At 46.5% G+C, this 72,089-nt stretch overlaps 1 protein-coding gene across 4 annotated transcripts; it reads right to left on the bottom strand.

Annotated features, from left to right (window-relative positions):
• Positions 1 to 54,374: 54,374 nt before the first annotated feature.
• On the bottom strand, positions 54,375 to 59,907 carry LOC139259419 (uncharacterized). 4 transcript variants are annotated; one of them, XM_070874884.1, is made up of 2 exons: positions 59,456 to 59,907; positions 54,375 to 57,296 (listed from the first exon to the last, which is right to left on the bottom strand). In XM_070874884.1, exon 2 carries the CDS (start codon positions 56,405 to 56,407, stop codon positions 55,247 to 55,249), a length of 1,161 nt encoding a protein of 386 aa, XP_070730985.1. In that variant the 5' UTR covers positions 56,408 to 57,296; positions 59,456 to 59,907; the 3' UTR covers positions 54,375 to 55,246. The 4 variants fall into 4 exon arrangements, with proteins under 4 accessions (XP_070730985.1, XP_070730984.1, XP_070730986.1 ...); XM_070874883.1 differs by having other exon boundaries at positions 54,375 to 57,274; XM_070874885.1 differs by having other exon boundaries at positions 59,768 to 59,907.
• Between the last annotated feature and the right edge of the window lie 12,182 nt (positions 59,908 to 72,089).

Below are 72,089 nucleotides of genomic sequence, written 5' to 3'. Positions count from 1 at the left end.
ACCAGGCACAGAGAACAGCGCTGATGCCCTCAGTCGGCTACCATTGCCCACTACCGGGATGGAAATGGCACAGCCTGCAGACTTGTTTCTGGTCATGGATGCTTTTGAGAGCGAGGGGTCACCCATCACTGCTCGCCAGATCAGGACCTGGATCAGCCAGGATCCTGTGCTATCACTAGTAAAAAGTTGCATCCTCAATGGGAGCTGGTCGGCCATTCCTGTGGAAATGCAAGATGAAATTAAGCCATTTCACTGATGCAAACATGAAATGTCCATCCAGTCGGATTGTCTCCTATGGAGTAATCATGTCGTTTTGCCAAAAAAAGGCAGGGAAAAGTTTATACGTGACCTACACAATACCCACCCAGGCATCGTCATGATGAAGGCTATAGCCAGGCCGGCATTGACTCGGACTTAGAGTCATGAGTACTCCAGTGCAACACATGCTCACAATTGAGCAATGCACCAAGGGAGGCTCCATTGAGTCTGTGGTCATGACCCTCCAAACCATGGTCCAGGATCCAAGTAGATTTTGCTGGCCTCTTTCTCAGAAAGATGTTTTTAGTTGTAGTGGACGCTTACTCTAAATGGATTGAATGCGTAATCATTTCATCCAGCACGTCCACTGCCACCATTGAAAGCCTCCGGGCTATGTTCGCCACCCATGGCTTGCCCGACGTCCTTGTCAGTGACAATGGACCGTGTTTCACCAGCTCGGAATTCAATGAGTTTATGACCCACAATGGCATCAAGCATGTCAGGTCTGCCCCGTTTAAGCCCGCATCCAACGGTCAAGCGGAACGGGCAGTCCAAACTATCAAGCAGAGCTTGAAACGCGTGACGGAAGGCTCCTTGCAGAACCGCTTATCTCGGGTTCTGCTCAGCTACCGGACGCGACCCCACTCGCTCATTGGGGTTCCCCCTGCAGGATTGTTAATGAAGAGAGCACTCAAAACCAGGCTCTCCCTAGTCCACCCGGATCTAAATGATCATGTGGAAACCCGGCGTCACCGGCAAAACATGTACCACGATCGCGCGGCTGAATCGCGTGACATTGATGGTAACAACCCGGTGCATGTCCTGAATTATGGTCATGGTCATAAATGGGTCGCTGGCACTGTCTTGGCCAAGGAGGGGAATAGAGTGTTTATAATCAAACTATTGAATGGACAAATGTGCAGAAAGCATTTGGTTCAGACCAAACTGCGGTTCACCAACAACCAGGAACAACCTGAAGAGGACATCACCATCATCGATCCACCAACACACACCCGACCAGCAATCGACCTTGCTGTCAATCAAGAGGATGAACCCACCATTCCCAACAGTCCTGTCAGACCAGCCGCGCCGCAGTGCAGCAATGGTCTGACCAACTCACCCATGCCAGAGTTTGAACTCAGATGATCAACCAGGGAACGTAGGGCTCCAGATCGTCTCAACTTGTAAATAATTTGTATGAAAGACTTTGGGGGGGCCGGGGGTGAGTGATTTTATGTATGTAAACATTGTAACTGTGTCAGAAGGCACAACTGTTGGAGGCCCAAGGATCACCTGCACACCTCGTGCAAGGGAGTATAAAAGGTTGTCTGTCATGCTGCTTAGGCACTCTGGAGTTGTATTAAAGAGACTAAGATCACATCAGTTTTCGCTCACAGTATTCCATCTTGTGGAGTTCTTCCATACTTAACACACACAAACACACATACTCACAACCCACTCACCAAACACACACGCACACATCCCATTCATCACACACACAGTCGACTTACCACACACACAGTGGACTAACCATACACATGCACACACGCACACACATCCCAGCCATCAAACACAGACACACAGCACGCTCACACACACACACACAGCCCGCTCATCACACACACATCCACACACAGCCCACTCACCAAACACACACACACACAGCCCGCTCACCACTCACATACACACAGCCCACTTACCAAACACACACACACACACACAGCCCGCTCACCACACACACACACACAGACACACATAGCCCACTCACCATACACACACATACACATACTCACACACACACAGCCCGCTCATCACACACACACAGCCCACTAACCACGCACACGCACACACACACAGCCCACTCACCAAACACACACACACACACATCCCACTCATCACACACACAGCCCACTCACCACACACACCCATCATCATCATCATAATCATAGGCTGTCGCTTGGAGACAAGATGCTTCCACTCTAAGAGTGAGTTCTCAGCTGACTGAGGAGTCCAATGTGGGACCTACAATCTGTCACAGGTGGGGCAGACAGTGATTGAAGGAAAGGGTGGGTGGGGAGCCTGGGTTGACGCATGCTCCTTCCGCTTTCTGCACTTGGTTTCAGCTTGTTCTTGGCAATGGGACTTGAGGTGCTCAGCTCCTTCCTGGATGCTCTTCCTCCACTTTGGGCAGTCATGGGCCAGAGTTTCTCAGAAGTCAGTGGGAATGTTGCACTTTATCAAGGAGGCTTTGAGGGTGTCCTTGAAGCATTTCCTTTACCCACTTGGGGCTCGCTTGCCGTGTTGAAGCTCCGCGCAGAGCGCTTGCTTTGAGAGTCTCGTGTCGGGTATGTGGAAGATGTGGCCACCCAACGGAGCTGATCAAGCGTGGTCAGTGCTTCGATGCTGGGGATGTTGCCCTGGGTGAGAACACGGATGCTGGGGCGTCTATGAGAACATAAGAACATAAGAAATAGGAGCAGGAGTAGGCCATATGGCCCCTCGAGCCTGCTCTGCCATTTAATACGATCATGGCTGATCCGATGGATTTGCAGGATCTTGCAGAGAAAATGCTGGTGGTACTTCTCCAGCGTTTTGAGGTGTCTGCTATGCTATATATAGTCCATGTCTCTGAATCATATGGGAGTGCATGTATCATCGCTGCCCAGTAGACCATAAGCTTGGTGTCGGAGTTGAGGTCCTGGTTTTCAAACACTCTCTTCCTCAGGCAACCGAATGCTGCGCTGGCACACTGAATGCGATGTTGAACTTCGTCTTCAATGTCTGCTCTTGTTGACAGTAAGCTCCCGAGGTATGGAAAATGGTCACGATATCCAAGCAGAGAGCAGTGCTGTGTGGCGGGGTCAGGTTGATAAAGGACCTTTGCCTTACTGATGTTTAGTATAAGGCCCGTGGTCTTGTGTGCCTCGGTGAAGGTGTCAATGATGGCTTGGAGTTTGGCCTCCGAGTGTGCGCAGACGCAAGCGTCATCTGCGTACTGTAGTTCAACGACAGAGGATGGGACGACCTTGGATCTGGCCTCGAGGCAACGAAGGTTGAACAGATTCCCATCTGTTCTATAATTTAGCTCCACTCCAGTGGGGAGCTTGCTAAGGGTGAGATGAAGCATTGCAGCAAGGTAGATCGAAATGAGCGTTGGTGCGATGACGCAATCCTGCTTGACCCCGGACCCAACATGGATTGGGTCTGTGGTGGATCCATTGGTCAGGATCACAGCTTGCACGTCATCATGGAGCAGACAGAGAATGGTGACAAACTTTTGAGGGCAGCCGAAATGGAGGAGGGCGCACCATAATTCCTCACAGTTGACAGCGTCAAAGGCCTTTGTGCGGTCAAAGAAGGCCAGGTACAAGGGTTGGTGCTGTTCCCTGCATTTCTCTTGTAGTTGTCGCGCGGTGAAGATCATGTCCGTTGTACCCCTTAGTGGGCAGAATCTGCATTGTGACACTGGGAGGAGTTCTTCAGCCACAGGGAGAAGACAATTGAGGAAGATTCATGCGATGACTTTCCCAGTGGCCAACAGCAGGGAGATTCCTCTGTAGTTACCGCAATCGGACTTGTCCCCTTTTTTGAAGATTGTCATGATTATGGCATCACCACACACACACACCACACACACACAGCCCAGTCACCACACACATACACACATGGCCCACTCACCACACACACACAGCCTGCTGACTATACACACACACAGCACACTCACCAAACAAACATAAGAACATAAGAACATAAGAATTAGGAACAGGAGTAGGCCATCCAGCCCCTCGAGCCTGCTCCGCCATTCAACAAGATCATGGCTGATCTGGCCGTGGACTCAGTTCCACTTACCCACCTGCTCCCCGTAACCCTTAATTCCCTTATTGGTTAAAAATCTATCTATCTGTGACTTGAATACATTCAATGAGCTAGCCTCAACTGCTTCCTTGGGCAGAGAATTCCACAGATTCACAACCATCTGGGAGAAGAAATTCCTTCTCAACTCGGTTTTAAATTGGCTCCCCCGTATTTTGAGGCTGTGTCCCCTAGTTCTAGTCTCCCCGACCAGTGGAAACAACCTCTCTGCCTCTATCTTGTCTATCCCTTTCATTATTTTAAAAGTTTCTATAAGATCACCCCTCATCCTTCTGAACTCCCACGAGGAAAGACCCAGTCTACTCAATCTATCATCATAAGGTAACCTCCTCATCTCCGGAATCAGCCAAGTGAATCGTCTCTGTACCCCCTCCAAAGCTAGTATATCCTTCCTTAAGTAAGGTGACCAAAACTGCATGCAGTGCTCCAGGTGCGGCCTCACCAATACCCTATACAGTTGCAGCAGGACCTCCCTGCTTTTGTACTCCATCCCTCTCGCAATGAAGGCCAACATTCCATTTGCCTTCCTGATTACCTGCTGCACCTGCAAACTAACTTTTTGGGATTCATGCACAAGGACCCCCAGGTCCCTCTGCACCGCAGCATGTTGTAATTTCTCCCCATTCAAATAATATTCCCTTTTACTGTTTTTTTTCCCAAGGTGGATGACCTCACACTTTCCGACATTGTATTCCATCTGCCAAACCTTAGCCCATTCGCTTAACCTATCTAAATCTCTTTGCAGCCTCTTAGTGTCCTCTACACAACCCGCTTTCCTACTAATATTTGTGTCATCTGCAAATTTTGTTACACTACACTCTGTCCCCTCTTCCAGGTCATCTATGTATATTGTAAACAGTTGTGGTCCCAGCACCGATCCCTGTGGCACACCACTAACCATCGATTTCCAATCCGAAAAGGACATATTTATCCTGACTCTCTGCTTTCTGTTCGCCAGTCAATTCTCTATCCATGCTAATACATTTCCTCTGACTCTGCATACCTTTATCTTCTGCAGTAACCTTTTGTGTGGCACCTTATTGAATGCCTTATGAAAATCTAAATACACCACATCCATCGGTACAACTCTATCCACCATGCTTGTTATATCCTCAAAGAATTCCAGTAAATTAGTTAAACATGATTTCCCCTTCATGAATCCATGTTGCGTCTGCTTGATTGCACTATTCCTATCTAGATATCCCGCTATTTCTTCCTTAATGATAGTTTCAAGCATTTTCCCCACTACAGATGTTAAACTAACCGGCCTATAGTTACCTGCCTTTTGCCTGCCCCCTTTTTTAAACCGGGGCGTTACATTAGCTGCTTTCCAATCCGCTGGTACCTCCCCAGAGTCCAGAGAATTTTGGTAGGTCCAGCACTACCTCCCTATTAATAATGATTGTCTCAAGGTCCTCCCTTCCCACATTCCTGTGACCAGCAATTTTTGGCATGGTTTTTGTGTCTTCCACTGTGAAGACCGAAGCAAAATAATTATTTAAGGTCTCAGCCATTTCCACATTTCCCATTATTAAATCCCTCTTCTCATCTTCTAAGGGATCAACATTTACTTTAGTCACTCTTTTCCATTTCATATATCTGTAAAAGCTTTTACTATCCGTTTTTATGTGTTGCGCAAGTTTACCTTCGTAATCTATCTTTCCTTTCTTTATTGCTTTCTTAGTCATTCTTTGCTGTCATTTAAAATTTTCCCAATCTTCTATTTTCCCACTAACCTTGGCCACCTTATATGCATTGGTTTTTAATTTGATACTCTCCTTTATTTCCTTGGTTATCCACGGCTGGTTATCCCTTCTCTTACCGCCCTTCTTTTTCACTGGAATATATTTTTGTTGAGCACTATGAAAGAGCTCCTTAAAAGTCCTTCACTGTTCCTCAATTATGCCACCGTTTAGCCTGTGTTTCCAGTCTACTTTAGCCAACTCTGCCCTCATCCCACTGTAGTCCCCTTTGTTTAAGCATAGTACACTCGTTTGAGACATTACTTCCTCACCCTCAATCTATATTACAAATTCAACCATACCGTGATCACTCATTCCGAGAGGATCTTTAACTAGGAGATCGTTTATTATTCCTGTCTCATTACACAGGACCAGATCTAAGATAGCTTCCTCCCTTGAAGGTTCTGTAACATACTGTTCTAAGAAACAATCCCATATGCATTCTATGAATTCCTCCTCCAGGCTACCCCGTGCGATTTGATTTGACCAATCAATATGTAGGTTAAAATCCCCCATGATTACTGCCGTTCTTTTTTCACATGCCTCTATTATTCCCTTGATTATTGCCCGCCCCACCGTGACGTTATTATTTGGGGGCCTATAAATTACGCCCACCAGTGACTTTTTCCCCCTTACTATCTCTAATCTCCACCCACAGTGATTCAACATTTTGTTCATTGGAGCCAATATCGTCTCTCACAACTGCCCTGATATCATCCTTTATTAACACTACCCCACCTCCTTTCCCTTCTTGTCTATCTTTCCGAATTGTCAGATACCCCTGTATGTTTAATTCCCAGTCTTGGCCACCCTGCAACCACGTTTCTGTAATGGCCACCAAATCATACCCATTTGTAATGATTTGTGCCATCAACTCATTTACTTTATTTCGAATGCTGCGTGCGTTTAGGTAGAGTGTTTTAATCCTAGTTTTTAAACCATGATTTTTAGTTTTGACCCCTCCTGCAGCCCCTTTATATTCAGTGGCCCTTTTTGTTTTTTGCCTTGGGTTTCTCTGCCCTCCACTTTTACTCATCTCCTTTCTGTCTTTTGCTTTTGTCTCCTTTTTGTTTCCCTCTGTCTCCCTGCATCGGTTCCCATCCCCCTGCCATATTAGTTTAACTCCTCCCCAACAGCACTAGCAAACACTCCCCCTAGGACATTGGTTCTGGTCCTGCCTAGGTGCAGACCGTCCGGTTTGTACTGCTCCCACCTCCCCCAGAACCGGTTTCAATGCCCCAGGAATTTGAATCTCTCCCAGCTGCACCACTGCTCAAGCCATGTAATCATCTGAGCTATCCTGCGATTCCTACTCTGATTAGCACGTGGCACTGGTAGCAATCCTGTGATTACTACTTTTGAGGTCCTACGTTTTAATGTAGCTCCTAGCTCCTTAAATTCGTCTTGTAGGACCTCATCCCTTTTTTTACCTATATCGTTGGTACCAATGTGCACCATGACAACTGGCTGTTCACCCTCCCTTTTCAGAATGTCCTGCACCCGCTCTGAGACATCCTTGACCCTTGCACCAGGGAGGCAACATACCATCCTGGAGTCTCGGTTGCGGCCGCAGAAACGCCTATCTATTCCCCTTACAATTGAATCCCCTATCACTATAGCTCTCCCACTCTTTTTCCTGCCCTCCTGTGCAGCAGAGCCAGCCACGGTGCCATGAACTTGACTGCTGCTGCCCTCCCCTGATGAGTCATCCCCCTCAACAGTACTCAAAAAGGTGTATCTGTTTTGCAGGGGGATGACCGCAGGGGACCCCTGCACTACCTTCCTTGCACTGCTCTCCCTGCTGGTCTTCCATTCCCTAGCTGGCTGTGGACCCTTCCCCTGCGGTAAGACCAACTCGCTGCACGTGCTACTCACATCATTCTCAGCATCGTGGATGCTCCAGAGTCAATCCACCCTCAGCTCCAATTCCGCAACGCGGACCGTCAGGAGCTGGAGGCGGATACACTTCCCGCACACGTAGTCGTCAGGGACACCGGAAGTGTCCCTGAGTTCCTACATGGTACAGGAGGAGCATATTACGTGACCGAGCTCTCCTGCCATGACTTAACCCTTAGATACACTTAAATTGGCAACAACAATGCTTAAGTTTACTCACTGATATAGAAGAGAAAAAAGAAAAACTACTCACTAATCCAGCCAATCACTTACCCCTTTGGCTGTGACGTCACCTTTCTGTTTCTTTCTACTTCTTTTTTGCCTTCTCCCTGTAGCTGCACCGGCGCACCTCTCCACGCACCTCCTCACGCTGCTCCCGACTGCCGCCGCATTGGGCCTTTATAGGCCTCTCGCCTACCCCGGAACTCACGTCTCTCCACGCACCTCCTCACACACACACATCCCATTCACCACACATCACACACACACAGCTCACTCACCACACACGTACACACACACACAGAGCAAACTCACCAAACACACACACATCCCACTCACCATCATTATCATCATCATCATCATCATCATCATAGGCAGTCCCTTGAAATCGAGGAAGACTTGCTTCCACTCTTAGTAAGAGTTCTTAGGTGGCTGTACAGTCCAATACGAGAACCACAGTCTCTGTCATAGGTGAGACAGACAGTGGTTGAAGGAAAGGGTGGGCAGGGAGTCTGGCATGCTGCACACTCCTTCCGCTGCCTGCGCTTGATTTCTGCATGCTCTCGGTGACGAGACTCAAAGAGCTCAGCGCCCTCCCAGATGCACTTCCTCCACTTCGGTCGGTCTTTGATCGGGGACTCCCAGTTGTCAGTTGAGATGACGCACTTTATCAGTGAGGCTCTGAGGGTGTCCTTGTGACGTTTCCGCTGCTCACCTTTGGCTTGTTTGCTGTAGACGAGTTCTGAGTAGAGCGCTTGCTTTGGGAGTCTCGTGTTTGGCATGGGAACAATGTGGCCCACTCAACGGAGCTGATCATGTGTGGTCAGTGCTTCAATGCTGGGGATGTTGGCCTGGATGAGGACGCTAACGTTGATGTGTCTGTCCTCCCAGGGGATTTGTAGGATCTTGTGGAGACATCATTGGTGGTGTTTCTCCAGCAACCTGAGGTGTCTACTGTACATGGTCCACGTCTCTGAGCCATGCAGGAGGGCGGGTATTACTGCAGCCCTGTAGACCATGAGCTTGGTGACAGTTTTGAGGGCAGGCCTGGTCTTCAAACACTCTTTTCCTCAGGCGGCTGATGGCTGCACTGGCGCACTGGATGCGATGTTGGATCTCATCGTCAATGCCTGATCTTGTTGATAGGAGGCTCCCGAGATATGGGAAGTGGTCCACGGTGTCCAGGGCCGCGCTGTGGATCTTGATGACTCGGGGGCAGTGCTGTGCGGTGAGGACAGGCTGGTGGAGGACCTTTGTCTTACTGATGTTTAGTGTAAGGCCCATGCTTTTGTACGCCTCAGTAAATACGTCGACTATGTCCTGGAGTTCAGCTTCTGTGTGTGCACAGACGCAGGCGTCATCCGTGTACTGTAGCTCGACGACAGAGGTTGGAGTGGTCTTGGACCTGATCTGGAGATGGCGAAGGTTGAACAGGTTCCCACTGGTTCTGTAGTTTAGGTCCACTCTAGCGGGGAGCTTGTCGACTGTGAGGTGGAGCATGGCAGCGAGGAAGATTGAGAAGAGGGTTGGGGCGATGATGCAGCCCTGCTTGACCCAGGTCCGGACGTGGATTGGGTCTGTGATGGATCCATTGGTAAGGATCACGGCCTGCATGTCGTCATGGAGCAGGTGGAGGATGGTGACGTACATTTGGAGGACTTGTCCCCTTTTTTGAAGATTGCCACGATTATGGCGTCACAACACACACACACACACCCAGCGCACGCACACACACACACACACACACACACACATCATCATCATCATCATCATAGGCTTTCCCTTGGAGATGAGGATGACTTGCTTCCACTCTAAGAGTGAGTTCTCAGCTGTCTGAAGAGTCCAATGCGGCACCTACAGTCTCTGTCACATGTGAGGCAGACAGTGATTGAAGGAAAGGATGGGTGGGGAGCTTGGGTTGACGTATGCTCCTTGCGCTGTCTATGTTGGTTTCTCATTGTTCTCGGCGATGGGACTCGAGGTGCTCAGCGCCCTCCCGGATGCTCTTCCTCCAATTTGGGCGGTCGTGGGCCAGCGATTCACAGGAGTCGGTGGGGATGTTGCACTTTATCAAGGGGGCTTTGAGGGTGTCCTTGAAACATTTCCTCTGCACACCTAGAGTTGCTTGCCGTGTCGAAGCTTCGCGTAGAGCACTTGCTTTGGGAGTCTTGTCTCAGGCATGTGGACGATTTGACCCACCCAACGGAGCTGATCGAGTGTGGTCAATGCTTCGATGCTGGGGATGTTGGCCTGAGCGAGAACACTGACGTTGGTGCGTCTATCCTGCCAATGGATTTGCAGGATCTTGCGGAGGCAGCGCTGGTGGTACTTGTCCAGCGTTTTGAGGTGTCTGCTGTATATAGTCCACGTCCCTGAGCCATATAGGAGGGTGGGTATCACTACTGCTCTGTAGACCATAAGCCAGATTTGAGGTCCTGGTCTTCAAACACTCTCGTCCTCATGCGACCGAAGGCTGCGCTGGTGCACTGAAAGCTGTGTTGAACCTCGTCGTCAATGTCTGTTCTTGCAGACAGTAGGCTCCCGAGATATGGAAAATGGACCATGTTGTCCAAGGCCTCGTCATGTATTTTGATAATTGGAGGGCAGTACTGTGTGGCGGGGTCAGGTTGATAGAGGACCTTTGTCTTACGGATGTTTAGCGTAAGGCCCATGAACTCGTATGCCTCGGTGGAGGTGTTGATGATGGCTTGGAGTTCGGCCACCGAGTGTGCGCAGACGCAAGCATCGTCTGTACTGTAGTTCAATAACAGAGGATGGGACAACCTTGGTTCTGGCCTGGAGGCAGTGGAGGTTGAACAGATTCCCATCTGTTCTATAATTTAGCTCCACTCCAGTGGGGAGCTTGCTAAGGGTGAGATGAAGCATTGCAGCAAGGAAGATCGAAATGAGCGTTGGTGCAATGACGCAATCCTGCTTGACCCTGGACCCAACATGGATTGGGTCTGTGGTGGATCCATTGGTCAGTATCACGGCTTGCATGTCATTGTGGAGCAGACAGAGAATGGTGACAAACTTTTGAGGGCAGCCGAAATGGAGGAGGACGCACCATAATTCCTCACAGTTGACAGCGTCAAAGGCCTTTGTGTGGTCAAAGAAGGCCAGGTACAAGGGTTGGTGCTGTTCCCTGCATTTCTCTTGTAGTTGTCGCGCAGTGAAGATCATGTCCGTTGTACCCCTTCGTAGACGGAATCCACATTGTGACACTGGGAGGAGCTCTTCAGCCACAGGAAGAAAACGATTGCGGAAGATTCTTGCAATGGCTTTCCCTGTGGCCGACAGCAGGGAGATTCCTCTGTAGTTACCGCAGGAGGACTTGTTCCCTTTTTTGAAGATTGTCACGATTATGGCATCACCGCACACGCACACATGCACACCACAGACACACACACACCACACACACTGACACACACACACACAGTCCACTCACCACACAGACACACACACACCACACACACTGACATACACACACACAGTCCACTCACCACACAGACACACACACACCACACACACTGACATACACACACACAGTCCACTCACCACACAGACACACACACACACACACACACAGTCCACTCACCACACAGACACACACACACCACACACACTGACACACACACACACACAGTCCACTCACCACACAGACACACACACACCACACACACTGACACACACACACAGTCCACTCACCACACAGACACACACACACCACACACACTGACATACACACACACAGTCCACTCACCACACAGACACACACACACCACACACACTGACACACACACACACAGTCCACTCACCACACAGATACACACACACCACACACACTGACATACACACACACAGTCCACTCACCACACAGACACACACACACCACACACACTGACACATACACACACAGTCCACTCACCACACAGACACACACACACACACACAGGCCACTCACCACACAGACACACACACACCACACACACTGACACACACACACACACAGTCCACTCACCACACAGACACACACACACCACACACACACTGACACACACACACACAGTCCACTCACCACACAGACACACACACACCACACACACTGACATACACACACACAGTCCACTCACCACACAGACACACACACACACACACACAGTCCACTCACCACACAGACACACACACACCACACACACTGACACACACACACACAGTCCACTCACCACACAGACACACACACACCACACACACTGACACACACGCACACAGTCCACTCACCACACAGACACACACACACCACACACACTGACACACACACACAGTCCACTCACCACACAGACACACACACACCACACACACTGACATACACACACACAGTCCACTCACCACACAGACACACACACACCACACACACTGACACACACACACACAGTCCACTCACCACACAGACACACACACACACACACAGGCCACTCACCACACAGACACACACACACCACACACACTGACACACACACAGTCCACTCACCACACAGACACACACACACCACACACACTGACATACACACACACAGTCCACTCACCACACAGACACACACACACACACACACAGGCCACTCACCACACACAGACACACACACACAGACACACTGCCCACTCACCACACACACACACAGACACACACACACAGGCCACTCACCATACACACACACAGCCCGCTTCCCACCCATATCCCACCTGACAATTTGCACTTAATTTGGGCTCATAATATTCTTGTATAAAATAAATGATAGACTTCAGCAATACATTATAAGAAATAAGCAGTGACTGGCATTGAGTTTAGGGCAGTAGTTCAGCCTCATAGTTAAAAATGTTAATAATGTACTTGAGCTTCGTATATGTGGTTCTCTGAAGCACTCTGAAGCACTCGTTTAAATTACTACACTTGAAACGCACTGCTCGCCATATATTATTCTTGAGTTACTTTTCTGTCTAAAGTGTGTATAGTATTCTTGACCCTTCTCTCACCAGATGCATTGCTGCATTGGAAAATAGGTAAATTGCTGATTCTGCATTGTTTTTATTGAAATACGTCGACAATAGATGATAGAGTAAAAAAAGATGGTATTATATGCTGACATGGCACATTTGTGTTGTGAGATGGAAGACTGCCACAGAGTGCCAGGGTGTGGCTTCACATCACAGTTGTTCTATTCTCATGCTATCATTGGGTGGATGTGGGGGAGGATGCCCAGTGGCGATGAAGCCTGCTACCACAGCAGGGTGGGGAGAGCGGCAGAACAGGTAAAGTCAGGTATGCCAGCCTCAGCAGGGTAAACCCTCTCACACGCTCGCTCGTGGGCAGGTCCAGTCGGCCACTGGGAAGACTCAGAAACAGCTTAGAATTCTGTCTCCCCCAATCAAAGATTATCATGTGGAATCCGGGAAGTTTTCGAAAAGGGCACGGTGAAGGCATCGTTATAAAGAAAGATTTGAAGGAAAATAAAGGTACAAAATGATATTGCATTGCCGCTCTTTCAGTCAGAGACTGTGGGCAGCTGTGCAGTATTGCTGAATACCTTCTGAACAGCATAAAGAGCAAACTGTAGATGGATCACAGTTGGGCTTTTGAAGTTTTACAGAGATTGGAGATTTATTGCTGTCTAAAGTGGAGTCATATTCTTAATTATTTGGGCTGCGACACCAGATTACTCAATATCGTCTCTGGGAAGCGCTAATTCTCTCCTGCCTCATGAGGTCAAGACACCATCGTGTCATCCTCTCCACAGTTACTGCACAATCCAGGCAGCTTTAATTATCTTGATGTTTCAGCACCCTTGTTGAGAGTAGGTACTGGCTGTCTACCGCGGATTACCACTGCTTTAAGTTGCCATATACTAATTAATTCCGGGTAGAAATGGATTGTTTTGTTTTGTCATACCTGGGATCAATCCCTTTTTCTTTTCCTGCACTGCTGTATTATCATCCGGTAAAAGCATCATCAAAATAAAATCTGCTTATACAAACAGATGCCTCGGGCAAAAACCACATGAAAAGATTTTTAAATTACCCCTGTGCTCTGGGAATGCTGGCAATGTCAAATTAGATTTTAATAAACGATTGGTATTCAGAGATGCCTGGTGTGAATTACTTTACCAGGTTTTCACCAGTTTAAAATCTGCACTGCAGTCATCTGTAGAGTCCATCATGTGGAATGCAAGCAGCTCCATGAACTTCCTGACCCATATAAAACCCATGTGCTATCTGAAAGCTCTCTGATGGGGTCTGCAGCTCCCCAAAAAAGCAAAGAAAGCACATTGTCCGTGGGAGATTTGGAAGCAGCTCAGCCCTTCTTTAAAGTGGCATTTGTTTCTGGTTTACAAAAAGCACATCCACCAAGTGCTGCTTTACATACCAGTGGGACTCCATTTTTAGCAACGAGATACTATAAATGGGTTGATTTTGAAAGCATAGATGAGCAGAGAGACCTTGGTATCCATATACACAAATCCTTAAAGGTGACAGGGCAAATTGATAAGATGGTTAAAAAAGTATATGAGTTACTTGGGTTTATAAACAGAGGAACAGAATAGAAAAGCAAAGAGATCATGCTGGAACTTTACAAATCATCATCATCATCATAGGCAGTCCCTCGAATCGAGGATGACTTGCTTCCATGTCAAAAAGTTCACAGGTGTTTCAATGAAGGATCTAATATTCCAGGTCCCGAACTAAATCTTGAAACGTGGAAGATGCTTGTGCGTGGATTTTTTTAACGTGTGGTGGCACATTGGCCACACGTCGATAGAGAACAGGTTGGCAGACAGGAAGCAAAGAGTGGGAATAAATGGGTCCTTTTCAGAATGGCAGGCAGTGACTAGTGGGGTGCTGCAGAGTTTAGTGCTGGGACCCCGGCTATTTACAATATACATTAATGAGTTAGACGAAGGAATTGAGTGTAATATCTCCAAGTTTGCAGATGACACTAAGCTGGATGACAATGTGAGCTGTGAAGAGGATGCTAAGAAGCTGCAGGGTGACTTGGACAGGTTAGGTGAGTGGGCAAATGCATGGCAGATGCAGTATAATGTGGATAAATGTGAGGTTATCCACTTTCGTGGCAAAAACAGGAAGGCAGAATATTATCTGAATGGCGACAGATTAGGAAAAGGGGAGGTGCAACGAGACCTGGGTGTCATGGTACATCAGTCATTGAAAGTAGGCATGCAGGTACAGCAGGCAGTAAAGAAAGCAAATGGCATGCAGGCCTTCATAACGAGAGGATTTGAGTATAGGAGCAGGGAGGTCTTACTGCAGTTGTACAGGGTCTTGGTGAGACCACACCTTGAGTATTGTGTACAGTTTTGTCTCCTAATCTGAGGAAGGACATTCTTGCTATTGAGGGAGTGCAGCGAAGGTTCACCAGACTGATTCCCGGGATGGCAGGACTGACATATGAAGAAAGATTGGATCGACTAGGCTTATATTCACTGGAATTTAGAAGAATGGGAGGGGATCTCATAGAAACATATAAAATTCTGACGGGATTGGACAGTCTAGATGCAGGAAGAATGTTCCCGATGTTGGGGAAGTCCAGAACCAGGGGACACAGTCTAAGGATAAGGGGTAAGCCATTTAGGACCGAGATGAGGAGAAACTTCTTCACTCAGAGAATTGTGAACCTGTGGAATTCTCTACCACAGAAAGTTATTGAGGCCAGTTCGTTAGATATATTGAAGAGGGAGTTAGATGTGGCCCTTACGGCTAAAGGGATCAAGGGATATGGAGAGAAAGCAGGAAAGGGGTACTGGAGTTGCATGATCAGCCATGATCATATTGAATGGTGGTGCAGGTTCGAAGGGTCGAATGGCCTACTCCTGTACCTATGTTTCTATGTTTGACAGAGCTAGGTCTTGGTCCAGTGACCAAGACGACTGGAGACCAGCTCTGCTGCATGAACCTAGTGCGCACACATATCACAGTGTGGGCTGGCCAGTGTTGCCCCTGGGCCCTCGCCTCTTCTGGGCCCCGAACTCACGCCTCTCCTGGGCCCCGATCACATCGCTCTGCAATCTCTCGTCGCTCCATCGCCCCGACCTCGCCACTCCTGCTGTACCTGCCCACGCTCCAATCACCGATCTGGATCTTGGTGACGTCCCTCTTCACTGCCGTTACTCTCCTGCTCCAGCACCTGCTGCTCCCTGGAACGGTATGCTGCCACGCTGCTCCTTCCACTTCCCGACCTGCTCCATCTCAAGTGACCTTGTGAACCACCATTTATAAAATTCTTTGTGTTCTTCTCCTGTTGATCAAGAACCCTGGGAATCGATGGACATTCTGAAACCTTGCAGGATTATCTTTGGACATTGTGGAGTATTAGTACAGAGCGTTCCCTGCAGACTATGCTGGCTGCAGTGGAATCGCTGGTGGAATTTAGAAGCTTTATAAGCTGTCTGGTGTTTTCCTTCCATTTTTCATGTTACAGGCAACTCTTGATTACCGTACATGAATCTAACGGAGAACCCTCTGCAACGGCACTTTTAAAAACTGTGATTCTGTCCCGTGTACAGCTGCACACGACTATTAAACCAACACCACACACAGTCCTGCGCTGACCACTTTCTGCACCTGTCCACCACTGAGGGTGTTGCCCGGCCTTGGTGGGGTAAGTAAAGCCGAGTCTCATTCGACCTCCAGCGGTTAAAGCCGTTCGACTGGCGATTTCACCTTTCAGCCACGCTGCTAGGCCTGATCGCGGCACTAGCGGGGAATGAGCTCGGGTTTCTAGGCAGGATCTGGGGACCCTGGATGCTGGCACCGTCCGGCTTGTCTGAGCTCTTTCTCCGCTGACCGATGACTGCCGAAGGATTGGGGATTAGGCTAGTCGAGTTGGTGTTCTAACTAGTTTCAACATTGATTTGAGGGAGGGGTCGTTGACTCCAGCAAGTTAATCTAGCATTAAAGTATAAATTTGTGACCCAAACATTCTTGGAATAGCCCGATCCCCGAGGGCCCCGGATAATCGAGAGTTGCCTGTACAACAAAAATCAGCTTTAATAGCCTCTGAGTTTTACATGACTGCACCTCCAGATGACCACATTGGACAAGACATCATGGCCAAAGCCCTTCCTCAGCTCGACCGCTGCAAGCCAAAGATTGAGTAGACTGGGTCTTTACTCGTTGGAGTTCAGAAGGATGAGGGGTTATCTTATAGAAACATTTAAAATAATGAAAGGGATAGACAAGATAGAGGCAGAGAGGTTGTTTCCACTGGTCAGGGAGACTAGAACTAGGGGGCACAGCCTCAAAATATGGGGGAGCCAATTTAAAACCGAGTTGAGAAGGAATTTCTTCTCCCAGAGGGTTGTGAATCTGTGGAATTCTCTGCCCAAGGAAGCAGTTGAGGCTAGCTCATTGAATGTATTCAAGTCACAGATAGATAGTGTTATGTAATGATGTGTGTATCGTCCCAGTACCTTAAATGTATTGTAAGTACTATGCCACACCACAGAGGGCGCTGCGGTGGGAAACCCTGGTAGTACCTGTAACAAAGGCTATATAAGGCTGACCACCACACCTGAGAGGCACTCTGGAGCTGAACAATAAAGGACGAAGGTCACAGCAGTTAGATTTACACCAGACCGTGTGGAGTCAATGATTTGTGTGCTATATACACCACATTGGCAACGAGGAAGCGGACGAACTCCACGCAACCATGGCTACTCTGGGCTCGCTAAAGGATTTTACCGTGGGCAATGATTGGGAGGCCTTTACGGAAAGGCTCGAGTACTACTTCACAGCAAATGACCTGATGGAGGACACATACACAATGAGAGAGAAGTGTAAGGCGATATTGCTCTCCAGTTGTGGAGATGAGGTTTACTGTCTCGTCAGGGATTTGCTGGCACCCGGGAGCGCCAGGGACAAGTCATACGACGAGCTGACTGAGCTCATTCGTGACCAGTTGAAACCGAAGGAGAGCATCCTCACGGCCAGACACAAATTTTACCATCACTGCAGACCTGAGGGCCAGGATGTAACCAAATATGCTGCGGACCTCAGGAGACTCGCGGCGCCATGTGATTTTGGGGCACACCTTGACGAGGCTTTGCGGGACGTTTTCGTTATGGGGATTGGCCATGAGGGCCTCCTTCACAAGCTGTTAGCCACGGAACCCACAGTCACTCTGACAAAGGCCATCACCATCAGCCGGGCACATATGACCTTGACTTGCAACACCAAACAAATGATCCACACAGTCTTGAACCCGGCAGGCACTGTCCACAGGATAGCGCCAACCATGGACAAAACTGCAGAACGTGGCTCTGCCCGGGGCAGAGAGCACGGACCTCGGGATCCTGGAGCTCAGAGTCCGCTGAGGGGGTCTAATCAAGCAGCACTATGCTGGCGTTGTGGAGGAAGCCATGGGGCTCACCGGTGCAGGTCTGCGGAGTACACGTGCAATACCTGCCACGTTAAAGGCCACCTTCAGCGTATGTGTAAAAGAAATCAGACTCACCATGTGGCTGAGGAGATGGGGGATGATTCACTGTTCAGCGAGGAGCAGGCAGAAGAAGATGAAGTGTTGGGACTGTATACGTGCACCGACGATTCGCCCCCAATGATAAGTGAAGTAAAAATCAACGGAGTCCCAGTGAGTATGGAAGTGGACACGGGCTCGGGTCCGTCGTTGATGAGTCGGAGAACTTTTGATAAACTGTGGATTAACCCAGCTGTATGACCCAAGCTGGTCCCGGTCACGGTGAAGCTGCGTACCTACACCAGGGAACTGATACCTGTTCTTGGCAGAGCGATGGTGCAGGTATCCCAAGGGGACGAGACGCACGCTTTACCTTTGTGGGTCGTTGCAGGCGATGGGCCGACGCTCTTCGGCCGGAGGTGGATGGGGAAGGTCCGCCAGAGCTGTGAAGACTTCATTCCGCCACAGGCTGCTGCTCCCCGGGGTGCTGCCGTGCCCCGGGTGCCCAGAGAGCAGCGCCGACCGAGCTGGAGCTGCAGCCTCAATCCCCTCACAGGCAAGTCCCAGGCCCGGACCTCACACAGAGATCCTGCAGCCTCAATCCACCCACAGGCAAGTCCCAGCCCTGGACCTCACACAGAGACCCTGCAGCCTTAATCCCCACAGGCAAGCCCCAGGCCCGGATCTCACACAGAGACCCTGCAGCCCCCACAGGCAAGCAGCCCTGCACAGAGGGGCCTAAGGTGGGGTGGGGGTTGAGCCGGCGGGGTGCTGCGGGCGGGATGCTGAGGGATCCAGGGGCCGGCGGTTCGGAAGGGCCCTGCAGAGGAGCTGGTAGCGTTGGGCGGCGGCCATGGCAGCCGCAGGGGAGGCCGCTACGGGGGACGCGACAAGTGCGGCCGCTGGAGAGGCCACGACGGCCGCAGGAGAGGCGGCAAGTCAGGTGGCAGCGGAGGGAGCGGAGGCTGCGATGGCAGAGGGTATCCGGAGCCGCGGAGAAGAAGATGGCGGCGGCATCGTGTTGGAGCTGCAGAGCATCAAAGATGGCGGCACCCAAGGAGAAGCTTCGTGGAATCCTCCTGCATCAAAGATGGCGCCTTAAAGAGGAAATGCACCCGGGAGTCTTAAAAGGGCCTTACAAAGAGGTGGTCCCCACAAAGGACTTCTGTTTGGCAGAGCGAGTCTAAAATGAGCTATGTTAATGTGAGATAGTGAATTTATAATAAGAATTACTTTTGTTATGCTGAATGGCCACTGTATTTGTGTAAAATAATGGATGAAGTACAATCAATGATAACGGCTAACAAGGAAATCAAGGTTCCGCTACCAGTCAATAACCAGTTAATGTACCAGATAATATGTACCATACTAACGCACTGTCTATGCCCACCTGCCTTCCGTTGGACAAGTGTGATGTTATGTAATGATGTGTGTATCGTTGTCCTGCATCCAGGTGGGGGGGCGGGGGGGAAGGTGATGTTATGTAATGATGTGTGTATCGTCCCAGTACCTTAAATGTATTGTAAGTACTATGCCACACCACAGAGGGCGCTGCGGTGGGAAACCCTGGTAGTACCTGTAACAAAGGCTATATAAGGCTGACCAACACACCTGGGAGGCACTCTGGAGCTGAACAATAAAGGACGAAGGTCACAGCAGTTAGACTTACACCAGACCGTGTGGAGTCAGTGATTTGTGTGCTACATACACCACAGATAGATTTTTAACCAATAAGGGAATTAAGGGTTACGGGGAGCGGGCGGGTAAGTGGAGCTGAGTCCACGGCCAGATCAGCCATGATCTTATTGAATGGCGGAGCAGGCTCGAGGGGCTAGATGGCCTACTCCTGTTCCTAATTCTTATGTTCTTATGTTCTTATGTTCTTATGTTGAAGGTATGGTGGATGTATTTAAATCATGAATTGAGTATTTTGTTTCCAGATTTGTCAGGTTCCTGAAGTGATTTCAGATATATTTTCAGATATGGTGGCCCCTCTTGGGCCCGCTCTCCTGTCTTCACCCCTGTCATCCATTTATACCATCTTTCATTTCTCTCCCTTGATTACTTTGCCTCCTAGTTCCAACACTAGCCCATCACTACTCGTCAGCCTGCTGACTCTTCTGCCACCAGTAAAAGCTTGAATCCCCCATAGATAAACACACAGCTTATACTCTGTCTCTCTTGGCTTTCTCCAAAGGACCCACTAAGGCACCAGTTACTAATTTTGTCATCTCCAGACACAACTATTCCAATGGACGCCTGACCATCCTCTCATTATCCATGCTCTGTAAACTTCAGCTCATTCAAAATTCTGACTGTATCTTATCTGGAGTCACGCATCCTACTACTCCATCACTCCTGCCCTTGCTGACCTACATTGGTCAATGTTCCCATTAAACTGCAGCTCCCACGCAGCTGGCTCACCGGCTTTTAAATAGTAAAAACCGCATATGCGCTGTATTTTGAAAGGGCCGCACACCCCCAAAAAATTAAAGAGAACGTTGCTCCTGGTCCCCCAACACCTTCAAATCACTGGTTAGGCCTGAGCTAGAGTACTGTGGATAATTATGGGCACCACACTTCAGGAAAGATGTAAAGGCTTTAGAGAAGGTACAGAGGAGGTTTTCCAGAATTTTACCAGGGATTTGGCACTTCAGTTATGAGGAGAAGTTGGAAAAGTTAGGATTGTTCTCCTTGGAAAAGAGATGGTTAAGAGGTGACCGAATAGAAGTTTTCAAGATGAAGAAAGGTTTTAATAGAGTAGAGAAAAACTATTCCCTCTGGTCAATAACCAGAGGTCATAGATTCAAAGTCATTGGAACAAGATCTAGAAGGGAGGTGAGGAGAGTTGTAAGGATCTGGAACGCAGTACCTGAAAAGGGTTGGAAGCTGATTGCATTAATAATTTTAAAAGGGAGTTGAACAGGTACTTGAGGAAGAGGAACTTACAGTGTTACGGAGAAAAAGCGGGGATATGGGATTAAGCACGATTGCTCTTTCAAAGACCCATCACGAGCATGAAGGGCCAAATGGCTTCTTTCTGTGTTGTACATTTCTATGATTTCTATTATACTATGAAGATAAGGACCCGCACAGAAACAGAAATGTAAAGAGTAGGGATGGTCGCACTTATACTGACCACCTCAACAACAAATTAGACGTGTATTTGTCTATCATAGTTGGATACAAGCAGTGAACGGAAAAGAGCATCCATTGAATTTTTACATAAACCAAAATGTGAGAATTTATCAGTGTCCCAAAGTCACTCATTTGTAACCAGGTTTAATTATTTAAGCATGCTAGCTAGGAGCAGATGTTTTATGCGCAGCTCAACCTCATGTGAAATCTTGACATTCTACTTAAGCTAACAAGTGTGCTGCTCACAGTCCACAACAAGAGATCACAACAACACAATATGCATGTACATAGTGCTTATAATGTATGAAAACATCCCAAGGGGCTTCACAGCAGCGCAATCAGTCAAAAATTGACTTCGAACCAAAGAAGGAGATATTCGCAAATGTTTACAATTTCTGTGGAGTTTCTTCAGAGGCAGATAGTCAGAATTGGCAGAGATAGCGTGGATGGCTAAAAGTGGCTGTTTTATGCTGTGTTGCTGGGGGTTCAGCTGATCTCATGCAGAGTTACGGCAGCAGACTTGCGAGAACCTCACGGAAATTCAGGGCCAAAACCTCAGAAACTGAGCTTTAAAAAAAAGCACAGCAGCAAAAGAGAGCAACCAAGAGCCACTGAATGGACACGGATGTATTATGTTGTGAATTTACATCCTTATTAAATGTGATGGGTAAGGGAAAGTGGTGCTGGGAATGAACACATCTTCTACCCAATGTCAGCAAGGTGCAAAGATAATGGTGGGAAATGGTGCAATGTACATTATGTACGTATTCTACTTCATAGGGAGGCCAATGCCAGGTCCAAGCAGAACATATATATATTTTGTTGAATTCTATCTTAATTATATGATGAAGGATAATGAAAAATGGCAATAGAACAGCACTCTTGTGTCAAATTATGAACCTTAATGGAGCACCTATTTCTTTGTGGAATATATACAGGAACATGGGAATGGGAGCTTGCCCATTGGGAGCTGCGAAACAATGGGAGATGGCAGGGGAGGGGAGGGGGCGGGGAAATCCGGAGGATCCTTCTTGGAGCCGGAATGCTGAAGTTATGTTGGAGGCAGGGAAGGCGATCCCGGATGGAGGTGGAGGGCCCGGGAAAGGCTGTGCTCCAGGCGAGTCGATATTTGTGGGACCAGGACAATAAAAAAATTCAAGGAAAGCAGCTCCTTCTGCCCCCACGTTAAAATTACTCAAATAAAAACTTACCTTCCCCTTAAAGGTACCACTGGAGACTATTGCACGTTTACTGCCCTCTGCCCACTACTTCTTGATAATCACATTGTCATCCCATAGGTGACATGGCTCCCTGAGGAGTCTCCTGCCTGGATCTGGACTCTAATTTTTCCACCTTCCAATCTGGAAAAGGGGATGAAATTGGAGCCAGTGTATGTGAAAGCTATGTTGATGAGGTCTAAGCATAACAAACTAAGAGGTGGAAATTCGTTACCACCCATTTTGAGGCGTTAATCCAGGTGGAGTGGTAAGTATAGCGCCTTGAAAAAGTTTGTGCCACCCGCCAAGAAATTTGCTAGAGTTGGAACAAAAGTTGGAGGTGCCGTTAAATCAGCTGTTACACACCTGACCTGGGGGGGTACAACGAAAATGCTGGCGCTAAATTTTGTCAACCATTGCGCATGCTCCAAAGCCCAATTCACAAGCCGAGTCTTAAAGGTACGGCAAGGTAAATATGCGCATGTACAGCTCCACCTCCTCACTGATTTGAGAGCGGGAAAATGGAGAAGCAGGAAGGAAAGCAAAGAGCGTACCTTTTCTCGGCCATGGCCCTTGAGGCCTTGCTTAAGGCTGTGGAGAGGTGCAACAATGCGCTACATCCTGGAGGGGGACAAAGGCCAGCGCCAAGGGTCTTCAGGAGGCTGTGGAGGGAGGTGGCCCAGCAAGTCTCTGCTCACGACACGGTGGCCAGAACAGTGACACAATGTCACAAAAAGTTCAACGACCTCACTAGGGTCATCAGGGTGAGTACCCTTTCCATTAACCTTGCAATGCGTTCATGTGAGCCTCACTGTCTTACACAATGAAAATCATTACACTGTCCACCCCTTCTCTATGTGTACCAGGCCATGCTCCTCGTTGCTGGAGACACCCTAAAAGCTCTCGATCACCTCACCAGACATGTCCCGCCCATCCAAGTGTCTCTCATTTTCTAGCTCCCAACTCAGCCGGAGGACACCGACCAACACCTTTTAATGCTCCATATGTGGTCACAGATCTTCAGCCTCATACTTACTCATAACTCTTTGTCCCCAAATCCCACCATTGACACATCCACTGTGCGCTGTCACGCAGGCTGAGATGCAGAGACATACACATCGGGACATTAGTAGCGAGTCACTTACTGCAGACACGAGTAGCTACAGACCCACTGACATCTTCTTATTTTGGTCATTGCAGACCAAACTCGCCCACAACAGGCGAGAGCAGGAGCAGACAGAGGTGGAGAGCCTGATCTCCAGGACCTTATCGCGATCGAGGAGCGAGTGCCCGCCCTCATGGGCCCACTAGTCAAGGCGATGGCGGCTGGCGAGGCAGAGCCCCTGCTCGACAGTGACGGTTTGTGAATGAGATGGGCGTTTTCTGTGAGAGCCCTGACCCTTGAGCCCACATGCCTTACAACATGTAGCTCCAAAATAATGATGCCCCCTCAGTTTAGGCTAGTTTCAAACCCTGGCCACAGAAGTTAAAGGTGGTGTACTAACTCAGTGTAATATCGGGCATGGGGGGGAGCACTTCCCCTTTAAATATATCCAGAAGTAGGAATTTAGGCACAAGGACTGGGAAACAGCTACAAATAGACATATACCTTCACGGCAAACGAGCTAAAGGTGGGCAGAGGAAACGTTACAAGGACACCCTCAAAGCCTCCCTGATAAAGTGCAACATTCCTACTGACACCTGGGAGTCCCTGGCCAAAGACCTCCCTAAGTGGAGGAAGTGCATCCGGGAGGGCGCTGAGCAATTCGAGTCTCATCGCCGAGAGCATGCAGAAAGCAAGCGCAGGCAGCGGGAAGAGCGTGCGGCAAACCTGTCCCAACCACCCTTTTCCTCAACGACTATCTGTCCCACCTGTGACAGAGGCTGTGGTTCTTGTATTGGACTGTTCAGCCACCTAAGGACTCATTTTTAGAGTGGAAGCAAGTCTTTCTCGATTCCGAGGGACTGCCTATGATGATGATGAAAGCAGAGCGACATAAGGGTGTTTCAAGTCAAATCACTCTTTTACACTGAAGATTTTTTCAACGTCATAAATCCTTTAGTTAGGCAGATATAAAATACTAGTTTAATAACAAGCGATAGGAAGGACCCACTGTTTGGTTCAGGACCCTACAGTCCTCTGTCTATATTTGCACTGTACCAGCACAGATCCAATCATTCCCTTCATGCCAGGTGCTGTTAAAAGGACATTTCAATGTACTGATTTATGCTCTTCACCTGCTCTAGCAATCTGTACGTCCGTGGCTATTACAAACAGATTCCTACACAAAGTGGGAGCTTGTCCTATAAGACTTTTATTTGCACCATTTGAAATGAGTGTGAGTATTGCAAGCACTTTACTGCTATAAAGCCTCTGCTTTGCATTAAAATCAACCAGCAAATAAACAGAAAGCAGCTGACAGCTACTTTATACTGCCAAGGCTTCCCACCATTGCTCCAGTATAAAGGCTAAGATCATCCCATCTTGCCCTTCAACATGAACCAAACTACAAGTTGGGTGTTGGTGCATGCTTTTTTAAATTATGCAATTTACTATAATTGTTTAACTGAAGGCAGAAGGATGGGACTACGTTATATACAATGTTCTCATAGTAAACAATAGTTACATACGAAAACTGACCTGTGTGCAAGTACAGGGTGAAAATGTGGAGAGCAGAGGGAAATGTGCGCGTAATCCCACTTAACAGGATACAGAGAAGTTAAAATTGGGATATTACAGGATGTGTGAAACAAAACACGTAGGATACGTGCATCTTCTATTAATATGTAACAAAGTTCCATCAAAACAGTAACCTTCAGTGCATTGAGGCGAGTTGGGACCGGTGGTTGTGGATTAATGAGGTCCATGGGTCTTCGCCAGATTGAACAGTTGTATTTCTTCCTCATTTGTGCAAAATATCAGAACAATTTCTGTATTTTGTAGCTGTGACTTTTAATGATTAGTGACAGATAAAAGAAAAATACAACAAATAAAGGATAATGATATGGTCCACATGAGATACATCTGGGGGTATATCATGGGTATGTGTGTATGTGTGTGTGAGGCAAGGAGTAGATTTTAACGTATACATATGATGATATATATTCTGCAAATCCCCTGGGAGGACAGACACACCAACGTCAGTGTCCTCGGTCAGGCCAACATCCCCAGCATCGAAGCACTGACCACACTCGACCAGCTCCATAGGGCAGGCCACATTGTTCGCTTGCCCGACACAAGACTCCCAAAGCAAGCGCGCTACTCGGAACTCCTACATGGCAAGTGAGCTCCAGGTGGGCAGAGAAAATGTTTCAAGGACACCCTCAAATCCTCCTTGATAAAATGCAACATCCCCACCGACACCTGGGAGTCCCTGGCCAAAGACCGCCCTAAGCGGAGGAAGAGCATCCGGGAGAGTCCTGAGCACCTCGAGTCTCGTCGCCGAGAGCATGCAGAAAGCAAGTGCAGGCAGCGGAAGGAGCGTGCAGCAAACCAGACTCCCCAGCCACCATTTCCTTCAACGATTGTCTGTCCCACCTGTGACAGAGACTGTAATTCCCGTATTTGACTATTCAGTTACCTGAGAACTCTTTTGGAGTGGAAGCAAGTCTTCCTCGAATTCGAGGGACTGCCCATGATGATGATATACTTGCGCATGATCTCCACTCAGATATCATCTTAATCTGAACAAAATTGAATGAAATAGTAGTAAAGATCGCAGAATTTTATGCCTGAGTTGCGCCCACAACCAATGTTCCCTTCTAATTTTTTTTGGTGCGCAGCACAGATGGGCATGTGCAGCATCACTTCCAGCGGCAGCAGCTGGAGAGCGGCCTGCACGGGACTCCCAATTGATGCTCGGCCACGCACCGCACACCTTAGGGGGAACATTGCCCATAGTCACTTTACGCTGGAGTATCCCTGGTCTTTTATGCTGGTTCAAAAGTCCGTTCGCCCGAAGTAATCCCTGCCGACAAAACTGGCCATGCCCCAGGTCAGAATGGTGAGTTTCCACCGATGGTGCAGATTCAGGAGCGATCATCATAGTGCGCCCATAATTGTGGGTGCACAGACACCCGTGATCACATGAATCCAGCATTAAGTGCTTGTACCTACAGTGAGCAGCTGTCAAGTGAAGCCTAGCCCAAGTTAGTTTCTCCTACTGCTGCTACAATTACTTTAAATTACATTAAATTGATCTGTCCTTGGTACATAAAAGCTGAGAGCAGCAGGCAATTGAAGCCAATTAAAAAATAAGCATTAAATCATTCAATCGATCTGCCCTGTTTAAAAACTTGAAGAATGGCTCATTTCCTGGCAATCCTACTCTTTGCGATTTTGAAGGAAGCTCTGTTCCAGTCACGACTCGATTATGATCGATTCCGCTGCATAATTGCACTGATTCATGGGAGATTTTACCTTCGGGCTAATGCTATTGAGTTTGCATGAAAACTTTGACGTAATTTCACCTCAGTAAAACCGCTTCGTGTACAGTAGGCACATTTTGCCAATTGCACCCCTAGCGAAAACTCCAGGTCATGGTGCTGCACACACTGTATTCCCTAGTATTCAGTGGTGAAAATGACCATCATTTTAGTTTTGGAGTCCTGGTCCGTATGTTAAATTTATGTTCATCTGAAATGGTTTTGAAATAGCCTTTCACCAGCAATTGGAAGGAATTTGCTTGGAGCTGCTTCCGGTTTGCTGCTGTAACTTTACCAGGAATGTGGCCGGAAACTCTGTTCATGTGCTTTCTTCCACTCTACTGGCAAAGTTATGGCTCCAAGGAAATTCCAGGCCTATGACATCCCAGCCTTCATATTCTTCCAGTACGTACATCACAGGAGATCCCATGTTTCGGCCGGAGACTGCCACTCGTTACGGGAGATTTAGTGGTTCTGCACTTCATTTTAAAATAAAAGACTGATAATTTCCCACTAGATGGAACCAGTACTTTTATTTCATCCCAGATCCTGTAATATTTAGAAACTGTACTAAAACAGATCTTCACTACCAACTTTTTTTCAAAATAAAAATCTATATTGGCCCATATTTTGCTCTCAGCAGTGAAGAAATGGCTTTCCATTGTTCACTTTGCGTACAACTACCCACAGACTTCTCGTGGGCTTGTCAGCGGAGATTTCCACTAATCCGATGTCTGTTTCAGCATGGCGCCCTCTACTGAGGATCTGTTGTATCTGTAAACAGGTAAAGCAACAGAGAGGCTCTTCAACCAATCAGATTGTTGTAGCCTCACTGAGACACACGGGGTTCAAACCAGGAAGTAAAAAACAGTAAATATAAATTAGATTTAAATTATGGAAAGGAAGTGAAATAAAGTTTGTGAAATTCAGATGGGATTAAGGGAGTGAGATAAAAAAGACAAAAAGTTTTTAAAAAATTACTTAATTTAAAAAAAAATCTGCAACATTAGTTTCTTTCTGAGGGAATGAGACTCCACATTTGTAAAATTAGTTTTTCAGGGCCAGAGAGGTTGTTCAGCAGTAATTATCACTTATTATGGCATTAAAAACATACTTACTCCTAAAAGTACCAGCCCTAACCTTTCAGCCATTTTTAATGTGTTATCAGTAGGCAAGCACCCCAAGTTCATGCCACTGCAAGTATTTCATTGCCAAGTCTATCATACAACAGTGCATCATGTGGAGGAATCGGATATCTCTGACAGCAACCTCTGGATTTCTCCACTTAACTGCGCACGTGCGGACGACAGACTTTGCTTTCAGATTTACCCTGTAAAAATGATGAGCACAAATATTCTCACCATTATTATTAAAGCAATATCCAGGCCACTAAAAAAGTAAAACTCTTGGGGGGATTTTAACCCCCCCTGGAGGGCAGTTAATATGATGTCAGAGATTTACCCACTGGCCTGCTGCCCTGATCCTGCAAACTGAAAATCTAAACTACAGGCGCCTCGGACATCACTCGAATGCGAGCAGGGTCCTTGTTTAAATATACTGATCAGGTGCCATGGACATCAATAGTAATATTAACTCCAGGCCTGCAGAGGGAAGCTCGTGTGATTTCCCTACTAGGCAAAAACTGCCAGGAACAGGAGTCGGGGCCTGAAAAGACCCAGCAAGGTAGGTTTTTCAACAAAACAAAATTGTCGTTTCCTTGTGGGCCAGGAAGAGCAGAAGCTCTCTTTTGGGCCCCATAAGGACACTTTGGACCTCCCCTGCCCTAGGCTTCCCTTTCCCCTCACCTTCCTCCAACCACTTACCTCATGCCAAGCACCATTCTCCAGGGCTCCCGGGGCCCCAGAAGCAGCCCCAGCCGCCTGAAATCCCGCTCTCACCTTCTGGCCTCCTAAGCATTTCCTGCCGGATTCGATCCATCCTGCTGAATACTACTGAGGTCTGGCTGTTAAAATCAGTTGGTCCTTTCTGCTGTTGTTCATGGACATAAGGGAGTTAAAATCGACCTTTTTGTCTGCACTCACTTCCTGTGTCAAATTTATCCCTTATAATTTCCCATTTCCACATTGATAATGGAACGTTTTCCTTACATTATAACAGTGACGACACTTCAAAAATACATTGTTGGCTGTGAAGCACTTTCGGATGTCCTGGGGTTGTGAAATGCACTATATAATTTGCAAGTTCTTTCTTTTTTTCCAACTATTTACATAAGTTTGTCAGGCTGTAATTATATCCTCCCACCAGTGGTGGCACTCTCTGTTTTGAAGCTCCTATCTCCTCGACCTGTATTGTACAGAAACTATGCAGCTTTCAACTCTAGAGTGTTGCATCCCAATATGCTTCAAGTTCTGTCAAAATATTACATGAAAACAAGGACAGAAATGCATGACATCAAAGGGGAAGTTGAATTACATCTGCACATGCTGATCCAATTATCCCCCATCCTATAATTCCCCTTTCAAAGAAAGAAAGACTTGTATTTATATAGCGGCTTTCATGACCTCAGGACGTCCCGAAGCACTTTACAGCCAATGAAGTACATTTGAATTGTAGTCACTGCTGTAATGTGGGAAACATGGCAACTAATTTATGTACAGCAAGATCCTACAAACAGCAGTGCGATAACGACCAGATAATCTCTTTTAATGATGTTGGTTGAGGGATAAATATTGGCCAGAACAATAGCCTTCACATGAAGACTACTCACGATCTTCACTCCCCATGTGCAACGCCACAGGAAATTGACCGGTATTTACAATAAAATACAATTATGAAGAGTCAAAGCAGTTAGAAACTTCTGGATACAAAAGAAGCAAATCTTGCCAGACAGTAGCCACGGGTAAAACAACACAACAGCAAGCAATGGGGGGACATTCCAGACTAGAACTGGAGGAGCACAGAGATCTTAAAAGCTTGTAGGGCTGGAGGAGGTTACAGAGATAGGGAAGGAATGTAGGAACATAGGAACAGGAGTAGACCATTTAGCCCCTTAAGCCTGTTCCGCCATTCAATGAGATCATGGTTGATCTGCAACCTAACTCCATATACCCGCCTTTGCCCCATATCCCTTAATACCTTTGGTTAACAAAATTCTATCAATCTCAGATTTAACAACAACAACAACTTCTATTTATATAGCACCTTTAACATAGTAAAACATCCCAAGGTGCTTCATAGGAGTGTTATAAGACAAAACAAATAAATTTGACGCTGAGCCACATAAGAAGAAATTATGGCAGATGACTAAAGGCTTGGGCAAAGAGGTAGGTTTTAAGGAGCATCTTAAAGGAAGAAAGAGCAGTAGAGAGGTGGAGAGGTTTCTGGAGAGAGTTCCGGAGCTTAGGACCCAGGCAGCTGAAGGCACGGCCACCGATTGTTGAGCAGTTATGATCAGGACTGCTCAAGAGGGCAGAATTTGAGGAGCGAGGTATCTTGGGGAGTTGTGAGGCTTAAGGAGATCACAGAGATAGGGAGGGGTGAGGCCATGGAGGGATTTGTAAACAAGGATGAACATTTTGAAATCGAGGCGTTGTTTAACCGGGAGCCAATGTCGGTCAGTGAGCACGGGGTGATGGGTGATCGGGACTTGGTGTGCATTAGAACTATTAGAACTAAAATTAACTAGTGACCGAGCATCAATTGCTATTTACGGAAGAAAGTTTCAAACTTCTACCACAATTTGCATGTAAACCTGTTTCCTAATTTCACTCCTGAAAGGTCTGGCTCTAAATTTTAGACTAATTTTTGGACCTCCTTGTATTCGAGTCCTCTAAATATAAAGGCCAGCATTCCATTAGCCTTGTTGAAAAGGGGTGAGGCCATGGAGAGATTTGAAAACAAGGATGAAGATTAAAACATTTTAGAACACATAGGCCTAGAAATTAGGTGGTTTATCGCCACCCATTACTGCCATCATCGGGTGATAAAATTGTAGCCGCTGTTCTTCTGCCAGCTGGCAGCCGGTCCCGCAGTGGCCGTCATTTTCGGGTGGCCAGCAGTACTGCCGATATCAGCAATCGCGAAAATCATAGAAATGAAGCAGATCATGATGTCAGTGAGTGTGCAACGCTCACTTGATGCCTGAGCTGCAAGTTTGGAGTTTGCCGCTCCACTTACCGACAAGCTGAGAAAGTGTTGACAAGCAGGAAGGAGGCTCCAGCAACGTTATTCAGCAATCACTTGCACCTGTGTTCGACTGGCTCTGTGTAACTTTCTGCAACTCCAGCAGTTTTATATACTTCTTGTAAGGTTCTAAGGTAACAGGGAGTGTTGTTGCAAGTGAAGAACAGCTTCATTATTATTTAAAAGCTTCTGCTTACAACTTGCTCACAGTCATAGGGGCTCTACTGGAAGTCGACCTCACACTCAAGTATCTTCAGGAGAGGAAATGGAGGGAGATGAGAAGATGGGCGCAGAGGGAGGAGAAGAGCCAGGAGGGCTCTCTGCAGGAGGCCTTACCCACCTAAGGACTTCCGAGAGCACTTCTCTTATATTTATTTAAGCAAGGAGCAGTGTATTATGAGGCTACACTTGACTAAGGAGGTGGTTATAGAACTCTGCCACCTCCTGCAAGCAGACCTGCAGCCTGAGAGTAGGTGAACACGGCTCTCCCAGTGACAGTCAAGGGCACGTGCCCCTCAATTTCTTCACCAGTGGATCTTTCCAGTCTGCAGCAGGAGACGTAGCTAACATCTCACAGTTCGCCGTCCATCACTGCACCTGGGAGGTCACTGAGGCTCTCTCCTAGAAGTAGGGACTCCATTGTCTTCTCTCTGGGCAGAGAGAAGCAGAGCGAGCACGCATTTGGCTTTGCTAGGATAGCGCGCATCCCCATGGTGCAGGGCACCATCGACTGCACACACGTGTCTTTGAAGGTGAAGTATAACAATCCAGAGATCTTCTATAACCGCAAAGGCTACCACTCACTTAATGGGCAGCTGGTGTGTGACCACGCCCAGCGCTTTCTGACAGCAGCCATGGTCAGTCCAGTATGCCAGTGATCTTTCAGCCACCACAGCAAACTCGAGGGTGGCTGCTCAGAGATAAGGCCTATCCACTCTCCATCATCATCATCATCATCATCATAGGCAGTGCCTCGGAATCGAGGCAGACTTGCTTCCACTCTAAAAATGAGTCCTTAGGTGGCTGAACAGTCCAATATGAGAACCACAGTCCCTGTCACAGGTGGAATAGACGGTCGTTGAGAGATGGGGTGGGTGGGACAGGTTTGCCGCACGCTCTTTCTGCTGCCTGCGCTTGATTTCTGCATGCTCTCGGCGATGAGACTCGAGGTGTTCAGCGCCCTCCCGGATGCACTTCCTCCAATTAGGGTGGTCTTTGGCCAGGGACTCCCAGATGTCAGTGGGGATGTTGCACTTTATCAGGGAGGCTTTGAGGGTGTCCTTGTAGCGTTTCCTCTGCCCACCTTTGGATCGTTTGCCGTGAAGGAGTTCCGAGTAGAACACCTGCTTTGGGAGCCTCGTGTGTGGCATGCGAACAATGTGGCCTGCCCAGCGGAGCTGATCAAGTGTGGTCAGTGCTTCGATGCTGGGGATGCTGGCCTGGTCGAGGACGCTAATGTTGGTGCGCCTGTCCTCCAGGGGATTTGTAGGATCTTGCGGAGACATCTTGGTGGTATTTCTCCAGCGACTTGAGGTGTCTACTGTACATGGTCCATGTCACTGAGCCATACAGGAGGGTGGGTATTATTGCAGCCTTGTAGACCATGAGCTTTGTGGCAGATTTGCGGGCCTAGTCTTCAAATACTCTTTTCATCAGGCAGCAGAAGGCTGCACTGGCGCACTGGAGGTGGCGTTGAAACTTGTTGTCAATGTTTGCTCTTGTTGATAATAGGCTCCCGAGGTACGGGAAATGGTTCACGTTGTTGAGGGCCGCGCCATGGATCTTGATAACTGGGGGGCAGTGCTGTGCAGCGAGGACAGGCTGGTGAGGACCTTTGTCTTACAGAGTTTAGCGTAAGGCCCATGCTTTCGTATGCCTTAGTAAATACGTTGACTATGACTTGGAGTTCAGCCTCTGTATGTGCGCACACTCTCCACCTAGCTCTTGACCGCCCTCCACAGCCCCAGTAATTGTGCCCAGCACTCATACTATGTGTTATGTCTTTAATACTCTTATGAATGACTCCACGAGGTATAGTATTGTACTTGAGCTGTTGTGACCTTAGTCCCATTTATTGTAACTCCAGAGTGAGGCACAAGCATGGTGGGCAGCCTTTTATACTGGGCCCTGCACACCTATGCAGGTGATCCACAGGTCTCCCACTGCAGTGCCCTCTGGTGGCACACCTTATGTGATTATACAGTTAGTATACATGGTCTGCATACATGACATCACTTCCCCCCCAACTCTTTAATACAAATTGACTCGTACATTGATGATGACCTGGGCTTTGCACTTCCTGCTTGACCATTGGAGGGTCGCTTCTAGCTTGGATGGGTTGGTAGTGAGATTTGTTGTCAGTGGAGGTCCCCGTGGTTTCTGGTTGTGAGTCTATGACTACTCCATTCTCCCCCCACACAGAGATCATGTTAATGGCCCGTTACATGCAAGTTGCATTTAAATTCATCACATGGGTTTTACATTTACATCTTGGTACATTTGTTGGGTGGATTACAGTTGCGTTTCTTTTTGTGTGGTACATTTACATGATCAGTACAGGTATATCAGTACAGGTATACAAGGACAGTGTAGATCCAGCACGGCCGGATGAGATCCGGGTCTTCTGGTGGCAGTGCAGCGCCCCATACTAGTGGGTCTGTGGGCGAGGTGAGCTCATTTTGCTCAAGTTGCCGGAGCACAGGGCTCTTGCCGTTACTCCTAGTGTCGTGCAGGCCAAAAGACAACTGATATGTCTGTGACCTCCCTGTCCTTTTCGTTTGCACAATGTCACTGCTGCTCCCTGGGAAGTGGTCTGAGCGAGTGAGTATTTTGTCGAAGCGACGGTGGGGCTGCATCGTCTTGTCTAGCAGTTCGCAGGGGACTGCTGACTCGCTTTGCTTGAGGACACCATTATGAGCACTCTCTAGTTTGGGATCCTGGCTGGTCCAGGTCCCATTCGGAGGAGCTGTTGCGGGTGACCCTTCGCTCTTGGGCATGGTCCTGGTGGCGGATGGGTTTGTGGACTGCGCCTTTTTCACCCGGGTGGTGGGCGACGGTAGCCGACTGCGAGCATAGGCGCAGTTTACAGTTTCTGGCCCATGGTGGTTCATGCCATCAGGTGCCTGCAATGTTAAACCGATCTGAGGCAGGGTATCGCTACCGGTGCCTCTGCTCTCCGGGGATCGTTTACTCTGCGGCTTGTCTACTTCTGTCAGCTGTGGGGACACTTTATGATACGTCGTTCTGGTCCCCGGGGACGCAGGCTACAGCATTGGGTAGCCCACTGGACCTGTATCCAACCGTTGGGTGTTTGCCCGCTACATTGGCTGATTGCAATTTGCACCCAACATTGCTCAACAACATTTTGCTCGTTACAGCTGGAGTTTTACATCGGTTACCAATTTCAAGCAGTTCATTCAAAAATGGCGGTTTACTGGCCTTCTTTAAAATGACCTTACAACTTTTACCCCAATCGTCTTCCTTGCGTGGAACCACGTGTCGTTGCTCCATTAGCGCTGCACCTCGTGGTTTGGACGCCATCCTTTCCTTGTCTATGATGTTGACTGCCGCAATCTTCTTTCCCAGGGATTCTGCCACTGAAGGCACCCTCGGATCCAATCTTCCTCCCCAAGAGTCCTGCCACTGAAACCAGGAAGGTGCGTTTAGGTCGTCTCGGCCGGATCATCGCCACGCAGTCGTGATGAGCAATCTGTGCTTCGGGGGCTGGTGGATCTGCTCTCCGGTGCCTGGTCCAACCGAAGGTGGGGGCTTGCTCTGCTTCTGAGCACGGGGGACATCGATCACTGGAGGGATGAAGCCTTCCCAGTTCCAATGAATCTTCCCCATCCATCTTCTGCGGAATACCAAAGGGCAGAAAACGCTAGTGGGAGTTGTGTACAGACCACCAAACAATAGTAGCGAGGTTGGGGACAGCATCAAACAAGAAATTAGGGATGTGTGCTATAAAGGTACAGCAGTTATCATGGGCGACTTTAATCTACATATTGATTGGGCTAACCAAACTGGTAATAATACGATGGAGGAGGATTTCTGGAGTGTATTAGGGATGGTTTTCTGAAAATTATTGGAAAAAATCCTGAAAGACAGGATAAATCTACATATGGAAAGGCAAGGATTAATTAGGGACAGTCAGCAGATTTGTTAAGGGAAGATTGTGTCTGACTAACATGATTGAATTTTTTGAGGAGGTATCCAAGAGGGTCAATGAGGGTAGTGCATACGATGTAGTATATATGGACTTTAGCAAGGTTTTTGATAAGACTGGTCATGAAGGTTAAAGCCCATGGGATACAGGGCAAAGTGTCAAGTTGGATCCAAAATTGGCTTATAGATAGGAAGCAAAGGGTAATGATTGATGGATGTTTTTGTGACTGGAAGGATTTTTCCAATGGGGTTCCGCAGGGCTCAGTACTGGGACCCTTGGTTTTTCTGGTAAATATCAAGATTTGAATATAGAGAGTATGAATATGATGTTTGCAGATGACACTAAAGTTGGCTTTGTGGTTGATAATGAAGAGGAAAGTCATGGGCTGCAAGAGGATATCAATCTACTGGTCAAGTGGCAGAGCAGTGGCAAATGGAATTTAATTCAGAGAAGTGTGAGGTGATGCACTTTGAGAGGGCTAATAAGGAAAGGGTATACACATTAAGCGGTAGGCCACTTAATAGTGTCGAAGAAGAAAGGGACCTTGGAGTGCTTGTCCACAGACCCCTGAGAATAGCAGGCCAGGTGGATAAGGTGGTTAAGAAGGCATACGGAATGCTTGTATTTATTGGCCGAGGCATAGAATATAAGAGCAGGGAGGTTATGCTTAAATTGTATATAATTGTTCGGCCACAGCTGGAGTATTGTGTGCAGTTCTGGTCGCCGTATTATAGGAAGGACGTGATTGCACTAGAGAGGGCGCAGAGATTTATTAGGATGCTGCCTGGAATGGAGAATTTCTGTTATGAGGACAGATTGGATAGGCTGAGTTTGTTCTCATTGGAACAGAGGATGTTGAGAAGGAGACCTCATTGAGGTGTACAAAATATTGAGGGACCTGGACATAGTGGCGAGTAAGGGTCTATTTCCATTGGTGGAAGGGTCTATTATGAGGGGGCATAGTTTTGAGATGGTTGGTGGAAGGTTAGAGGAGATTTGAGGGTGGGCTTCTTTACACAGAGGATTGTGGGGATCTGGAACTCGCTGCCTGGAAGAGTGGTGGATGCAGAAACCCTCACCACTTTTAAGAGATGGTTGGATGGGCACTTAAAGTGCAAAAACCTGCAGGGTTACGGACCTAGAGCTGGTAATTGGGATTAGACTGGATGACCTTTCGTTGGTCGGAAGCCTACAAGAGGCCCAACACGTCGGAGAGGCGGGAGTGCGAGCAGCAGGGAGTCCAGGGATGTCGGAGGCCTACAAAAGGCCCAACGCGTTGGAGAGGCGGGAGTGCGAGCAGCAGGGAGTCCGGGGACGTCGGAGGCCTACAAAAGGCCCAACGCGTCGGAGAGCCCAGCCGGTGCAGTTGCAACAGAGAGAGAAGGCAAAAAAGAAGTAGAAAGAAATCGAAAGGTGATGTCACAGCCAAGGGGGTAAGTGATTGGCTGCTGATTGGTAAGTAGTTTTTCTTTTTCTTTTCTTTATCAGTAAGTAATCTTTTCGCATTGTTGTTGCCAAATTAAATTTATCCAGGGGTTAAGTCATGGTAGGACAGCTCGGACACGTGTTATGCTCCTCCTGTACTATGTGGGAAGTCACAGTGTCCCTGACGACTACATGTGCGGGAAGTGTGTCCGGCTGCAGCTCCTGATGGACCGCATTGCGGCGCTGGAGCTGCGGGTGGATTCCCGGTGGAGCATGCACGATGCTGAGAATGACATGAATAGCACGTTTAGTGAGTTAGTATTACTGCAGGAAAAGGGTACACAGTCAGATAGGGAATGGGTGACCAACAGGAAGAACAGTGCAAGGAAGGTAGTGCAGGTGTCCCCTGCAGTCATCCCCCTGCAAAACAGATACATCGCTTTGGGTACTGGTGAGGGGGATGACTCATCAGAGGAGGGCAGCAGCAGCCAAGTTCATGGCACGTGGGTGGCTCAGCTGCACAGGAGGGCAGGAAAAAGAGTGGGAGAGCTATAGTGATAGGGGATTCAATTGTAAGGGGAATAGATAGAGGTTTCTGCGGCTGCAACCGAGACTCCAGGACGGTATGTTGCCTCCCTGGTGCAAGGGTCAAGGATGTCTCGGAGCGGGTGCAGGGCATTCTGAAAAGGGAGGGAGAACAGCCAGTTGTTGTGGTGCATATCGGTAAAAAAAGAGATGAGGTCCTTCAAGACTAATTTAAGGAGCTCGGAGCTAAATTAAAAAGTAGGACGTCAAAAATAGTAATCTTAGGATTGCTACCAGTGCCACGTGCTAGTCAGAGTAGGAATTGCAGGATAGCTAAGATGAATACGTGGCTTGAGCAGTGGTGCAGAAGGGAGGGATTCAAAATCCTGGGACATTGGAACCGGTTCTGGAGGAGGTGGGACCAGTACAAACTGGACGGTCTGCACTTGGGCAGGACAGGAAACAATGTCCTAGGGGGAGTGTTTGCTAGTGCTGTTGGGGAGGAGTTAAACTAACATGGCAGGGGGATGGGAACCTATGCAGGGAGTCTGAGGGAAGTAGAAAGAGGGGAAAAGCAAAAGATAGAAAGAAGAAAAGTAAAAGTGGAGGGCAGAGAAACCTAAGGCAAAAAGCAAAAAGGGCCACATTGCAGCAAAACTCTAAAGGGGAAAAGTGTATTAGAAAGACAAGCCTGAAGGCTCTGTGCCTCAATGCGAGGAGTATTTGGAATAAGGTGGACGAATTAACTGTGCATATAGCAGTTAACGGGTATGATGTAATTGGCATCACGGAGATATGGCTCCAGGGTGACCAAGGCTGGGAACTCAACATCCAGGGGTATTCAACATTTAGGAAGGATAGTCAGAAAGGAAAAGGAGGTCAGGTGGCATTGCTGGTTAAGGAGGAAATTCATGCAATAGTAAGAAAGGACTTTAGCTTGGATGATGTGGAATCGGTATGGGTGGAGCTGCGAAATACCAAGGGGCAGAAAACGCTCGTGGGATTTGTGTACAGACCAACAAACAGTAGTAGTAAGGTTAGGGACAGCATCAAACAAGAAATTAGGGATGCATGCAATAAAGGTACAGCAGTTATCATTGGCGACTTTAATCTACACATTGATTGGGCTAACCAAACTGGTAACAATGTGGTGAAGGAGAATTTCCTGGAGTGTATTAGGGATGGTTTTCTTGACCAATATGTCGAGGAACCAACTGGGGAGCTGGCCTTCCTACACTGGATGATGTGTAATGAGAGAGGACTACTTAGCAATCTTGTTGTGCGAGGTCCCTTGGGGAAGAGTGACCATAACATGGTAGAATTCTTTATTAGGATGGAGAATAACACAGTTAATTCAGAAACTAGGCTCCTGAACTTAAGGAAAGGTAACTTTGGTGGTTTGAGCCGTGAATTAGCGAGAATGATACTTAAAGGATTGACGGTGGATAGGCAATGGCAAACATTTAAAGATCACATGGATGAACTCCAGCAATTGTGCATCCCTGTCTGGATTAAAAATAAAATGGGGAAGGTGGCTCAACCGTGGCTAACAAGGGAAATTAAGGATAGTGTTAAATCCAAGGAAGAGGCATATAAATTGGCCAGAAAAAGCAGCAGACCTGAGGACTGGATGAAATTTAGAATTCAGCAGGGAAGGACAAAGGGTTTAATTAGGAGGTGGAAAATAGAGTATGAGAAGAAGCTTGCTGGGAACATAAAAACTGACTGCAAAAGCTTCTATAGATATGTGAAGAGAAAAAGATTAGTGAAGACAAACGTAGGTCCCTTGCAGTCAGATTCAGGTGAATTTATAATGGGGCACAAAGAAATGGCAGATCAATTGAACAAATACTTTGGTTCTGTCTTCACGAAGGAAGACACAAATAACCTTCCGGAAGTACTAGGGGACCGAGGGTCTAGTGAGAAAGAGAAACTGAAGGATATCCTTAATAGGTGGGAAATTGTGTTTGGGAAATTGATGGGATTGAAGGCCGATAAATCCCCGGAGTCTCACAGTCTGCAGCCCAGAGTACTTAAGGAAGTGGCTCTAGAATTAGTGGATGCATTGGTGATCATTTTCCAACAGTCTATCAACTCTGGATCAGTTCCTATGGACTGGAGGGTAGCTAATGTAACACCACTTTTTAAAAAGGGAGGGAGAGAGAAAGTGGGTAATTATAGACCGGTTAGCCTGACATCAGTGGTGGGGAAAATGTTGGAATCAATAATTAAGGATGAAGTAGCGGCGCATTTGGAAAGCAGTGACAGGATCAGTCCAAGTCAGCATGGATTTATGAAGGGGAAATCATGCTTGACAAATCTTCTGGAATTTTTTGAGGACCTAACTAATAGAGTGAACAAGGGAGAACCAGTGGATGTGGTGTATTTGGACTTTCAAAAGGCTTTTGACAAGGTTCCACACAATAGATTGGTGTGCAAAATCAAAGCACATGGTATTGGGAGTAATGTATTGATGTGGATAGAGAACTGGTTGGCAGACAGGAAGCAGAGAGTCGGGATAAATGGGTCCTTTTCAGAATGGCAGGCAGTGACTAGTGGAGTGCCGCAGGGCTCAGTGCTGGGACCCCAGCTCTTTACAATATACACCAATGATTTGGATGAAGGAATTGAGTGTACTATCTCCAAGTTTGCAGATGACACTAAACTGGGTGGCGGTGTGAGCTGTGAGGGGGATGCTAAGAGGCTGCATGGTGACTTAGACAGGTTATGTGAGTGGGCAAAGGCATGGCAGATGCAGTATAACGTGGATAAATGTGAGGTTATCCACTTTGGGGGCAAAAATGCAAAGACAGAATATTATCTGAATGGTGGCAGATTAGGAAAAGGGGAGGTGCAACGAGACTTGGGTGTCATGGTTCATCAGTCATTGAAAGTTGGCATACAGGTACAGCAGGCGGTAAAGAAGGGAAATGGTATGTTGGCCTTCATAGCTAAGGGATTTGAGTATAGGAGGTCTTACTGCAGTTGTACAGGGTCTTCGTGAGGCCTGTGGAAATGTATTTTTTTAAGCTGCATTACACTGTTGTTGTACCCTTTTTGACATAAAACAAAATGGAGTCCTGGTCCTTCCAGAAACTTCTGCAACAGACAGTCTGTTTGCATAACAAATGCTAACCCTGACTGGAACTGCTGAGGCTGATTAATAGCTAGCAGACAACATCAAACTGTCTTGCTGAGATAAGTACCACCCATTGTGCTCCCCTGTATTACCAATACACCCCCAAAGAGATACTCAAACTACCAGCCATTATATCTTGTACAGAACTCATCCATGTTATGCAAAAGGATAAGTACCCAATCAACCACTATGGGAATCATGGGCCCAAATAACTGATCAGGAAACTGGACAATCCTGACACAATGCAAGGCCGGTAATAGCACATTGTCACATTCTAATCAAGTAATGGCTGACTGGCCCACTAATAACCCTGACAAAGGAGATATTTGGAAACCATGTCAAGACAAGGATGTGGTAATTAACTCTTTATATGTATTCACTGACTGCAAAGACAGAGCCAATACACAGGATGGGACCATAACTTGTTTTTTACTGTAAATACCTCATGAAACTGTACCATCTTGGAGGTCTTCACTTAACCTTTGACTGAGTGAGAGTCTTCCCTTGCTGCAAGTAAAAATTAAAAGAACATCTGCCAGAGCTGAAGGTGTCAGAGTCGTATATTGTGAGCCGAGATTTCAACAGGCCTCACCTGGAATATTGTGTTCAGTTTTGGTCTTCTAATCTGAGGAAGGACATTCTGGCTATTGAGGGAGTGCAGCAAAGGTTCACCAGACTGATTCCCGGGATGGCTGGACTGACATATGAGGAGAGATTGGATCAACTGGGCCTTTATACATTGGAGTTTAGAAGAATGAGAGGGGATCTCATAGAAACATACAAGATTCTGACGGGACGGGACAGATTAGATGCGGGTAGATTGTTCCTGATGTTGGGGACGTCCAAAACCAGGGGACATTGTCTAAGGATAAGGGGTAGGCCATTTAGGACTGAGATGAGGAGAAACTTCTTCACTCAGAGAGTTGTTAACCTGTGGAATTCCCTACTGCAGAGAGTTGCTGATGCCAGTTCATTGGATATAATCAAGAGTGAGTTAGATATGGCCCTTACGGCTAAGGGGATCAAGGGGTATGGAGAGAAAGAAGGAAAGGGGTACTGAGGGAATGATCAGCCATGATCTTAGCGAATGGTGGTGCAGGCTCAAAGGGCTGAATGGCCTACAACGGCATCTATTTTCTATTTTTCTATGTTTCTAATGGTAAGTACTGCAGGGAATAGAATTTGGCCACAGTGATCTCCTTGACTAATTTCGATCGCCTGGATGGGTCGGAGAGGAATTTTCCCAGATGTTTTCTCCCTAAATTGGTCGGGTTTTTATCTGTTTTTTGCCTCTCCCAGGAGATCACATGACTCCGGTTGGGGTGAAGTGCAGAATGTTTTAGTATAAGAGCTGTCGCAGTTGTGGTAAGGCAGAATGGTTGGGCTGGGTGCTCTTTGCCTTTCCGTCATTGTTCATAGGTTTATATATAACCTTTAGGGCTGCTGAACAAGGGCTGTGTGGCTCTTTGTTGGCCGGCGCGGACACAATGGGCCGGAATGGCCTCCTTCTGCGCTGTAAATTTTTATGTTTCTATGTTTCTATCTGCCAAATTTTTGCCCACTCACTTAGCCTGCCTATGTCCTTTTGCTGATTTTTTGTGTCCTCCTCACACATTGCTTTTCCTCCCATCTTTGTATCATCAGCAAATTGAGCTACGTTACAAGGAGGCCATTTGACCCATTGTGCCTGTGCTGGCTCTTTGAAAGAGCTATCCAATTAGTCCCACTCCGCTGCCCATTCCCCATGGCTCTGCAAATGTTTACCCGTCAAATATTTATCCAATTTGCTTTTGAAAGTTACTATTGAATCAGCTTCCACCACCTTTTCAGGCAGTGCATTCCAGATCATAACAACTCGCCTCACTGCATAATTTTTTTGCCCTCATGTCACCTCTGGTTCTTTTGCCAATGACCTTAAATGTGTGTACCCTGGTTAATGAGCGAGAGAATGCAACTCTGGTTATAGACTTCACAACAGACACTATGGGAGGGGTAGTATTTTAACTCGGAGTGGGTTTCCGGCAGGAAACTGCTCTCGCAAGTTGCTTACGCGCCTGCCAGGTGCAGCAGGAGACTAAGGCGATTTTAACTGCCCAGCCTCATTTAAATGGCGCTGGTCTAATTGCCAGCTGGAATGGACATGTAGAGGGTGCAGAGCGGGTGGAGGGAGGCAAAGATTGGGCAACTCTTAGCCAACCGCCGGCCTCCAGGTGAGTGGCAGGAAGGGGGTTTCCACCAGGCGGGTGGGTTCAGACCGATCCCTATGGATTTCAGGTCTCCAACATGGCAAACAGGCTGGCACGCATTGAGTCCTTTTCAGGATTTTGATTTCACAATCCTGCAGACAATTTCAAACAGCGATTCGAGGAACAGCCTGATAGATACCACCCTGATCCTTGTCCAAATTGAAATGAGCTCATCCCTCTTGCAATCGAGGGAAGCCCACTAAGACGAGCTGAAAAATTAACTTACCTTCGTAAACAGAACCAGTCAAAATTACCACCAAAGTGGACACTGCCCTCGATACCCTCATGGAAGTCACCAATAAAAGCAAAAAATAGCAGATTTGGAAATTATAGGAAGACACTTGTATCCACAAGGAGCTTCTTCAGACTGAAGAAAAGTTGTAATCACTTCATGCTCCACCTGCAGATCAGCAGGTCCGAGCATGGAATACTGGAGGCTCTGGTCTATCTGCAACTGATGACTTTGTTATAAAAGGCCACAGTGTTAGAGGAGGGCAGAGGACAAACCTCCAAGAGGAAAAAAAGTGTCATCCTTGATAATCAATCCTGGACATAAACATGTATGTCACAGTACCTCTTAGTTCAAAGTAGCGCACATCATATTGGCTGCGTGATAGTGAGTAATAACAGGTAGTAGGGAGCAATGCGTGTGCTCTATCCATCATCATAGGCAGTCCCTTGGAATCGAGGAAGACTTGCTTCCATCTTAAGCAGTCCTTAGGTGGCTGAACAGTCCAATACGAGAACCACAGTCCTTGTCATAGGTGGGACAGATAATCGTTGAGGGAAAGGGTGGGTGGGACAGGTTTGTTGCACACTCTGTCCGCTGCCTGCGCTTGATTTCTGCATGCTCTCGGCGATGAGCCTCGAGGTGCTCGGCACCCTCCCGGATGCACTTCCTCCACTTAGGGCGGTCTTTGGCCAGGGGCTCCCAGGTGGTCTATCCAATTCTACAAAGTCTACAGGTCAAATGAAACAGTTGAAAAAAAGGACACCATGAAACTACCATCAGTGTGTCTTATATTATTGAATTTGTGTTTATCAGTGATGTTATTCATACTTTCCAATAAAAAGTGTGCCTACTGAAGCAGGTGTTCAATTTTCTACTACGGGTGCGGGGGCTGTATAACAAAGGAGGAAAGGGAGCAAAATATGGGCAGAGGTTATAATCTGAAATTGTTGAACTCAATGTTGAGTCCAGAAGGCTGAAAAGTGCCTAAACGAAAGATGCCATAAAATAATGGGGTTATAAATAATTGAAAGATGCGAAATGTGCAATGTGAGTATTTGCAACCAAAGCTCAAGGAGTAAAGTTTTAGAGGGGCACGATCTTCGTGAAAACTATTTAAGCTGGCTTCGCTTCACACTCAAATAGTCCAAGAGAAATTTTAAAACACCTATTATGATACATGATGGGCTCTATTTTCACCACCATTGGGCGCTGTTTTTTTGGCGTCAGCTGATTTTTTTTCAGCAATCATGATTTTGAAATTTTCCTCAAAGTTTGTACACAGGCAGCGATTATCAGCGGCAGTTTTTTGTGCACAAGATTTTTTAGCTCAGGTCTGTTTGACAACTGATTTCTGCGTCGTTTTTGGCCCTTTAACTGATTTTCGGCAACAACGAATTTGTCAGGGCGGCAGTGCACAGTTGCCTTAAGCACCTATCCGGAAAACGTTACGTTAACTTAAGGAAATCGATGCTGAATATATTTCTGAGTTTTTGGAGCAAGGGAAGAAGAGATTTTAAAACATAAATTCATGATTTTTGCAGAGGGAACTCGGAAAATAACTCAGAAAGTTCATTTTTCCCACAGAATGTTTTTGAGAATGGGCAAATTGCGATTCCACCCCACCACACCACTGAACCTCTGCTCACGGGTCTCCAGGCCTGGGTCGGAGGAGTGCCGGTCAGCCGAAGGATCGCTCCCTCGGCCGGACACAAGCACAGGAGCTCAGCACTTGGATTCCATCCCCCACCCCTGGGCTCAGCTTTAAAGAAGCCCGGGGGGGGGGGGTGAGCGGGTGGAATCCAAGCGCCGAGCTCCTCTGTTTTTGTCCGGCCGAGGGAGCGATCCTACCGCATGCACTCCAAGCTGTGCATCAGAGATGGCACAACACAGCAGCAAACATAGGCATTTTGGCACAAGCTACAATTAAAATGCCATAAATCTCTGTGCATCGCGTCTCCATAGAGACAGAACGTAGTGTTGCACATATGCACAGACCAGGGTGTGGTCTGTTCTGCTAGGATGTCACCCAGCAAAGCTATGTGTGTGCTTTGCTGCAGTAAGTCTCACAATAACAAGAACAACGAAGTTAAGAATAAGAATTATGGGTGCACATTTTACGATGCCTCATGTAGGAAGGTTGGCATATAGAGACGACGGATAATACCACGATGCTGTTGTCGCACAGACCAGATCGCTTGGGCATTAATGGGAAGTAGGCGATACCCTGATCAAAACTACAGGGGCAGGCGCTCATACCTACACCTGAGTGAGGCAGGCTGCATTTGCAGGCTGCGATTTAGAAAGGAGGTCATCACCGAGATCTGACAGCTAGTCAGGTCAGCCATACAGCCGAGAAGTGGCAGGAGGACTGCATAGATAGAGGATTGGCTAACTAACAGAAAACAGAGAGTCGGGATAAATGGTTCATCCTCGGATTGGCAATCAGTAACTAGTGGGGTGCCGCAAGGATCAGTGCTGGGAATCCAACTATTTACAATCTATATCAATGACTTGGAAGAAAGGACCGAGTGTAACGTAGCCAAGTTTGCTGATGATATAAAGATGGGAGGAAAAGCAATGTGTGAGGAGGACACAAAGAAAATTGCAAAAGGACATAGACAGTCTAAGTGAGTGGGCAAAAATTTGGCAGATGGAGTATAATATTGGAAAGTATGAGGTTATGCACTTTGGCAGAAAAAAATCAAAGGGCAAGTTATTATTTAAATGGAGAAAAATTTCAAAGTGCTGCAGTACAGCAGGACCTGGGGGGTACTTGTGCATGAAACACAAAAGGTTAGTATGCAGCTGCAGCAAGCGATCAGGAAGGCCAATGGAATCTTGGCCTTTATTGCAAAGGGGATGGAGTATAAAAGCAGGGAAGTCTTGCTACAGTTATACAGGGTATTGGTGAGGCCACACCTGGAATACTGTGTGCAGTTTTGGTTTCCAGATTTACAAAAGGATATACTTGCTTTGGAGGCAGTTCAGAGAAGGGTCACAAGGTTGATTCCAGAGATGAGGGGATTGATTTATGAGGATAGGTTGAGTAGGTTCGGCCTCTACTCATTGGAATTCAGAAGAATGAGAGGTAATCTTATCGAAACGTATAAGATTATGAGGGGGCTTGACAAGGTGGATGTAGAGAGGATGCTTCCATTGATAGGGGAGACTAGAACTAGAGGGCATGATCTTAGAATAAGGGGCCGCCTATTTAAAACTGAAATGAGGAGGAATTTCTTCTCTCAGAGGCTTGTAAATCTGTAGAATTCGCTACCTCAGAGAGCTGTGAAAGCAGGGACATTGAATAAATATAAGTCACAGATAGACAGTTTCTTAACAGATAAGGGATTAAGGGATTAAGGGATAAGGGATTAACCCCCAGGGCCTGATAGTCTGCATCCCAGAGTACTTACAAAAGTGGCCCTCGAAATAGTAGATGCACTGGTGGTCATTTTCCAACATTCCATGGACTCTGGATCAGTTCCTATGGATTGGAGGGTAGCTAATGTAACCCCACTATTTTAAAAAGGAGGAAGAGAGAAAACAGGGAATTATAGACCGGTGAGCCTGACATCGATAGTGGGGAAAATGCTGGAATCAATTATTAAAGATGTAACAGCAGCGCATTTGGAAAGCAGTGACAGGATCGGTCCAAGTCAGCATGGATTTATGAAAGGGAAATCATACTTGACAAATCTTCTAGAATTTTTTGAGGATGTAACTAGTAGAGTGGATAAGGCAGAATCAGTGGATGTGGTGTATTTGGACTTTCAAAAGGGTTTTGACAAGGTCCCACACAAGGGATTAGTGTGCAACATTAAGGCACATGGGATTAGGGTAATGTATTGACGTGGATAGAGAACTGGTTGGCAGACAGGAAGCAAAGAGTGGGAATAAATGGGTCCTTTTCAGAATTGCAGAGTGACTAGTGGTGTACCGCATGGTTCAGTGCTGGGACCCAAGCTATTTACAATATACATCAATGATTTAGATGAAGGAACTGAGTGTAATATCTCCAAGTTTGCAGATGACACTAAACTGGGTGGCAGTGTGAGCTGTGAGGTGGATGCTAAGAGGCTACAGGGTGACTTGGACAGGTTAGGTGAGTGGGCAAATGCATGGCAGATGAAGTATAATGTGGATAAGTATGAGGTTATCCACTTGAGTGGCAAAAACAGGAAGGCAGATTATTATCTGAACGGTGACAGATTAGTCAAAGGGGAGGTGCAACGAGACCTGGGTGTCATGGTGTATCAGTCATTGAAAGTAGGCATGCTGGTACAGTAGGCAGTAAAAAAAGCAAATGGCTTGTTGGCCTTCATAGCGAGAGGATTTGAGTATAGGAGCAGGGAGGTCTTACTGCAGTTGTACAAGGCTTTGGTGAGAACACACCTTGAGTATTGTGCTGGTTTTGATCTCCTAATCTGAGGAAGGACATTCTTGCTATTGAGGGAGTGCAGCGAAGGTTCACCAGACTGATTCCCGGGATGGCAGGACTGAACTATGAAGAAAGACTGGATCGACAAGGCTTATATTCACTGGAATTTCGAAGAATGAGAGAAGATCTCACAGATTCTGACGGGATTGGACAGGTTAGATGCAGGAAGAATGTAAGGTAAAAAACGGAAATGAAGGTAAAAAACGGCCTGAGGTCCTACGAGACGAATTTAGGGAGCTAGGAGCTAAATTAAAAATTAGGACCTCAAAAGTACTAATCTCAGGATTGCTACCAGTGCCACGTGCTAGTCAGAGTAGGAATCGCAGGATAGCTCAGATGAATATGTAGCTTGAGGAGTGGTGCACAAGGGAGGGATTCAAATTCCTGGGACATTGGAACCGGTTCTGGGGGAGGTGGGACCAGTACAAACCGGATGGTCTGCACCTGGGCAGGACCGGAACCAATGTCCTAGGGGGAGTGTTTGCTAGTGCTGTTGGGGAGGAGTTAAACTAATATGGCAGGGGAATGGGAACATATGCAGGGAGACAGAGGGAAGTAGAATGGGGGCAGAAGCAAAAGATAGAAAGAAGAAAGTAAAAGTGGAGGGTAGAGAAACCTAAGGCAAAAAGCAAAAAGGGCCACATTGCAGCAAAACTTTAAAGGGGCAAATTGTGTTAGAAAGACAAGCCTGAAGGCTCTGTGCCTCAATGCGAGGAGTATTCGGAATAAGTTCGACGAATTAATTGAGCAGATAGCAGTTAACAGTTATGATGTAATTGGCATCACATAGACATGGCTCCAGGGTGACCAAGGCTGGGAACTCAACATCCAGGGGTATTCAACATTTAGGAAGGATAGACAGAAAGGAAAAGGAGGCGGGCTGGCATTGCTGGTTAAAGAGGAAATTAATGCAATAGTAAGAAAGGACATTAGCTTGGATGATGTGGAATCGGTATGGGTGGAGCTGCGGAATACCAAGGGGCAGGAAACGCTAGTGGGAGTTGTGTACAGACCACCAAACAGTAGTAATAAGGTTGGGGACAGCATCAAACAAGAAATTAGGGATGCATGCAATAAAGGTACAGCAGTTACTTTAATCTGCATATAGATTGGGCTAACCAAACTGGTCGCAATGCAGTGGAGGAGGATTTCCTGGAGTGTATTAGGGATGGTTTTCTTGACCAATATGTCGAGGAACCAACTAGAGAGCTGGCCATCCTGGATTAGGTGATGTGTAATGAGTAAGGACTAATTAGCAATCTTGTTGTGCGAGGCCCCTTGGGGAAGAGTGACCATAACATGGTAGAATTCTTTATTAGGATGGAGAGTGACACAGTTAATTCAGAAACAAGGGTCCTGAACTTAAGGAAAGGTAACTTCGATGGTTTGAGGCGTGAATTGGCTGGAATAGACTGGCAAATGATACTTAAAGGGTTGACAGTGGATAGGCAATGGCAAACATTTAAAGATCACATGGATGAACTTCAGCAATTGTACATCCCTGTCTGGAGTAAAAATAAAATGGGGAAGGTGGCTCAACCGTGGTTACCAAGGGAAATTAAGGATAGTGTTAAATCCAAGGAAGAGGCATATAAATTGGCCAGAAAAAGCAGCAAACCTGAGGACTGGGAGAAATTTAGAATTCAGCAGAGGAAGACAAAGGGTTTAATTAAAAAGGGGGAAATAGAGTACGAGAAGAAGCTTGCCAGGAACATAAAAACTGACTGCAAAAGCTTCTATAAATATGTGATGAGAAAAAGATTAGTGAAGACAAATGTAGTTCCCTTGCAGTCAGATTCAGGTGAATTTATAATGGGGAACAAAGAAATGGCAGATCAATTGAACAAATACTTTGGTCTGTCTTCACGAAGGAAGACAAATAACCTTCCGGAAGTACTAGGGGACCGAGGGTCTAGTGAGAAAGAGAAACTGAAGGATATCCTTAATAGGTGGGAAATTGTGTTCGGGAAATTGATGGGATTGAAGGCCGATAAATCCCCGGGGCCTCACAGTCTGTATCCCAGAGTACTTAAGGAAGTGGCCCTAGAAATAGTGGATGCATTGCTGACAATTTTCCAACAGTCTATCGACTCTGGATCAGTTCCTATGGACTGGAGGGTAGCTAATGTAACACCACTTTTTAAAAAGGGAGGGAGAGAGAAAGCGGTAATTATAGACGAGTTAACCTGACATCAGTGGTGGGGAAAATTTTGGAATCAATTATTAAGGATGAAATAGCAGCGCATTTGGAAAGCAGTGACAGGATCGATCCAAGTCAACGTGGATTTATGAAGATGAAATCATGCTTGTCAAATCTTTTAGAATTTTTTGAGGATGTAACTAGTAGAGTGGACAAGGGAGAACCAGTGGATGTGGTGTATTTGGACATTCAAAAGGCTTTTGACAAGGTTCCACACAAGAGATTGGTGTGCAAAATCAAAGCACATGGTATTGGGGGTAATATACTGAATGTGGATAGAGAACTGGTTGGCAGACTGTGGATAGAGAACTGGTTGGCAGACAGGAAGCAGAGAGTCGGGATAAACGGGTCATTTTCAGAATGGCAGGCAGTGGCTAGTGGAGTGCCGCAGGGTTCCGTGCTGGGACCCCAGCTCTTTACAATATACATTAATGATTTGGATGAAGGAATTGAGTGTAATATCTCCAAGTTTGCAGATGACACTAAACTGGGTGGCGGTGTGAGCTGTGAGGGGGACACTAGGAGGCTGCAGGTTGACTTGGACAGGTTAGGTGAATGGACAAATGCATGGCAGATGCAGTATAATGTGGATAAATGTGAGGTTATCCACTTTGGTGGCAAAAATGCGAAGACAAAATATTATCTGAATGGCGGCAGATTAGGAAAAGGGGAGGTGCAACGAGACCTGGGTGTCATGGTTCATCAGTCTTTGAAAGTTGGCACACAGGTACAGCAGGCGATGAAGAAGGCAAATGGTATGTTGGCCTTCATAGCTAGGAGATTTGAGTATAGGAGCAGGGAGGTCTTACTGCAGTTGTACAGGGCCTTGGTGAGGCCTCAGCTGGAATATTGTGTTCAGTTTTGGTCTCCTAATCTGAGGAAGGACGTTCTTGCTATTGAGGGAGTGCAGCGAAGGTTCACCAGACTGATTCCCGGGATGGCAGGACTGACATATGAGGAGAGACTGGATCGACTGGGCCTGTATTCACTGGAGTTTTGAAGAATGAGAGGGGATCTCATAGAAACATATAAGATTCTGATGGGACTGGACAGGTTAGATGCAGGAAGAATGTTCCCGATGTTGGGGAAGTCCAGAACCAGGGGTCACAGTTTAAGGATAAGGGATAAACCAGTCTTAGGATAAGGGGTAGGCCATTTAGGACTGAGATGAGGAGAAACTTCTTCACTCAGAGAGTTGTTAACCTGTGGAATTCCTTACTGCAGAGAGTTGTTGATGCCAATTTATTGGATATATTCAAGAGGGAGTTAGATATGTCCCTTACGGCTAAGGGGATCAAGGGGTATGGAGAGAAAGCAGGAAAGGGGTACTGAGGGAATGATCAGCCATGATCTTATTGGATGTCGGTGCAGGCTCAAAGGGCTGAATGGCCTACTCCTGCACCTATTTTCTATGTTTCTATGTTCCCGATGTTGGGGAAGTCCAGAACCAGGAGTCACAATCTAAGGATAAGGGGTAAGCCATATAGGACCGAGATGAGGAGAAATGTTTTCACCCAGAGAATTGTGAACCTATGGAATTCTCTACAACAGAAAGTTGTTGAGTCCAATTCATTGGATATATTCAAAAGGGAGTTAGATGTGGCCCTTACAACTAAAGGGATCAGGGGGTATGGAGAGAAGGCAGGAGTTGGGTACTGAAGTTGCATGATCAGCCATGATCATACTGAATGGTGGTGCACGCTCAAAGAGCCGAATGTCCTGCTCCTGCACCTGTTTTCTATGTTATGGGGAGCAGGCAGGGAAGTGGACCTCAGTCCATGATCGGATCAGCCATGATCGTATTAAATGGCGGAGCAGGCTCGAGGGGCCGTATGGCCTACTTCTGCTCCTATTTCTTATGTTCTTGTCTTTACCTGTGGAAGTGAAGGTCACTGCTGCACTTGCCTTCTATGCTTCTGGCTCATTTCATACAGCAATTGAGGACATGAAATGAGCCAGAAGCATATTGAGGACATGTGCTGCATCTCACAGCATGCCGCACATTGCTGATTTTGACAGGTGACTGCTGCACTGTATGTCAAAAGGGACCAGTTCATCAATTTCCCTATGACCATGCAGGGAATGCAAGAAAGGGTTGTGGGGTTCTCCAGAATTGCTGGCCCCCCAAAGGTACAAGGTGCGATCAACTATACCCACATCACCTTGAGAGCACCTTTGGACGACTCCGAAGTATATCGGACAGGAAAGGGTTTCGTTCCCTAAATGTGCAGATTGTCGGATCATGGCAGTGGATGCCAAATACCCAGGTAGCATCCATGATGCTTTCATCCAGTGGGAGAGCATTCTATGTACCATGTTTCAGGAGCTGCCAGAAGGGCACAGCTGGTTGCTCGGGGACAAAGGTTAGAGGCTCGCCACTTGTCTTATGACCCCCCTATGCAATCCCTGCACTGAGCCAGAGCGTTGGTACAACAAGTTGCATATAACGACTCCCAGCATCATAGAGCGGACAATTGGAATACTGAAGCAACGTTTGCGATGCCTGGATCACTCTGGAGGCTACGTCGGTCAGTTCACTGTCGTATGCTGCATGCTGCACAACTTGGCCATCATGAGAGGCCAGGCCCTGGACATTGAAGATCCTCCTGAGGAGAGAAGGTGGGATGGGGGAGGGAGGGGACAGCAAGAAGAGCATGAGGAGGCTGCGAGGTCGAGGAGGAGGAACAGCAGCAGCAGGAAGACGAGGAGGACCAGCAGCAGGAGGAGCAGGACGACGAACCCATGCCACTATCTCAACCCGCAGGACGACGGCGGAGGAGGCGGCCTTATGCATCTATTGCCACAGCTAGAGACTTGCGTCAGCGGCCAATCCATGATCGCTTTGCTGCCTGAAGGCTAAATGGCCCGACAGTGTTGACTCTTTGCATCTATTAGTGTGAAAAAATAACGTGCATCATATGTACATAATGTTGTGTTGGTCTATATTGCTTTCATTCAAAAAATAATGTGGTGTTGGTTTATGTTGCTTTAACTCAAAAGATGATGTGAAGAAATTATGCTTAAATTTTAAAAATAATTAGGTTTATTAAACATTTGTACAGTTTTACTTAACTTTAATAAAAAAAATTGTATCAAACTTTAAACTTTTCAATGAAGAAAACAACAAGTAGCAACAACTAACAAACAAACAAACAAACTCTAGCTGCCGCCATCTCTCCTCCCGTTTATTCAAAGACCTTAGCGCTGTGCACCGCTCTTGCCTCTCTTGTTGCCTCTATCCCCACCCGTGCCCGTTGTCTCAGACTTCTGCTTCCTCACCATGACCCCAAGGTTTTTTCTGCTTTGTGCGCATTTGTTGTTGGTGGGGCTGGACAGGGACAGACCTGGGAGACAGCTTTGAGGAAGGCCCGGGTTCATCGTCGGACTCCTCTTCAGCCTGTGGATGAACCCTGGCATACTACCTGACTTTGGTCTAGGGTTTGGAAAGTTGATGCTGCCAATTGTTGTTGGGCAATGACAGCCTGGGTGTGTCTACTTATTGCAGCAGCTATCTCCGACATTCCCTCCCTAATCTGTCCTGACACAGCATCAGCTGCCTCCGACATTCCCTCACTAATCTCCGACATTCCCTCCCTCATCTCCGATATCCCCTCCCTCATCTCTGACATTCCCTCCCTCATCTGTCCTGACACTGCTCCCATTTCTCCAGACAGTCCCCCTAATTCTATCCTCATCCCATCCATGGTGGCCAGGAGCGATCTGGTTAGCTCAATGCTCTCCCCACTCATTCCCATGATCTGTCCTATGATCCCTGCATTTTGCATTTCAGGTTGAGCTCTCCTTCCCACCCTCCTTGACCGTCTCCAAGGTGTGGCTTGCTCCAATCCACTGGGACCCGCAGCCTCAGACTGTACCCCATGAAATGTCGTGTCAGTTGTATCGCTCAGCAAAGGGCTTGGCGTTCTCAGGGGGTTCACCAACTTCAGTTGCAATGTGACCATATCATCATTGGGGTCTTTCTGCTGCCCTTCATTGTCCAGCTCATCCTGAAGTTGATGGAAAATATCTGAACTGGTGGCTTCCTGATCTTCTGCTTCAGCTTCTGTCTCTTCCTGTTGCACAACATCTGCAAAACATAACAAAGCAGATGTTTGGTTAGCAGCTGGAGGGGGCAGAGGGGACAGGGTGGCATGAGTACACTGCGGGGCTTACCCTCTGTCAGTAACCTGGGCCCAGCGTCCACATTGGTGGTTGATCTTCTCTTGCGAGATTGAATCATATTAGTGGTCCTCTGTTCCATGGCTGTTAGTTGCAGATTACTTGGTGCACCTCCTCCAATTTTTGACCTTTCTCACTTCATCAGTGACACCTTTCTCTGCAAAGATGAAAATAGAACTTCTTAAGAGAGTCCTTCCTTCTGCTGTGGTGGCCACACACACACACACATTAGTCACATTTACAAATGTAATTGCTGTGCATAAATACTTACAGTAACTGCTTGGCCAAGGTCCTGTCACTTCCCTTTGACCTGCACGCTGCTTCTCGGGGTCATGGCCACTGCATTGAACTCTCCTGCAACTTGTTCCCAAAGTTTTGCTATGTTCATGTTAGTGTTTATCAGAAGAATCACTCAACACTCAGAGTCGGTTCCAACGCCAGTGCGGCCTTTATTGATGTCAGCGGGGTGGAAGTCACAGGACTGGATCCAGGCTTCTCTCCACTGAACAAAGGGTTTCATGGATCTTTATATGTTTTACAACAGTTTACTACAGTTACATACAACAGTTTACTACAGTTACATTAGACCAATAGATAGAGTTAGTCTCTAAACGTAAAGTGGCTCATGTGTTGCCAAGAGATTTGTTGCTAAGGGGTGTGTTGCTAGGAATGACTCATGTGTCTTGTAACATGGCCTGGGCCTCCCTTATCTTACTGTCCTTGGATGCTGTGTTTGGGTAGCCTCCTTATCTCAATCCTGCTACAGAGTCGTATTGTCCTTACTTTCAACAGAACATTTAGTCCTGAGGCCTGGCTGATTTAGAGACACCTGCAGAGTTTGCTTCTAGTCCTGTGTGTGGGAAACAACAAGTATCAGTCTCCAAGAATGCGGTCTAATTTCAGCTAACAGAAATCCCTTGAGGCTTCACTGGTAGCCATTTTATGGTACAAGTTACATATTTAGTTCTAACCTTATACTACAGGTGTATTTCTAACCTTATCCTACAGGTGCCATTGCCCTAGGGTGCCTAATACCTACAACAATTCCCTCCTTTCGGTAAGGGGACTAGTCCTAGTCCCCCTTTAACCGACCGCCCTACTTATGTTAGATTTTGTGCACGGCCCGGTACTCCCTGCCTCAACGTGCTGGCCAGTCACGCGGTTTCAGGAGTCCCGGTTGCTTAGATCAAATTAACTAAGGTCAAATCCTCCTTCTCCTTTATTAGATAGGCTTGTTTAGTATTTGGGGACCGGTCATGGGTCCCTCTTCGTTGTGCATGGTGCCTGCATGCCTGGCAGGCCATTATGCCCATGTTATTGCTAAGATCAATTGTATCCCGACCAGTATGTGTGAAATTATACGAATCCAAGGATGGATGTTCACATTTATTCCCCAGTCCCAGACCTTTCTCCACCAACTCTGACTTTGTAAATCTATTTCGATATCTTCTTCCAGTACTTTGATTTTAGTTTGCAGTTGGTGGTAGAGCTTTATGGATTGACCCACCCTGAGCCTCAACTCTCGTAATACTTCGGTTAGATGTGGGATAGGGACCTGATCTGGCTCGTCATAATCCTGCAAATGATCATGGAGCTGATCGGTTACATTAATAACTTCGGGCTTCCGACGCCTAACCTGGGTGATATGCGCTTGCCCAATCGTGACAGGTCGTAGTGGCGTAAAGCAAAAGTTCGGCTGTGGTATTGGGTACTGCAGGTCATTATACTGGTATGAACGCTCAGTAGTAGAGACGCAGTATCTTCCTTTCCCTCCGTTGCCTGCCCTCGCAAAGTGCATGTGTGCGGGCACTATTTCTAGTACACACCCGTCGGTTCGGTTAAACCCGCACTCGTCTAGCTCACCTCGGCCTACCGGGTGAAAGCATACTTTGATCCCCCCCCTTTGCTTGCAATCTGTTAGGGAAATCCTGGTAAGTATGTCGTTTCGGCGAACGGCGGAAGCGGTGGTTAGATAATAACGGATGGAGACATTTTCCCGTATTACTCCGATATTCTCTAGTTGGTACAGGGGGAACGGCCCTGAGTCTGGCGTGGCTATAGGGATCATCAGGACTATCCCTATCCCAGTATTCCTTCCCATCTGGCAGTCTGGAATTGCTGGGTATACTCGGGTCAGTCCCTTCAGAATACAGTTATCCAGAGTCCCCCTCTGGTTTGCCAACTGAGCCAAATGTGAACTGTCTATCCAATCGGGTACTTCCCCGCGTTGGATCTGGTCGAGATTGTGGCGGATCTGTCCCACCATCCACAGACCATAAGCGTGACAGAGTTGCCGCTGTCTTTGCTTTCCTGTATCTTTTTTTTCTCTATCAATGAGGTGATTGATGGTTTTGGCGTGAGCTTCCAGGACTGAGATGCCATCCAACTGGATTTCGGCACCCTCCTTTCCTAGGTTGGCTTGGTCTTCCTGGTTTTGCTCCACCCTCTCTAATAACCCCTTCATCACCCCTCTAAGATGTTCCACCCTCTCATTTAATCCTTATATGTCTATCAAGTTTACTACGGAGGTCCCTGTCTTGAAAACGGTAGCAATATCATTAACTAGTTCCCTCTTTGTCCTGGGGGCTGACCCCTGTCCTCGGAATCTACTGGCACCCATTGCACGGCAGCCTGTTGCATTACAACTTTACTTAATACATTGTACATTTTCCTTGGCTGTTCTGAACAGTTTTACGGCATCTGGATGCCTGAAATATTGATCAGAACAGGCACAATTTCATGTTTAACATTATCATACAATAATTCCCCTTCGTTGTACATTACAATCCCATTTTCTGGTCCCTTAGTAGTTATGGGACAAGGCAGTTCCTCGGGCAATGTAGTGGTTCTTATGGGGCGCGGTGTCGGAGGGGGTGAGAAGCATACTAACAATGATATTGCAGCCGCCCCCACCTCCTCGTAGTACCCACACAGCCCCACTCCCTTTTTGCGGATGACTGATTGCTGGGACTGTCCCGGAGGCGCGCAAATTATGCCAAAAGTACATTCATCGGCCCTTTGACATCCCTCCGTTTAATGCAGCTGCTCCTTATACCCGTGGAGCACTGTACACATACCCGGTTCTTATTAAGATTTACTTGTAACCATGCATTAAAATAAGTCCTGTCCTTGCTCCAATCCTTGGCTGCTGGGATGCACATTCCATCCATTAAATTAAACAAGACTCCATAGTTCATGTAGTTGTTTATTTCCTGAGTGCGCTGCAATCTGTTGGTATCATCCAGTGTTTGCGTGGGTCTTGAGGTTCCCTGTATCATGAGTCCCCAGTGTCGAAGTCACCACTGCGATCCCATCTTGGTGAGTGTTTTATCTGAAAATTTTAAACAGATAGCCTGGTCGTCACCAGGTATTAGGTTCTGGTTTACTTGTGTCGCTGTCACTCTGTGGAATCGAAGGTAAGGATTAGGTTAACCATATTCTTTATAGTTGTACCATCTCTATCACTTCATGTCCCTGTCTGGGCTGCCGTCGGTTTTGCGTTTGAGCCTGCTGTGCTCGAGTCTGCACGATGACCCATATTATTACAAACTCCAATCAACACCAATGCGACCATTATTCCTCCAAACATCGTTGTCTGCTTTACCGTTAGGTTGGGTTTGTGGACAACACCTACCCACCGTGGGGTACATTGGTTCTATTGCCATAGGTGATGGTGGTATGGCTGCGCACTGCACTATCCGTCTAGTCCCGTTTTTTTTTTAAAACATCTCTTCCAGCCTGTTTAGCTTAGCTTTTAATTCTTCAATTTGTTTTGTTTGAGTATCTATTTCTTTATTGTATCAGGCAAGTATTATTAGATAAGCTAGTTCTGTTTATATTTTTGTTTCCTCTGTTAGGTGAGTCTTTTTTTCTATTAAGAAATCCAAATTAATAATGTTCAGTATAAAACGGCTGTCACTGGAAAGGGTTAACTCCTTTCCAGGTTTGTAAGAAGACCTGATGTCATTACGTGACTTCACGTAATCATCTGAAAAAAAAGTCTTTGTGCCTTCAAAACTTGCTTAGAAATTAGGAATCTGTTAAACAGCATAAATAATAAAAATCTTCTCATCAGGGAAGACGGCATTTTAGAGTAAACTCCAATGTTTTCTTAACTTCTAATTCAAGTACTTGCCAAATAATCTATTTTTTTAAATTGATTTAAAATGAGACCACACATTTTTAATAGCAATTTTGTTTACTGAAATTCAATTTTGTTTTTTTTTAAATTTCTCTCTCAGCACAAAATCTAAACTTTTATGCCAGTTCCATTTTCTATAAGAATTTAAGAGTTCAGTAAGATTCTCTAATTCCAAGTTTTTTTTTGTGCTGAGTTCGCATAGCTTAAATCTTCAAAACCCTCCTGCTTGTTTAGACTGTTCGGGACTTTTCTTGATAAACACTGTCCATTTTGGAAATCTTTTCAAACTGCATTGAAACTTTCTCATAATTTAAAATTCGAATCCATGTAGAGTGTTTTTTACCTCTTCCAATTTTTTTTTTTTCTAATTAAACCAATATCTTTTTCATAGCAAACATCAACTAGTATTTAGTAAGTTATGTCTTTTTCCATCACAACCACATTTGTTAATTTCAATCTTTATTTAAAACTTTTTTTTTTGCTAGAAGCTTTATTTTTAAAAGCATTCTTTATCTCATTCCGAGACTAAATTTATGTATTTCAACCCAATGTAATCATCATTGCATGTTTTCTTTAGGCAAGTAAGTGAGCGTGTCAAATAAATCTTTTGCTCAACAAACCTATCCTTTGTACATTTCCTAGCTCCGTAACTTATCATCCGAATAAATCCACACCTGCGTTTCTAACTTAAATGTCTTAAAACTTCCCACATACAGGACAACAGTACAAAGGGTTAGCTAAAATAAACAGACACTTGCATTCCTCTTCCAATCAGGCTGTCAGAAACATGACAATATAAAAATTCATTCCGCAGTCACAAAATCACACAGGGACTCTCACTCAACGACCAGACATTTACAACAGTCTCTCTTCTTTCCTATTAATTGTTTTGGCCGGCTCTATTCCTCTTCCATACTTCACTTAAGACAATCACCGTCAGTTTTTTTTTATTGATTAACTTCCTATGTTAATTTACATGGGCTCGCAGTATTAAGACCACAGCCTTTTTTCTTTTTTGACTTTCCGTTCCTTCTCCCACCATTCCCGTTGGGCTGCTGGCAGGTCCTGAGTATCCCATCCTGCTCTAATCATTTTCTCTATTAGTTTCTTTTGCTTTTCCGCCAGATGGTGGATAATGGACCCTTCTGATCCCCACTGGAGTTTACTTGCTTTCATGGCCATTCCTGGGTAGGACTAGAACCGTTAGGAATCTACTCTCAGAGGTTTGCCTTTTACCTCGCACAACTTGTAGTAGACCATCTCTGGGCTACTGTCAGGTCACAAGTTCTGCTGTTACACAGACTTATACAATTCTTAAAACGCGTTTAAGCAATTCCCGCAGCGCTCTACGTATCCTTAACGACTACCTACCACCGCTCTTCCCGTTGGTCCGACCCTGTTCACAGGTTTGGATTCTGTTAGCCGCTGTACACCGCTTGGTTCTACCCCAGGGTATATCTCAAATTACACTACTGGGTCCGGAAGATGTCTTTCAGTATCACGATCCCACGGTCCAAGTGTGTTCCGGCACCTACTTACTGCCTGGCCGTCACGTGGGACTAAAGTCCTCTTAATTCAGGCTCAGGCTAGGTGTTTGAGATATTGGACCATCTCCTCGTGTCGATCAACCAGCATCCACCTTCCGCACCCTTTATAAAAAACATTTTTTAAAGATATATTCACCCGGTTTCTCCAAGAGCGTCAGCGACCCTGAAATCCTGCTCGTGATGCCACTGTTAATGTTAGTGTTTATCAGAAGAATCACTCAACACTCAGAGTCAGTTCCAAAGCCAGTGCGGCCTTTATTGATGCCAGGACTGGATCCAGGCTTCTCTCCGCTGAACAAAGGGTTTCATGGATCTTTATATGTTTTACAACAGTTTACTACAGTTACATACAACAGTTTACTACAGTTACATTAGACCAATAGATAGAGTTAGTCTCTAAACGTAAAGTGGCTCATGTGTTGCCAAGAGATTTGTTGCTAAGGGGTGTGTTGCTAGGAATGACTCATGTGTCTTGTAACATGGCCTGGGCCTCCCTTATCTTACTGTCCTTGGATGCTGTGTTTGGGTAGCCTCCTTATCTCAATCCTGCTACAGAGTCGTATTGTCCTTACTTTCAACAGAACATTTAGTCCTGAGGCCTGGCTGATTTAGAGACACCTGCAGAGTTTGCTTCTAGTCCTGTGTGTGGGAAACAACAAGTATCAGTCTCCAAGAATGCGGTCTAATTTCAGCTAACAGAAATCCCTTGAGGCTTCACTGGTAGCCATTTTATGGTACAAGTTACATATTTAGTTCTAACCTTATACTACAGGTGTATTTCTAACCTTATCCTACAGGTGCCGTTGCCCTAGGGTGCCTAATACCTACAACATGCTAGTAGAGAGGGTTTCAGTTTCTTTTGTCCTATTCTTCCTTTGTTCTCAAGCACATCCCATCTCCTCTCAATGATTTCTACCAGGGGCTCAATTTCTTCTGCTTGAAATCTCTTGTCCCTTCCCCCTTTCCCTTTTCCTTCTCCTTCTCCTTCTCCTTCTCCTTCCCCTTCGCTTGGATCCATCTTGTACAGCTAAAATTTAAATGTCCAGATTCAGCTCCGATCCGACCGTGTTCTCACAAGCTGCTGATCCAGATCAGGAAGTTCACTGTGGATGTGCGGCACACCCATCACGTGGAAAAAGTTTTTTTTCCCGGCGCATGCTCACTGACTTTTCGGCGCACACTTGAATTTCCACTCCCAGATTTAACTTCGGGTATCGCAGCGGCAAAATTAAATTTTACTTTGGTGAAAATTGGATTTTTGGGGGGGGCGCAAGTGGGCACAAAAAAATCGGCCATACATCCTCCTGAGCGCCAAATATCGATAACGAGGAAAATAGACCCCATAAGCTACACAAGTATTGACGATTACTTGCACATATATGTTCCCCACCACCCGGGGCAGAGAGCTTGATCCAAGCTGTGGGTCTCAGAAAACCGGAGCAAAGAAAATTCTGAACTGTCTACTGGCTGTAGTAAATAAGCTACCTTAGAAAACTAGCCTCAATCAAACCTGGGTTTCCCCTGTAACCCAATCGAGCCTGCCTCTCTCTCCTGTTCACCAGTCACTCTGTTCTAGGCAGCTCCTACCTAATGACCAGGAGCTCATTTTATCAGCAGTCCCGTTGCCCTGGTGCTGGTGCGGCTTTCAGGAGTAAAACAATCCAGAATGCAAGCTGGGTGCCAAGAAAATAAGAGTTGACTTTGTCCTTCAAATGCCTGCATATCGACTCCCCCTTCTCAAGGTGAGATGACTAATAGACTGCTTAAAGAGGGACTGTCTTCATTGAGCAAGCATTAAGTAAAAATGTTTTGTTTCAGGATGGAGAAGGTGCAATGGTAATGTGCCACAATTACATTCTTGCAACTGACATGATGATGCAGTTCAACAAGGTTTACCTCATCATGTTGCTGGTTACAAACAGAGTGGTTGGTCAAACAGTTTTTCATGAAGATAATGCCCCTCTAAAACTTTGCTCCTTGAACTTTGGTTGCAAATACTCACATTGCATATTTCTCATCTTTCAATTATTTATAATCCCATTCTTTTATGGCGGGTGGGCAGTTATTGCACTAATTAATGCAGTTTACTGCCGATAACTGAACATTCTTCATTAAAAACATGTTGCCAATTTGCAATGTTTCCTAAATACCTTCGCACTGTATTAATCACAGCACTGCTAACCATTTGAGCACTTGTCATCAAGAAAGGGCTTCAGTGTTTTTATTCCAATTGTTTTTCCAGCTTGAGCGATCCACTGCTCTTTTGCCAACCTAATTAGGCTCATATCAACTTTTTGCTTTCAAGTCTCCTCCTGACTTTGGAAAAAATTACTCATCAAGTTTGGCTTTAAGTTCAGAAAAAAAACCCTGAGGAAAATGTCAGTATTCTCCCTGGGAGCGTTTTGGAAACTGTGTTGGAATGTTGTGGTGATTCAAGCTAAAATTTGAATAAATACACTTTGCTCATTATTAAAGGTCACTGTGGAATATACCAGTGCAATGGGTGGGGCTTGAACTGCAAGCATTTTGTATTTTTGAAGCATTTAAAAAAATATATTGCCAATTCTTCTCAATTTAGGTTCCTACTGAGATCTTCCTTTAAACACATCTTCCACATCTTGCAGGAAGGGCAATCTGGGGCTTTGGGCTTTCTTGTAGCCACATCAAGGCCACACACCAGTCAGCTGACACCAAGCATCCATTTGGAATTCAGGACATTATGCCCATTTCTCTTCTACCCATACCACCACCCCACAATCATCTCCAGAAGGAATACCCCCAACTGGATAACACTCCCCCACCTCCCCACCTGCCCCACTTAACACCTGCATGCAGCTGTGGAAGTCTACATAGCATAAAAAGTACCGGCGATCCACTTTGGACCTTGACTATAGTTCAGAACATAAACCCGATCGTTGACAGAGATGTCACGTGACACAGCAGCACGATCATGATACCATTGCTGACTATGGCGTCTGTTTTCAACATGATCATTCAAATCGGGGTGAACAAGAGAGAGCTTGGTCTGGAGATTTCTCTTCATCAATAGTTCAGCAGGGGAGACCCCAGTAAGCGTATGAGGTCTGGTCCTGCAACTGAGCAGTATACAGGACAAGCGAGTCTGCAGTGAATCCTGAGTTACACGTTTCATGTTCTGCTTGATCGTTTGAACAGCACGCTCTGCTTGACCATTAGAAGCAGGTTTGAGTGGGGCTGACCTTACATGTTTAATACCATTGAGTTTCATGAAATCTTGAAACTCCAGACTTGTGAAGCAAGATCCGTTGTCGCTCACAACAATGTCAGGCAAACCATGAGTAGCAAACATTACACGAAGGCTCTCAATAGTAGCTGTAGACGTACTGGATGATATAATAATACACTCTATCCACTTTGAATATGCATCCGCCACAACAAAAACATCTTTCCCAGCAAAGGGCCCACAAAATCAATGTGGATCCTCGACCATGGTTTAGATGGCCACGACCAAAGACTCAACAGAGATTCCGCTGGTACTTTACTTAGCTACATACAAGTGTTGCACTGATGCACACATGATTCCAGATCAGAGTCAATTCCAGGCCACCATACATGAGCCCTAGCAATGGCTTTCAATATGACAATACCAGGATGAGTGTTATGTAGTTCACGTACAAATTTTTCTCTACCTTTCTTAGGCATAATAACATGATTACCCCACAGTAAACAATCTGACTGCTTGGACAGTTCATCTTTGCGACGGTTGTAAGATTTGGTCTCATCACACATTTCCATAGGTATTGCAGACTAATCACCATTGAGGACACAATGTTTCACAACCGATAAAATAGGGTCATGGCTGGTCCAGATCCTAACTTGTTGAGCAGTGACAGGAGTTCCTTCACTCTCAAAAGCATCCATTACTAACAGTAGATTTGCAGGTTGAGGCATCTCTATCTCAGGTGTGGGCAACGGCAGATGACTCAGTGCATCGGCACAATTCTCAGTGCCAGGTCTATGATGAATAACATAATCATAGGCAGACAATGTCAATGCCCACATCTGAATACGGGACGATGCATTGATATTAATACCTTTGTTTTCTGAAAACAATGAAATGAGTGGTTTGTGATCCGTTTCGATTTCAAAATGAAGACCAAACAGGTACTGATGCATCTTTTTGACCCAATACACACAGGCCAAAGCTTCTTTTTCTACCATGCTGTAAGCTCTTTCCACCTTTGACAAACTTCTCGAAGCATACGCAACAGGTTGTAGCTTACCTGACACATTTGCTTGTTGGAGTACACAGCCAACCCCATATGATGAAGCATCACAGGCCAATACAAGACGCTTACACGGATCATAATGAACAAGCAACTTGTTTGAACAGAACAGATTCTTAGCTTTCTCAAAGGCTCTATCTTGAGATACACCCCAGACCCAGTTGCCGCCTTTTCTGAGTAGCACGTGCAGTGGCTCTAATAAAGTGCTCAATCTGGGTAAGAAATTACCAAAGTAGTTGAGTAGCCCAAGTAATAAACGCAGCTCCATCACATTCTGAGGCCTGGGTGCATTTTTGATGGCCTCGGTTTTCGAATCAGTAGGCCTGATGCCATCAGCAGCAATCTTCCTCCCCAGGAATTCAACTTCAGCTGCCATGAAGACACACTTCGAACATTTCAGCCTGAGTTCCACTTTGTCCAGACGATGTAGGACTTCTTCAAGATTGTTCAGATATTCAGTAGTGTCACGATCTGTGACCAGAATGTCATCTTGAAACACGACAGTTCTAGGAACAGACTTCAGTAGACTCTCCATATTCCTCTGAAATATGGCTGCAGCCGAATGAATTCCAAAAGGACACCTGTGTAGACAAACAGTCCTTTATGGGTGTTGATGCAGGTGAGTTTCTTCGAAGTGTCGACAAGCTCCTGTGTCATATAGGCCAGCGTCAGATCCAGTTTAGTGAATGACTTTCCACCAACGAGCATGGCGAAGAAGTCATCAGCCTGTGGTAACGGGTACTAATCCTGTTTCGAAAATTGGTTAATCGTAACCTTGTAGTCTCCACAAATCCTGACAGTGCCATCACTCTTCAACACAGGAACAATAGGACTGGCCCACTCGTTAAATTCGATCGGTGATATGATCCCTTCACGTTGGAGTCTGTCCAGCTCAATTTCAACCTTCTCCTTCATCATGTAGCCATATGATAGACAGGCCTTGCATCAGAATCCAGGTGAATCTGCACCTTGGCTCCAGTAAAATTACCAATGACCAGTTCAAACAAAGAAGGAAACTTTTTCAACACTTGAGCACACGAAGTGTCATCACCGAGGACAACTCTTTGATATCATTCCAATTCCACTTGATTTTCTTGAGCCAATTCCTGCCGAACAGCGTTGGACCATTACCTGGGACCCATAAGAGTAGATCATGAACCACACAATCATATGACACCTTGACTACTGCACTGCCAATCACCGGTATGAGTTCCTTAGTGTAAGTACACAACTTGGCATTGACTGAACTCAGCTTAGGCTTCACAGCCTCAGTGTCCCTCAGCTTGTTAAATGTCCTTTGGTTCATTATCCACTGACTCGCACCCGTGTCCAGCTCCATTGATACAGACACGTCATTCAGCTTCACATTAACGATTATCGGCTGGCTCCTTCCCAAGAACGAATACAGACCATACACTTCCTCCCCGGGTTGTGTATCAGGGCCAGCACTAGACTGGTCATCATCAGCAATGTGATGAGCGGCAGCACACTTGTTCAGTTGTGGGCACATTCTCTGAAGATGCCCCACTTTCGAACAGCCATTACAGGAGTACTGTTTAAACCAACACTGATGAGGCCGATGATTGCCCCCACAACACCAACAGGGTGAAATTGGATTCGTACCAGTTGGCGGACTTTGAGCAGCTATAGGTTTCACATAAGCAGTCGAGTAAGCCCTGCCATAAGCAGCTCTGCCAAACAACGACACAATCTTGTTTACAATACTTCCGACTCTTGTTGTGCGAGGCCCCTTGGGGAAGAGTGACCAGAATATGGTAGAATTGTTTTTAAGATGGAGAATGACACAGTTAATTCAGAGACTAGGGTCCTGAACTTAAGGAAAGATAACTTTGAGGCGTGAATTGGCTAGAATAGACTGGCGAGTGATACTTAAAGGGTTGACGGTGGATAGGCAATGGCAAACATTTAAAGATCACATGGATGAATTTCAGCAATTGTACATCCCTGTCTGGAGTAAAAATAAAATGGGCAAGGTGGCTCAACCGTGGCGAAGAAGGGACATTAAGGATAGTGTTAAATCCAAGGAAGAGGCATATAAATTGGCCAGAAAAAGCAGCAAACCTGAGGACTGGGAGAATTTTATAATACAGTAGAGGAGGACAAAGGGTTTAATTAGGAGGGGGAAAATCGAGTATGAGAGGAAGCTTACTCGGAACATAAAAACTGACTGCAAAAGCTTCTATAGATATGTGAAGAGAAAAAGATTAGTGAAGACAAATGTAGGTCCCTTGCAGTCAGATTCAGGTGAATTTATAATGGGGAACAAAGAAATGGCGGACCAGTTAAACAAATACTTTGGTTCTGTCTTCACGAAGGAACACACAAATAACCTTCTGGAAATACGAAGGGACCTAGGTTCTAATGAGAAGGAGGAACTGAAGGAGATCCTTCTTAGGCGGGAAACTGCGTTCGGGAAATTTATGGGATTGAAGACCGATAAAGCCCCGGGGCCTGATAGTCTGCATCCCAGAATACTTAAGGAAGTAGCCCTAGAAATAGTGGATGCATTGGTGATCATTTTCCAACAGTCTAGCGACTTTGGATCGGTTCCTATGGTCTGGAGGGTAGCTAATGTAACAACACCACTTTTTAAGAAGAGAGGGAGAGAGAAGGTGGGTAATTATGGACCGGTTAGCCTGACATCAGTAGTGGAAAAAATGTTGGAATAAATTATTACAGATGAAATAGCAGCGCATTTGGAAAGCAGCAACGGGATCGGTCCAAATCAGCATGGATTTATGAAAGTGAAATCCTGCTTGACAAATCTTCTAGAATTTTTTGAGGATGTAACTGGTAGAGTGGACAAGGGAGAACCGGTGGATATGGTGTATTTGGACTTTCAAAAGTCTTTTGATAAGGTCCCACACAAGAGATTGATGTGCAAAATTAAAGCACATGGTATTGGGGGTAATGTACTCATGTGGCTAGAGAACTGGTTGGCAGACAGGAAGCAGAGAGTCGGGATAAACGGGTCCTTTTCAGAATGGCAGGCAGTGACTAGTGGGGTGCTGCAGGGCTCAGTGCTGGGACCCCAGCTATTTACAATATACATTAATGATTTGGATGAGGGAATTGAGTGTAATATCTCCAAGTTTGCAGATGATACTAAGCTGGGTGGCGGTGTGAGCTGTGAGGAGGATACTAAAAAGCTGCAGGGTGATTTGGACAGGTTAGGTGAGTGGGCAAACGAGTGGCAGATGCAGTATAATGTGGATATATGTGAGGTTATCCACTTTGGTGGCAAAAACACAAAGGCAGAATATTATCTGAATGGCAGCAGATTAGGAAAAGGGGAGGTGCAACGAGACCTGGGTGTCATGGTACATCAGTCATTGAAAGTTGGCATACAGGTACAGCAGGCGGTGAAGAAGGCAAATGTTATGTTGGCCTTCATAGCTAAGGGGATTTGAGTATAGGAGCAGGACGGTCTTACTGCAGTTGTACGGGGCCTTGGTGAGGCCTCACCTGGAATATTGTGTTCAGTTTTGATCTCCTAATCTGAGGAAGGATGTTCTTGCTATTGAGGGAGTGCAGCCAAAGTTCACCAGACTGATTCCCAGGATGGCAGGACTGACATATGAGGAGAGACTGGATCGACTGGATCTGTATTCACTGGAGTTTTGAAGGAGGAGATGGGATCTCATAGAAACATAAAATTCTGATGGGACTGGACAGGTAGATGCAGGAAGAATGTTCCCGATGTTGGGGAAGTCCAGAACCAGGGGACATAGTCTAAGGATAAGGGGTAAGCCATTTAGGACTGAGATGAGGAGAAACTTCTTCACTCAGAGAGTGGTGAACCTGTGGAATTCCCTGCCGCAGAGAGTTGTTGATGCCAGTTCATTGGATATATTCAAGAGGGAGTTAGATATGGCCCTTCTGGCTAAAGGGATCAAGGGATATGGAGAGAAAGCAGGAAAGGGGTACTGAGGTGAATGATCAGCCATGATCTTATTGAATGGTGGTGCAGGCTCGAAGGTCCTAATGGCCTATTCCTGCACTTATTTTCTATATTTCTATGATATCTGCCTCAAATTATCATCGGTCGTCATGCATGCGTGGGCAGTCGCGATGGCCTTACTCAAATCCAGCGTCTCTTCAGCCAATAACTTCCGAAGAATCACATCATGGTTGATGACTATCACCAAGAAATCTCGCAGCATGTCTTCTAACATGTTCCTGAACTTACACGGCTCAGCAAGATGTCGCAGGTCAGCGACGAATCCTGACACATCCTGGCCCTCAGCACGAACATATGTGTAGAAGCGATAGAGTGAGATGATGATCCCCTCCTTTGGCTTAATTTGGTTACGCACCAAAGCACACAAATCCCTATATTCTTTGTCCATTGGACATAAAGGCGAGAGAAGATTCTTTATGAGGCAATAAATTTTTGGACCACCAACGGTGAGGAAAACCGCCCTGCACCGAACTGCGTCAGCCTCTCCCTCCATTTTGTTGGCCACAAAATACTGATCCAGGCGGTCGATAAAATTCGCCCAATCTTCGCCATCCACGAATCTCTTCAGAATTCCATTAGTGCCCATTGTACATGCGAAGGTTCTTAAGTTACCCGTCGCCAAATGTAATGAATGTAATGACTCAAAAGACTTGTTGCTGTAAATTGCCTCAGGTGTAAACCTGATCCAACTTTATTCGTGCCCAAAAGTAACCCGCGTGACATGGTACCCGTGTTTATATACCAGTGACCACGCACGCGCGCATACAGCCCGATGACCTCCGACAGTGGCGCCCCCCTGGTGTTTGGTGACCCCAAGCATAAATACATCACAGTAGGGATGATGTTGGGAGTGAGGGAGTGGTAGGAAGGGGAGTGGGCAGTGGGAAGGTGATCGACTAGTATGAAATGAAACCCTAAGCCACACCAATTCAATTCACATGGTGCAACAGCACAGCACTTCAAGTCACTGTCCGCCATTGACACCTACTTGCGGCAGAAACCAGAATCTGCTGAAACTGGAAGAAAACCAATCCCATGAACATATAGAATCACAGAATCATTCAGCACAGAAGGAGGCACTTCGTACCTGTGCCAGTTCTTTGAAAGAGCTGTCCAATTAGTCCCACTCCCCTGCTCTTTCTCCATAGCCCCTGAAATTATTTTCCCTTCAAGTATTTATCCTATTCCCTTTTGAAAGTTATAATTGGATCTGTTTTCACCACCATTTCAGGCAGTGCATTCCAACAACTCACTTTTATTTCCTAATGTTGCCTCTGGTTCTTTTCCCATTACCTTAATCCTGTGTCCTTTGGTTACCGATCCTTCTGTCACTGGAAGCAGTTTCTCCTTATTTACTCGATCAATAAGCTTCATGATTTTGAATCCCTCTGTCAAATCTCCTCTTAACCTACTCTGCTCTATGGAGAACGTCCAGCTTCTCTAGCCTCTCCACAAAACTGAAGTTCATCATCCCTCGTACCATTCCAGTAAATCTTCTTTGTACCCTCTCTAAGGTCTTGATTTCCTTCCTAGAGTGTGGTGCCCAGAATTGAGCACAATACTCCAGCTGAGGTCAAACCAGTGTTTCATAAAGGTTTAGCATAACTTCCTTGCTTTTGTACTCTATGCCTCTTAATAAAGCCAAGGATCCCTTGTGCTTTTTAACAGCCTTCTCAACTGCCATCTTCAAAGATTTGTGTATGTACACCCCCAGGTCTCTCTGTTCCTGCACCCCATTAAAATTGTACCATTTAGTTTACATTGCCTCTCCTCATTCTTCCCACCAAAATGTACCAAGATTCACTCTTATGATCATTTGACTTTAGCACCTCACCCATTAGACTCCACCCTGCAACTCTCTCCCAGGTATCTGTTATTTTATACATAAACCATCTGAACCCCGCAATCAAATTCACTCACTCCCAAGCAATCTGATTTTCCGAAATATTTGCATTGTTTTTTGCATGAATTTGTCCATTGTTTGAAATTTATACTATTTCAGGAATATATGTTTCTTTAACAAAAATGGCGCGTAAATTGTTGCTGCTGTGAATTGCTTACATACATGTTAGACATTTCTGAATCAAAATGTCGTGTATCTTACATTATTATATATAACTGTATCCTAACATGCTATACATGACTGTAATAAGATATGACCTGTAACCACCAGCATACTTTACCACCAGGGGTGCACTTGCAAGAGACAGGTATATAAGGACAGGGCTCAGGCAAGTGCAGCATTCCAGAGCTGTGAAATAAAGGTGCAGGTCCAGAGTGACCTTGACTTCACTACATGCCTACTGTGAATCTGTACTGAGGGGACAGGACTTTACAGTGGCGACGGGTTACGGGATTACAGAATCCACAGAATGGCGACCAACGGCTCAGAAGAAAAATACAATGCGGGAGACAATTGGGAGGACTTTATAGAAAGGCTCCAGCAAAGCTTTGTAACCAAAGACTGGTTAGGCGACGATAAGGCAGACAAGAGAAGAGCCCATCTCCTGACCAGCTGTGGCTCGAAAACATACACTTTAATGAAGGATCTGTTGGCACCCGAGAAACCAGCAAGCAAGTCGTTTGAAGAATTGAGCACACTGGTAAGAGACCACCTGAAGCCAGCGAGCAGCCTACACATGGCCAGACACAGGTTCTACAACTACAGATGCTGTGTGGGCCAGAGCATACCCGACTTTGTGGCAGAACTTCGGAGGTTGGCTAGTTTATGTGAGTTCTCCGTTGAACTGAGGAGAGAAATGCTGAGAGACTTTTTCATTGAAGGAATAGGCCATGCAGGCATATTCTGAAAGCTTATAGAGACCAAGAACCTGACCTTAGAGGCAGCAGCACTGGTTGCACAGACATTCTTGGTAGGGGGAGAAGAAACGAGATTGATTTACAATGCAGGTACGACAACTAACGAAATATCGGAACAAGAGGTTCACAGCACTAAACAAGCTGCTACCCCCACACACAGACAAAACCGGGAGAACAGGCTCTCGATAGCAGGCAGAGGCCATCAAGGGACACAGGAACGGCCGTTCACACCTCATCAACCCACAATGTGAGCAATCAACGACAAACTGAGAGAAGCTCAAGAGAGATCAGCCAGACGCAGCTCATTCTTTGGGAACTCTTTGAACAATGGAACAGGTCTGTGCTGGAGGTGTGGGGGTGGGCACTCGTCAAGGGGATGTCGATTTCAGCAGGCTGTTTGCAGAAATTGTGAATATACAGGGCATTTGGCCCGCATGTGCAAAAAAACAGCAGCACGGTTGGTAGACGAATCAGATGGGTCGGAAAGCGAACCAGAAGATGGTGTGGACAGTACCCGGGACACAAGTGTACAGCGGGTCAACACAATAAATGGCCGCTGCTCCTACAACAGAATACCTCCGATAATGATGAGGGTCCTACTCAACGGGATATCTGTCAACATGGAGCTGGATAGGGGAGCGTGTCAATCTCTCATGGGCGCTCAACAATTTGAACAACTGTGGCCGCATAAAAGAGACAGACCAAAATTCACAAGGGTCGACACCAAACTAAGGAGCTATACCAAAGAAATCATACCAGTCCTCGTCAGCGCCATGCTCTCTGTCACACACAAAGGGACAGTGAACCGACTTCCCCTGTGGATTGTCCCCGGAGACCTCCCAGCACTGCTGGGGAGAAGCTGGCTGGCAAAACTAAACTGGAAATGGGATGATGTCCATGCCATGTCATTAGAGGAACGGACCTCCTGCTCAACAGTTATAAAGCGATTTGAACATCTCTTTCAGCCAGGTGTGGGCACTTTCAAAGGGGCCAAAGTAAAAATCTACATCACACAGGATGCTAGACCGGTCCATCACAAGGCCAGAGCTGTACCCTATGTGATGAGGGAAAAGATTGAACACGAACTAGACAGGCTTCTGCGGGAAGGCATTATATCACCTGTGGAATTTAGCGACTGGGCAAGTCCCATCGTCCCAGTCATGAAGCCTGATGGATCCGTACGAATCTGTGGGGACTACAAATCTACCATAAGCAGAGTCTCCCTACAGGACCAGTACCAGCTGCCCAGAGCGGAGGACTTATTTGCCACATTGGCTGGAGGTAAACTTTTCTCATAATTAGACCTCACATCTACGTATATGACGCAAGAATTGACCGAGGAGTCCAAGCTACTCACCACCATCAACACACATCGAGGCCTTTTCATGTAC

Source organism: Pristiophorus japonicus, chromosome 3 (assembly GCF_044704955.1).
Source record: "Pristiophorus japonicus isolate sPriJap1 chromosome 3, sPriJap1.hap1, whole genome shotgun sequence".
Taxonomy (NCBI): domain Eukaryota; kingdom Metazoa; phylum Chordata; class Chondrichthyes; family Pristiophoridae; genus Pristiophorus; species Pristiophorus japonicus.
This window is presented reverse-complemented; position numbering and strand designations above follow the sequence as displayed.

Coding starts and splice junctions, on each gene's coding strand:
- LOC139259419 (XM_070874884.1), bottom strand. CDS start 56,407: ATGAAGGGGTTATTAGAGAGGGTGGAGCAAAACCAGGAAGACCAAGCC.